Source organism: Thamnophis sirtalis, unplaced genomic scaffold (genome assembly GCF_051295495.1).
Source record: "Thamnophis sirtalis isolate CommonGarterSnake01/CBP01778 unplaced genomic scaffold, rThaSir2_p1.2 scaffold_1, whole genome shotgun sequence".
NCBI classification, from domain to species: domain Eukaryota; kingdom Metazoa; phylum Chordata; class Lepidosauria; order Squamata; family Natricidae; genus Thamnophis; species Thamnophis sirtalis.
In genome coordinates this window covers 114,355,244-114,427,332 of record NW_028261381.1, presented here as the reverse complement: position 1 = coordinate 114,427,332, position 72,089 = coordinate 114,355,244, and the positions used below count along the sequence as shown (strand labels likewise).

The following is a 72,089-nucleotide window of genomic DNA, read 5'->3' as shown; positions in this document are numbered from 1 at the left end:
ATTCAATTCTGTCTGATAAAATGTTTCTTAAAAACAAATTATATCCCACAATTGGTATTCTGCTATTTATTTGGAAAGACGCATGGAGGTATCATTGTTTAGCTGCAGTTGCATGAAAAAAAACAGAGGATAACTTTTAATTGGGGGAAGTGCTAGAGCTGTCTGAGAAAAAAATAACACGTGAAGAACCCTCGTGAAAGAAGTACACCTGAATGATTTACAGGAGAGGTGCAAACTTTTAATTTACCATATCTGGGTGTAGCTCAATTCATTACATCAGAGGTCAAGAAAACTAAATTAACAGTTTGCACCTTTCTGTGATAAACTGTGTTACCTGGTTTTTCCTATCAACTAAGTGTATGCCAGGAGAATAAGCAAATAATATGAACTGTGGCTTTGCTAGTCCGCAATATCTGCTACAAAAAGACTCAAATCCCTCTTTTTCAAATATTATTCACAGTCTGTATTTTACTTGCTGGAATGCCACTCACCTCAAGTTAGGGTGATGTTGATTCATTACTAGACTGTGATGCAATTTCATAATGATGTAGCTGTGATTATCTGGCATGCTGACATTCTATTAAATCTCCTGTCTGTCTGATCCAATTTCCATTGGATTCTGTTATCCACCTGATAGAACTTCATTATTTTTTTTAAAAAAAGAGTGTTATTTATGTCAACATTGAAGCATAAAATATAGGCTTTCTGAAAGTTGAAAACCACCACATGAAATTGACCAGGATTTCCCTAAGCGTGTCAATTTCTTTGGGTGGAGAGCAAGAAGCTGAAGGAAACTAGTAGTGATGAAATTGTCCTAAAAGAAATTACAACACAGCAATACAGTACAGTGATTAAGTAACAGAGCAATATCTTTTAATAAAGAAGCATCCAATACAGGAAGGGGGATTAAAATGCAAACCGGTCACTCCCAAATTTTCTAAGGAACATGAATGAATAGAGGATTAAATGGCACTTAAGTGACACCAAAAGGCAGAAAAAAATGCAATGACATTATAAGCTGGAACTCCATAACTAGTTAAGACAAGTGGAGAACCCAAGTGTTTGAAAGCTACCTTTGTGTCTTTCATATCTGTCGGAAAGACATGCTAAAAGAAGGGAAGAGATTCAAGGTCATTTTAAGTAGAACATACAAAATTTCTAATGTCAACTAGTCAAAAGGCAGCCCATTGGATTTTAGATTCAGAGGCAATAAATAATCCAGTCTGTTTGGTCTGAATGGTATTGGTAGAAAGAAGGAAAAGTGGCATGAAATAGCAAGCCACTGGGCTTAGGTAGAACAACATGTTGTTCTTGGTAGTCATTATGTTTTCTGTTCTACTGTTTACTTTGTGTTATGAGTTTTTAACATTTTATGTTAGCCACCCAGAGTTGATCTTGCAAGATAGGCAGCCATATAATTTCATTAAACCAATAGCAGGTTGTCTTATGTGCCAAGATAAGATACATTCCGAAGATACAAGAGGACACCATTCTGCTTGGACAAAGGAGACTTCCTTGGGAAAGGGAGCCAGCTAGTCTCAAGTCTCAAAAAGCATAGCCTTTCAGAAAGTATGACACTCTCAGATAAAGAGTATAAGATAATTGCAAAAGATATATTCCTGCTTCACTCTGCACTTTTGCTGGTCACTTGATTTAAATGCCACTGTTCTTCCATGTGCTCAAAGCAGCATTCTCCCCCTCAATTTTTCCTCGTAGGACTAACCCTGTGAGGTAAATTGGTCTAAGAGACGAAGACTAACCTAAAGCCACCTATGGATCTTCCACCCCTGAGGGCAGACATAAAGCTGGGTTTCTTCATTTCCTGTCCAACAATTTAACCATTAAGTCACACTTCACATTTGGGGGCTAAATCTAGGTGGGTGTTTAAAATGCAAGTCCCCAAAGTCTCTATACGTACCAATCTCATGTCCTCATTCCCCAGAAGTGAGCAGGAATAGAATGCATTGTAATTATAGGACAGCTTGATTTGGGTTTGTATATAAAAATAAATTCTAATAATATTTATATACATGAGTTAACATTCACTTGCCCTTTGAAGTTTGCACAGCAAGATCAGCAGAACACTGAAGCCATGGGCTACACCCTATAGCTGTTACAGAAATTAAAATATATGTAGTTCTTCCAGATAATTTGGGTTTAAGTTAACAGGAGGAAAATGGATTGGGGAAGGCAAATCTATTAAAATATAGAAGGGGGTGAAGGAAAGAATTCAGCAAAATGTTGATCACAAATTCTTTTAGCTAAACTAAATGTATTGGGGAAAAAAGAGAAATAGCCTAAATTGGTACTACTGATTTAATTGTAAGTGTGCTCAGTATATAATATTTCCCCTAAAGGGAAATATCATGGGAGTTCAATAAAGCAAACATAATGTTTTTTTGCCCTGGATTTTGTTATGAGAGGCTCACAACAGAGATATACACTGGACGTGCCAAAACTGAAATATACATTTTAACGTACCATTGTTATTGTGTTCACTCCTACAAGACTAGCAGTGGTGGGTTCTGGATCCCGTTGCAACCAGTATGGTGCAATGGGGCTGGGCGTCCACCACATGCACGCACACAGAGAGCTCATGCGTAATTACTGCCTGCAAAGCTCCGTGACGCTCCAGCTGCTTGGTGGAACATCACACAGCCGCCGCATGCTCTGTGCGCGTAAGCTCCGATTGGCTCAAATACAGATAAGGAGGGCGGGTGGGCCCTCTGGAGCACCATACCTGAACGGTACCTGGTGCTCCCAGCAGGCACTGGTACGCCCATACCGGGGCGTACCAGTCGTATCCCACCACTGAAGACTAGGTATAGGAAGTCACATGGGAGACTTTCAAGAATTGTTGCAAAAATGAATTGACTGAGAAAAGGTTAAAAAACATAAATAATAAAATGGCTTATCTGGTTTCTGAATATAGATGCCAAACCAGTGGTGGGTTCCTATCGGTTTGGACCAGTTCGGCAGAACCGGTAGTAGCTTGGCAGCCTGGATCACTGGAACCACAGCGACCCAGGCCTGCCCCCCCCCAACCGGTTCTCTCGGGTTTTTTGCTTTTGCGCATGCGCAGAGCGGTTTTAGTTGAACTGCTCATGTGCATGCAGGAAAGAATGAAAGAGTGGCGAGTCCCTGAGCGAACCGACAGCACTCTCTGCCAGAACCTACCCCTGTGCCAAACATGCATCTACTCCAGTGTCCTCCCAAAGTTCATAAGTAGGACAACCTGTCTTCTCCCTCTTCTCTGTGCTGTCTTCGCTCTGCATCAAATAGCATGTTATAGTGATTCTTCTTGGACGGATTTTAACCATATTAAGAAAAAGTAGGGGGTGGGAGAGAAAGTGGTTGGCAAAATGTTTTATGAAATCCAGGCTACATGGAGATTTCAATCACTGCCTGTTTCAGGTCTTCTAACAAAGGAATATTTTGCAGGTCTCAAGGACACCTTTAATATCCACAACCAGTTCTGCTTCTTCCAAAGCAGAGCCTGTATGGTACTGCTAACAAGAGTGAGGCTTGTTCCCTGCTTGTTACGGTCTAGGACTGAGCTCAAAATGTGTATTTTATTCCAGCCGTTGGAATCCTGTTGTGCATTTGTCTGTAAGGGTTCGTGTTTTATCTTTTTAAGGTGCACAGATTGTTTAGGGGTCAGTGGAATACAATGCTGCATAAGAACAACAGCTAACACTACATGTCACCTTTTAATGGACGTTATCTTTTTTTCTCTCAAGAGTTGCAGCCCAGCTTTTAATCAGCTGAGACCAAATGAGAAGGGACACAAATGATTTTATCCACAAAGTGCTGTGTAACAAATTTTCCAAGTATTTCTGTCTCTCCAAGGGATAGCTACTCAGTGATCACTCTTCCTGTACTCATTGCTAGTTGGAACCAGGCACAGGCAACACTGGCAGAAAACTGGCAGTTTTCGGTGTTTGGGAGATCGTGAAAGTTTCCATGATCAGAGACTCTAGTACAGGTAGTTCTTGACTTACAACTGTTTGGTTTAACAATGGTTTGGAATTGCAATGGACTCTGAAAAAATAACTTGTGATCCTTCCTTGCACAACCCCCCTGGTCATATGATCACAATTCAAGCCACCAGCTCACGTTTACAATGATTGCAGCATCTTGTGGGTCCTGTGATCCTTATTTGTGACTGTCCCAGGTGACTTTTGGCAAACAAAGTTAATCAGGGAAGTCTGATTTGCTTATTGACCACGTGATTCAGTTAATAACCACATTAATGACCCTAGTGATTTGTTTAGTGAATATTGAGATTCTTCAATATTCATAGATTTCCTGAGTTGGAACTGAACAATTGCACCATGGTACAATCTTTCCCATGTCTTGTCACCAGTATATGTTTTAGAAGGAAGGAGGGAGGGAGGGAGGGAGGGAGGGTGGGAAGGAAGGAAGGAAGGAAGGAAGGAAGGAAGGAAGGAAGGAAGGATCCTACTCAGGGATGGGCTGCTACAGGTTTGCCCGGGTTCAGGAAAACCCATAGCTAAGGTTATGGCCAGTTCAGAGAACCTCTAAATCCCACCCCTGGCTGGCCCCGCCCATCCCACCCTTCCCAGGAGTCTCCAGGCGAGGTAAGTGGATGCGAGGTAAGTTCAAGACCCACACAGAGGCTTGGGAAGGGAGAAAATGGGCCTCTGGGAAGTTCTGGAAGGCCAGAAATGGGAGGGCCTCTGGAGCCCAGGGGAGGCAATTTTCGCCCTCCCAGAGGCTCAAGGAAAGCCTCTGGAGCCTGGTGAAGGTGAGCATTTCCCCCCCCCCATGGTGCGGGAGACTGACTAGGACATGCCCACCATAGCCACGCACGCCCACTCTGCACACCCAGCAACCGGGCAGAGAAATTTTTGTTGAAATTTTTGAAGCCCACCCCTGATCCTACCCATTCAATTTGTTTTCAGTGAATTGAAGCCATTGTGCTTTTGTGAGATAAATTTCCCCCCTTGTTCATTTTTTCTTAGGGGGGAAATAATTTTAGTTCTGCTCAATTAGAAACCAATGGCGACACAAGTTTTGGAAAGTTTCCAAGAACAGATGATTCACTCAGGGACAGCCGCAGTGTTAAGGCTAAACAAAGACAGCCGTGAGTGGTTAAAGCCTATTAAACCTTCAAGCTGAAAGGTAAAACAGAAGATTTTGCAATACCTTTGTTCAAAGTCCTCATCTCCCTTGATCTGTCCAAATAATTTTTTTTAAAAAAAACACCTTTCCCTTAGTCACTCCCAGGGTCTTTTCCCGTAACTAAGTTACACTGCTATTCATTCTTGAGTTTGCAGAAAGAAAAGTTAGCATAAACTTTGTTGTCCGACTGATATGTGTATCCACTGCAGTTTGCACAATGATGTCATGACACATGGATCATCATTGGGGTCATTATGCCCATTGCTGGTATCCATCCTTTCCTCTGTAGTATCTCTTCTGAGTCACTGTTCTGATTTGTGAGTGTGTCAATCATTCCAGATAAGGATATTGGTTTATGCTCTAGTTTTGTTGTCCTACTGACTTCATAACCCGTCATGGCTCTGAAAAGGAAAGACAATTGTCTGACTTTGGAGCTCTGCCCTGCCTTTTCTAAGCTGGTTTGCCTACCTCCCCTTCCATAGCCTATATGAACAATCAAGAAATCAAGAAAAGTGGAGCTAAGCAGGAATTATCTAGCTCCATTCTAATCAGACTTCAGCCTGGGGTTCAGTATGGAGGCAGCACTGGTTGCCTGTGGTCTGTGGCAGAGGCAGAATGGCGGTGATCCATCCATCCTGAGACTCCTTGATCTCTCAGAAACATTCAGTATCATTAACTATGGTATTCTTTTTAGCCAGCTTCAAGGACTGGAAATGGGAGATACTATTTACGCTGGCTCTCCTCCTTTCCCAATAGCCAATTCTTGTTGACAGGATTTATGGGGTGCTGGAGGGCTTGACTCTCGCTTCCCTTTTATTTAACAACTATCTGAAACTGCTGGGTGAGTTCCATATATAGGGTTATATGTGTATCATAATTATGTGTACCGTAATTGTTTAGCCAGGTGCCAAGTGCCAGAATTATGACTGCTGGGACCCTGCAATAGTTGCAACTCCCAGCACCGGTCATAAGTCTCCTTATTCAGTGCTATCACTGAAAGTTGCTCAACAAGTAGGCATTAAGTGAAGACTACAGTTATACATCCTGGCTTGTGGCTGATCAATGCTATTGAGGTCCTGACTCAGTGCCTGGAGACCGTGTGGGCCTGGATGGGGAAGAACAGACTGAAACTCAGTCCTGACCATACCAAGTGCTTTGTTTGTTTGTTCCCTCCTCACAATACCGGAGACATTCCCCAGGCCTTGAGTTGGGGGTGGATATTATGGGATGGTCTTCCAATTAGCCTTCTCTCATTTTGCTTGATACATGTTATTTTTCAATTTTATTTCATTGTGGGCTCCCAGAATCATTGTGGAGTTTGGTAGCCTCAAAATTGGAATATTAAATCACATTACATTTAATTAGCATTGCAGAGGAAGTAGGCAGTCCAAGCCACCATTGTACAATTAGCTATGCCCTGTAATGTAGGACAACTGAAATTGACTGGTTCTGCTCAACCAGTTCTCTTAGTCTAAGAAGAACAAGGTAGAGGAAAGTAAATGAAATATAAGGAAATTAGCAAATAAACAATAAAAGGTCAACAATCATTATTTTCTGGATACCGAATAAGAAAAACAAGGCTGTCACATTTTAAGATAAAGATATAGGTCAATAATGATACATACCTTTGTTTTCTCATTTTTCACAAAATTCATGTGATTGTACCCAGTATTGATCACACATTTTTGCCATTACAATAATTGGGACTGAAGCACTACAGAGTTTTTACATTTGGAAACTCTTTGTGAAAATAAAAAAAATTAAAGATGGAGGTGGAAAGTATGTAATATATGAGGAGATTCAGTCTTGAAAATAGGGCCCTGTTTAGAAGGGAACCATTTTGGGGCACAAAAACTTGCTGCCAGATAGATATGGTGAGGGTTGCAGGTGCTTCTCTTCACAGACCCAGCTTGGTCCTTCTCCAATGCCTCCTTTTTGAATTGTACCTGATCTTATTGCCAATTTTCATACGACTCTACTATGGAATGGGATGGTTCTGCTTCTGCTTCTTTGTGAGGAAACATTTGATCTTGAAGGTCTTGGGGGGATGACATTGTCTGTGGCTACCACAACATGGCAGACAAAGAAGAGGTTTTTTTATGTTTGAAGACTATCCATGGGATGGGATGGGAATAAAGGGGAAAAGGGATAATACTGTTTTGCATAAGTACTACTTAAAACTGTCTCCATCATGGCTTGAGGACAAGGTGAGGGCAAAACCTTAAGGTCAAGGGGAATTGTCAGGTTATGATTTTGTCATAGTTAAAATCAAGTGGCGATGGGAACTCGCCCTATTTTATCATGCAATTTATTACAATTCCTATTCTTGGAAATACCCAAACCACCATCTATGTCAATTGACTTATGCCAACTAATGGGATGGTTTTCATCTAGAGAATCATTCCTCATAACCTTATACGGTTAGAGCACTGCCACATCAGATCTTTGTCCCACTTCAGAATCAGGTCTGGGCTTGTCCAACCTCCTGAGGTTGACTATGTCCAGAAGCTGAGACCATTTATTGCTGATCTGGCTGCAGTGAATCTGGAACCACAGCAAAGCTGCTGTTTTCTCTTGAAGAGTTGCTGCTCTGCAGAATATGTGGGTTGTTCCTCCTCCTAATGATGGAACTCCTGCCTCACCCAACCTCCTGGCTTCTTTCTCTTCCTCCACAGAGGTTCCTTATCCTCGGTGTTTCAAGGTCAGCAGAAGTGAAGGTGACTGTGAACTGGTTTCAATCTGTTTTTGAAAAATTCAGGGGTTGCAGAGAGTAAGGAAGATGACTCTGATGGATGTTGCCAAGATGCAAATGTAAAACATCTTAAATCCAAAATATCCAGATAAATTTTGGAAATAGTTCAGACAGAGATCTCTCTTATTCACTCAGTTATAAGTAGAGGGGACATCACAATCAGATGGGCAAAATTCTGTTATTACTGTATAGTTAATAAAAGTTGTTTTAGTACTCTCACAGAGCTGACTTCTTGGTCTGTCTATAAAGTGGGGTTGAAAATGGTAGCTGTCTAGTAATGCCTTCAATTATCAGATTACTCTGATTTAGGAGATTTTCTTGACTTAAGGTCAATGTTTATAACCCCCTTCATTTTGATATAACAAGCACATTATTATACTCACCACATTTCTTGCAGTCATAAGACATTCCTGGGGCTCAGCTTTAACCAGGGTTTGGCAGTCAGGCTTGTCTTCCTAGCCTGTTGCTTCTTTTCTGAATAAACATTAAGCATTAAAAGAATCTAAATACATTTCCCCACATTTTTAAATCTACCCAAACTGGAGAGTTTTTCTTTCTCCCCAGAGATTACTCACCTGAATGTCAATTTTGCAGACCACAAACAGGTCTACCAAAATACTCTAAACCCATTAGAGTATTGGGAAAGGCCGCTAAATATTTCATAAAATCCAGGACTTGCCCATTTGTGTTGATATTGTTGGGGTAGCTTTTGTCATGAGAGGAATTTACTATTTAAAAACACACCAAAAAGGGATGCAACAAATGAAGATATGGGAGGTACATAATGGGCTACATTTACACCTTCGGAGTGGTGCAAATTTGGGGTCGGATAAAAGGGGCATATTGAAAATCAAATAACTTTTCTTGTAGACTGCTAATAAATTACACTATGATGTTTGGTGTGCCAATCTGACTAGATTTGGCAAATAGTTCCACTTGCAATATAGCTCTTTGGGACAGAAGCAGTATGTTGTTGTTGTTGTTGTTGTTGTTGTTAGTTGTGAAGTCATGTCCAACCCATCCTGACCCCCATTCCTCCAGGCCTTCCTGTCCTCTACCATCCTCTGGAGTCCATTTAAGCTCATGCCTACTTCAGTGACTCCATCCAGCCACCTCATTCTCTGTTGTCCCCTTCTTCTTTTGCCCTCAATCTTTCCCAGCATTAGGCTCTCCTCCAGTGAGTCCTTCCTTCTCCTTAGGTAGCCAAAGTATTTGAGTTTCATCTTCAGGATCTGGCCTTCTAAAGAGCAGTCAGGATTGATCTCCTCTAGGACTGACCGGTTTGATCACCTTGCAGTCCTAGGGACTCGCAGGAGTCTTCTCCAGCCCCAGAGTTCAAAGGCCTCAATTCTTTGGCACTCAGCCTTTCTTATGATCCAACTTTCACAGCCATACATTGCAACTGGGAAAAACATAGCCTTGATTGTATGCAGGGTGTATGTATGTTGGCAGGGTGATGTCTCTGCTTTTTAGTATGCTGACTAGATTTGCCATGATGTCATGTATCTGTGAGAACTGTAAAAAAAACCAAAACCTGCACTGTGAATATGTGAATGTACCCTAAGGTTAAGTTCAGAAAGCCTGATCTTCCTAGCCTAATGATTAATTCATCTGTATGGAATATAATGGAGTCCTCTATTGCAGAGCAAGAAACTTCTAATCAAAATATAATTAAATTTCAATTAGTGTTTCAAATACTTTGGTAAATATCATTACAACTCCCTCTCCCTCTCTTCCTCTCGCTCTGAAAGCAGTTAATAAACTTGCATAAGGTTGAAATTTTTGTCCCTTAGTTGACTACATTTCCTGGCACAGCTCAGGAAGGTTTTTATGTATAGATCCCTTGTGGTTATTAAAGGCTTTGGGATTATCTGAAGAAAATCTGCATTGTGAGTGCTGGCAGTGACTGAAGCCCTGGGAGAGTCTCACCGGCTCTTTTTCTCCTCCTCTCTCATGAGTTTATTCCCATGAAAGGGATGATCTAAGAAGGTGTGCGACGGACGCGTCAGTGAACTGCCCGAGGCACTGAATTGACTCACTGGAAGGAAAGAGGAAAGCACCGGTTCCAACAGCCCTTCGTGACCATCTTAGGCTCGTATTTCTACAGCCAGCGATTGCAACATGTCCCTCCTGAAGTGTGGGACCCAGACTCATGTGCAATTCTTCCCTCAGATGGGCTTTCGGTGGGTATGAAAGTACAAAGGGAGGTCCTTTCAGTCTGAGCTTGTCCCACAGTTATGGGGATATGTCCTCAGATATTGCCCCATCTCTTATTTCTCTCACACATTTTCTATGGTGAAGTGGTAAATTACAAGAAAAAAAATCACAATATAATGAACTAGCCAAGTAGGGAGGCAGTAAAGGTTGCTTTAATGTATTATTATGCCATTGATATGATTAGCCAAATGGGGTTCGGTCTAGAAGCATGGAGTCTGTATTCCCTTGGCCCAGATATTCTTCCTGCCTTGAGATTCTTTCTTCTCTTGCTCTCAAAGCAGAGGGTTATAATTATCTAAATGCCAGATAAGGTTAACCTACACTAAGTAACCTAACATTTAAAGAAAGTCAGGCAACTAATCTGCAACTAAGCTTTTAATTCAACTGAATGGTCAGTTCTTCCTGACTCCCTTCCCCTTGCTTTCTCATTTATAAAAGATGAGTTCTTGTTTTTCTGACTGACGTATGTTGAACAGCTAATCTGAAATTATACAATAGCATTTAGACTTATATGCCACTTCATAGTGCTTCACAGCCCCCTCTAAGCGGTTTACAGAGTCAGCATATTGGCCCCAACAATCTGGGTCCTGATTTTACCCACCTTGGAAGGACGGAAGGCTGAGTCAACCTTGAGCCTGGTGAGATTCGATCTGCCAAACTGCTGGCAGCCAGTGATCAGCAGAAGTAGCCTGTACTACTGCATTCTAACCACTGTGCCATTGTGGCTCTAACCCCACACTTAACCACATTATTGGTTAGTCTATGGAGTGGATATATCCATAGTTGTATTTGCCATTGGTGTGTGTGTGTGTGTGTGTGTGTGTTTGTGTGTAACAAGCAAAGAGGAGATATGAACCTTCAAAGAGTTGGCAGCATAGGTGCCCAGAGGGTATAGTAAAAACAAGTCCAGAAAACTGCCTCAGTGGTGTGAATGCATCTCCTGTGATGCACATTAAAAACAGGTAGAGCTTCAGTCAAACACCCCTGTTTGGAAGCATGAGAAAGGATCAAAAGCAAATAATGCCGAGAAGCTTGGTAAATTACATTTCCCACCAGAATATGTAAGACTCGCAGTCTTCAATGGTTTTAGAAAGAGTCTGGCGAACTAAGGCGAGTTATGACAAGGAATTATGTTCTGAACTTGTATCAGATATAAGGGTACAAGTATCTAAGGCAGTGTTTCTCAACCTTGGCCACTTGAAGATGTCTGGACTTCAATTCCCAGAATTCCCCAGCCAGCTGGCTGGGGAATTCTGGGAGTTGAAGTCCAGACATCTTCAAGTGACCAAGGTTGAGAAACACTGATCTAAGGGTACCATTCGGATATGATTGAATATTTGCTGTGGATGCTAATGGAATGTGTGGCAATGGTAATTATCATAATTATTCCAGGATTGTTTGTTAATTTGGACTTTTCAGTATAATACAAAACTCTTTTTCATAAAAGTGTGTCAAGTTTGTTCCAAGGGTGGATAACAAAAATCAATAAAATGTAACATAGAAAACAACCATTTAACCAATTAAAATTAAAGTCAAGGATGAAAAACTGCTTAAAACCCATACACAAAGAAGTTATATGCACTTCTTTAAGGGACAGAAGGCCACCAAGGAGAGATCCTGCCCTTTGTACCATTCAGTCTGATGGAACTTTATAGCAGCAAGACAGGGGCAAGGCAGTCTCCTCTGTGAGATGCAGAAGATAAGGCTAGAATTCCCAAAGCCCTTAAGGCTTAAAGTATAAAACTTTTGAATGAGCCTAAAATGAAGAAACAGCCAAGGCCATTGACAGAGGATTCGAGGGCATGATCCCTGTGTTCTTCTAAAATGAAGAATGGCCTTTCTAACATAGGTTAATGGATTTGGGCAGGCCTAGCCCCATTATAGTAGTTTTTTTCCAGTGAAATATTGGGGTTTGTTTCAACAATGAGTTGCTGAAAGAAAAAGTCCAAAAGGCCTTCACATCTTGCATTGCATCCCTTGTCACAGTGGTGGAACTGTTTCCAGGCCAAGGGCCACAAGCACTCTGAGAAATGAGTTCGGAGGTACACTCCTTACTTTTGATGTATCTTCCCTACATTTGATTAAAATATATTGACTAAATATATGCGCATGTGCAGAAGGCGGTGTGCATGCGCAGATGTGGCACGTGCACTCACATTTGCGAACCGGTAGGGAAGGTAAGTGAATCACACCACTGATGGAAATGTTTAATGCTTTTGTGGAGTTGCGCTTAAAATGTGGGGTCTCAGGTTGCTCCGCCCCCCCCCAAAGCCCCCATGATGTTCTTCAGGTCTGGTGGAAACCATGATCTTATCATGACTGTTGAAGTGATATACAACTATAATTTGGGTCAACTTCTGTCAAATGGAGAGGTCTTGTTGATATAATAATCTTGTGTTTGCTGGGATGCTTCCAGCCAGCAGTTTCATTCAGTCTGGCTCTCTCCTTGAGAAAATCAGATGAGGGAGCTTTAGAGTAACCCCTGGGAAGCTGTTCATTTTCATTATGTTTCGATTTTGAGTGATTGCCTGCCCCGCCCAGGATTATCTCATGGGAACCAGAAGCCTAGCTTGTCGACATGTGGCGAAACTTGTTTAGGAGCCAAATTTCACACACCCGATGCACCTCCGTCGAAGGCAAAACCACATGTGATGCTTCAGGTGCACAACGCAGTCTCAGGAGGAGGCTGAAGAGGGGGGGGGGTTGGTGGAAGGAAGGGAAATAGGGCCTCACAGCTGATTTTTCTCTTCCCAGACTGGCTAGACCAGTTTAGAGCTGGAGGATCACAGCTTCCCACAAATGGAAAAGGCATGATGTCAGCCTGGGAATTGATATCACATGATGTAGTCCATGCTCTTCTCTCAGGGCTGAGAGCTGAATTACTCCCCACTCCCCCCTGCCCTCCCTTTCTTTGCCTGCTTGCACAATTGCGCTTCACAATGACAAAAGAACAATAAAGCATTTATCGGTGTTTGGGAAGCTCCGTGTTTGGGAAGCTCCGTCTAGTGAAGAAGGAACTTGCAAGTTTCATGAGTAAGCAGGTTTAAATTCAAAGAACATGGCCTTTTAAAAAGAACTTCCCTTCTCAGAACCAGAGCTGTGCTACACACTATATAGAACAAGCTTGCAATACTTGATGAATTATTCTGCCCTTCCTATAGATTGTGAACTGGCAAACTGCTGAGCATCAGCTAGTGTTTCTGATCAACTAAGGCTTTGCATGGATGGACTTCAGTTCCCCTTCTCCCTGTCAGCCTGGTCTTTGGCTATTTCCCTCTACTTAAGAATATGCAATATATTTAAAAGCAATGTTTTAGAAGCTGATGATTACAGGGAATATGGTAGTGAGTACAAATGACACACCACTCCCACCATCCGTAGGACACTATGCTTGGGAAAGGTGAGCTAGAAGAAAATCAATAAATTAGAAGCTTTTAATTCTATTAAAAGCTTTCAAGATGAAAATTAAGCAAACCAGAATCAAAAAGAAAAAAAAGAGAGAGAAATCAGGGACGAAAATACATTAGCTAAGGTAAAAAATTCTAGTGATTTTGACACGAACACTCTAGTATGCTGACCAGAGTAATAGTAATATTGCTAATACCTCATAGCAATGCTGCCTTTTCTCTGAATGGTCTATTTATAAGAGAATAATAATGTCCTTCACTGTTAATCAGTGAAGGCAATGAACCATTGGTATTAAAAATCTGTTATATTTTATCTCAAAGTCACAGTAATTTGCTGAGTGAAGTATTTCAGCTGAAGGACACAAGTCAACGTCATCAGTTACAATTTTTCATGCATTGTAAATCAGACTTGAACAAAGAGTAGGGCGTGAGATTATCTTTGGAAGATGGGAGAAGAATTTTCAAAGCTTGCTTCTACTTTGGAAAAAAGATTCCCACTGACGTGGATGGCTGTTAACATTCCACTCTGAGATGAGAAATGGAAAAGGAAAAGGAGGTGGAGAAACTAAGCCTTTAAAGCAGCATCTTCCGAATTTGGTATCTTTAACTGGAAGGCTGCAGAATTCTGGGACTTGAAGTCCACATACAATATCTTAAAATTGCCAAGTTGAAAAAATACTATCTTAAAGCATTGGGCTGAGAAAGAGAAGAACCCTGGTAGGCGCAGAGTTTGGAGTGTTTTGCCATCATTGTTAATGCTATATTTAGAAGCATTAGTGAAGATATGGTTTAAATCAGTGATCACCAACTGGTGGTCCATGGACCACTGGTGATCCGTGAGAAAATTTTGGTGGTCAGCAAAAAAAGTATTTGCATTTTTTTAATATTGCACTAAATACTATTTATCTTTTTTAAAAAATCATATTAGTGGTCCTCAGGATTTAAAATTATGAACTTAGTGGTCCCTGAGGTCTAAAAAGTTGGTGATCCCTGGTTTAAATTATCATGATAATTAAATGAGAAAAGAAAGCAGATGAGGGACATTCCTGAAAGAAGCTCCACCTGCCCATATTTATCAAGTCTCAAACTGGATGTATGAGGGCAGAGAATATCATAGCAAAGTTCGCAGCCTACAAGGCTGTGGTAGTGTGATTCAGTGTACAGCCATTACTGTAGCAACCTAAAACTTGTCTTCCTTACTGATAATGTCACCGCAGCAATCTCTGGTTAACTATAAATCTGTGGAAATGTATAGAGAGTGACCTAGAAATACCTAAACTTATTTCTCACAGTATGACATTTGTTCCATGGTTCAAAAATAATGTTTGGCTTAAGGTGATATGAGGAATAATTGAAGTTTGAACGGAGTGCAAAAAAACATTAAAAGAGAAAGAATTTCCAGTTAACCCATCCATAAAGATATAAAATTATCAAAAATTATTAGTCAAACTTAGAGGTTTTTCCGGGATCTGTTTGAATTCCAACACCAGTAAAGAAGTCTGAAATTATCCCTTGTATAAGGCTTTTGAAACCAAGCAGTGAAATTAGACTTACATGTGTTTCACCCCTTATTTAAGAGCGATGAATATGCATCAAGCATTTGAAATGTGATGTGAAATTATAAGAACTTAGGTCTGTAATAAAGATTGTAAAAGATTTTGCCCTTTTATTGGGATGAGATTTGCAGTGAATATAACCAGGGGTGGGCTTCAAAAGTTCCAGCAATGGGTTCGTTGCCCCGTTGCTGGGTGGCCGTGGCCATGACCTAGTTGGTCTCCTGCACCATGGGGCGGTGGTGGTATTTTTTGAGCCTCTGGGAGGGCAAGAACTGCTTGCCCCAGGCTCCGGAGACTCTCTGGAGGCCAGAAAGAGGCCCGTTTCTGGACTTCCAGAACCTCCAGTAGGTCCATTTATTGCCCTCCCCGAACCTCCGCATGGGCCTTGCACTTAGCTTGTATGATGAATGGGCCACGTGGAGACTCCTAGAGGGGTGGGGTGGGTGGAACCAGCCAGGGGTGGCATTTGAGGGTTCGCTAAACCAGGCAGAATCCTAGCTAGAGGATTACCCAAACCCGTATGAACCCCCAGCAGCATTTTTTTTTGGCAAAAAAATTAAACAAGCAGATAAATATTAGTATAATATTTATTAAATAGGAGGAAAGGGATAGAGAAATGTTAAGATATGCTGGTAGAAAAGTAATTGACATTATGTGATCTATCAGAAATGAATGTTTATTGAAGGAAGAAGTAGTTGTGTATGACAACAGACTTTTGCCCAGTTTGTTACATAGAACTAAAAGTTGAGGTATATGAAAAAAAAATCATAAGTTGATTGCAGTAGGGACAGCTAAGAAAAGAATGAATTGAGAATGAGTGAAGAATGAATGCAAACTGAACTCAAAAATTCTATATAGCTTATAAAAAGAACAAAAGAGAACTGATTTGCAAAGCAAATATATATTAAGAAAAAGTAAATGGGCTGAGAGAAGGAAGAAGACCAAGACAATTGTGACTGGCTGGAATTTATTTTCCAGGAGGTAAGTCAGAGAATTTTAAAACCAAAAAGCAATGTGTGATATCTGTATTTTGACATATGGAAACAAGAACTGCATGTGAAGATAGAAAGGCAGGCAGAGATATAGTAAATTAGGTTAAGTTTAAGTTAAAATTGGATTTAATATCCTTTCTCTTATCTTCTGCTTTTGATTTCTTTAATTTTCTATGCTTTGCACGATATTGCTTACTCTTAAAAGAAATAGCATGATGGTCTGACAAATCTTCATCAGCTAGAGGATTGTATAATTAAACTTCCCAGCAAGATTGATATTTTGTAAATAAGTGTTCTTTATAACTGACTAAATGCCTCCAAATTGCCAGTCCAGGTAATATTATTTAATCAGGGTAACTCTTGAAATGTTGAATATTACAATTGGGGGTTTGGATTTTTTTGGCTCTAATGAAACAGGTACCTTCACAAATTATGTATCACTGGTGGTGCTAACAAGAAATACCAAGCACAACATCCTCATTATGATTATTTGCAAGGTTTAGGGCCCCTGAAGCATCCTATAGAGCAGAGCTGGATACACCAGAGCTAATAGTTGGGGGGGGGGCAGTGGCATTAGTAGAATAAACAGAGCCAAACATATTTTTGTGAGATTTCTGCAGATTTTTCAGAAGCACCTTTCATTTTATACTTAAAACAATGTAGCCTCCTTCCTATTTCCTCCCTAACCATTTTAAAAGGCAAATCTACCTTAACACAGCATTTGTCTTTTAAAATCCCTACAACCCCAAAAAGCAAATATTTGGCTTTGCCCATTCTGTGATCTCCTGGCATACTTGGCCACTTCTTCAATGGCAGTGATGAGAAAAACCTTAAAAAGCTGTCTCTTGTTACAGTAATATGGATCCATGCTCATTGTAAAGATGAAGCATTAAAACTGTAATCATTTTTGTGCTGCTGCACTTTTGGCCAGGCAGATGGTGGCTTCTGAGAGTTATTCAACAAAATCCAGAGACCCACAAGTAGTCTTCTTCTCTAAAATATATATGTCACATTTGTGTGGTTGTGCAAACATGTGGATAGAAGCTATCCAAAATCAAGGTCTAGAAAAATATTAGTTTTGCAAACAAACCATGCATTTACTTTGACAGTAAATGTTTTAGGATATAATGCAACCAAAGGACATTAGATGGAAGAAGTTCTATCATGTAGATTAATGTTCTATTGCTTACATATCTGAAATGGGCTCTAGATTAGTTAGTATCTTTTAGATAAATGGGACTGAAGTTTCCGGAATTGTCAGTGTATGGATAATTTAGATGCTCTAATGCCAATACATTTGAGAGACATTAAGATGGCACAGAGCAACAAATTTTATGTAGCACTTCCCAAAATTTATTTCAATCAACTGTTTTGATTATCAGATATTTTCTCATTGTCTTTTTGGGAGAAAAAGTATAAATAGTATCTGTGAGTAACCTGATCTTTTTTTGCCCCTTTAAAAGCTTGTGAGCTGTATTTTTTGTTCTTGTTTGTTGTCATATCTTTGTAACCCAAATCACGTAATTATTCAGATGCTATATTGTCACTTTAAAAACCTGCACACAGACTTTCACTTCATGCAATGGTGAGCTGCTTACAATATCCAGATTTCATCACACGTTGGAAGACAGGCGGTGTTTTTCCATGATTACTAGAGGATTGCTGGATGCTGAAACATGTAGATGCTTGCCACAAGCTAGGGACTGTCCATTTGTTTTTGTTTTCAGATAGCTGCAATACTTGCAGGTGATTGTAGCAATGGTTCAAGGTCAGAATCATAAAACATCTACATTCCAATCAGACAAATAATTTCTATACATACCATCTATTGACAATAACACATCTAATTCTGTGCTTGAGTATGATCTTATTTTCGGAGTTTCTGCTTTCAATTTTTTTTTTATTTCATCACAACTAGGTAGGTGCCTATTCCGTGGTAGGTTTATAAGCTAGGAATATCATAGGTTTCAGGAAGTGCTTATCCCGAGAACTTGTCAAGTGGGCAATCTGTTTTAGAGGTCCTAATTGCTCTCTTTGCTGAACCCACAATTTTGTGTTGATTTTTGAACATACTGATTACTGAGCAACCTCTCTATACTAATACCATCAACATTTTGTGTGTATGCATAAACAGAAATGATGTCATATTTAATTTACCTTATATTTAGAACTTTAATGAGAATTCATCATGTGTCATTTGTAATGGCTTTTTTAAAAATGAATTTTATGGTGATCATAAGTGATTTTTAAATATGCAATGTATACCACCTGATATCTAAATGAATGGCTGAGTACAATAGTCTGTGGCTTGAAGTTGTCTTCTTTGGGTTTTTATTTATTTATTTGCATTATATAGCAGACTAGAGAAAATAATACAATGCAAACAATAGTTATGTTCAAATAGAATATATTTGATATAGAAAAAAGATTGATGTGCAATCTCTAAGGCAATAATAGCATGGATTAAGCATTCTTTCTTTCCTCTAAAAGAAGTTTGTTGGGTACCATCAATATGAATCAACAACAACCAAATATCCCTAATGAATTTTGAATAAAGGGAGGGGGATAAGACGGTACCTATGAATTCCTACGAAATTGGCAATACTTTTGAGGTCTGATCCTCAGCTAAGGCTATTCCAGGACTCTTTTGTGATGCCCATTGGAAATGCATAAAGACCCACTTGTAAACATTTTCTTTTTATAGAGTAGAACTGGAGTATGCAACATGGAATGAGCAATGCTCAAAGTCTGTTTCCGCAACAATACATTTTTAGGACATTGATACATTTCTGCGTAGACCACAAAGGGAGTAGTTATGGCTCAGCTTCCCAGTGTACATACCTGTGGCAAAAAAAAATATGATATAGAGATGATGATCACATTTGATCATTCGTATCTGAGTTGGATGTGATTCTCAATATGACTGATATTTGTCTTCATATCTGGAGAGGATCTAAATTATGATTCAGCTGTCTATGTGCATTAATAGGATGCCTAGGAAAGAATCCAATGTGTAAACAACTTCAGATGTCATTCCAAGTTATGGAAATAATTTGTACAAAACATGTACGATCAACAAGCCTGTTTCAACTTTAATATCCATGATGTACTAACCTTGTCAATGATACCTACATAGCTTTCCTTTTCTCTCTTTGCCCACCTTCCACCTTCTTCCTCTCTCCCCCTCTCTCAATCTCTCTCTCTCCTTGCTATCACTTACTTCTCCCTCTTCTGTCACATGCTTCTTCCCTTTTTCATTTTCCGCTTTCCTCTCATATTTTATCTTTATTTTCCTCAAACCTTTCAAGCAGAATTTGCCTTGAATCATTTAAAATGGCAAACATTTCCACACCTGAATGCCATCAAAGATGGCAATCTTCTCTTTCCTTTTTGGACCATTGAAGTAGATACTGCTCTCCTCTTCAATGACTGCGCTGCACATGTGCCAAAAATGAAACATGAATTGGTCAACTCTCTAGCACTTTGGAGTCAACATTATCAATATCCAGGGAACACTTTTTGTCACTTAATGCTCTTCAGATGTCCTGGACTATTTTCCCATTATACACATTCATTATAGTTGGGTTGTAGTTTTATGGGCCTTGTATCCCAATAAACCTACAGCAGAGAACATCAGGTTAGGGAAGCTGCTTTATAATTTTGGAAAATACGGTGTCATATGTTCCCTTTGAGATTGTTCTTTTAATTCAGTCTTTTTGTGTGTGGTTATCTTTCCATCTCAGATGTAAACTTCATCTAGCTGTAATAGTTACACAACATAAATATTAATTGCTAACTTGGTAAACCTGATTATTCTGCTACAGGTTTCAGGGAGGGAACATTAAGCCTTCAGTATTAGCAGTGAAATACAAAGGGATTTGATTTAGGGCCCAATTCCTGATATAAAGATATAACAAGAACTGCAAATTTCCTTCCACCTAAATTATTGGCATGGTACTGGGTGGCATCTTATTAAAATAGACAATACAGTATCGGTTTGCCTAGCATGGAAAATCTAAGAATATTTGAACAAGGCATAATTTAGGGAGGAAAAAGAATGCATACTCAGAGCTGCTGGACTTTTAATCTTGAATTTAGTTTGAACAGGTTTTGATTATGCTAAAATCATACTTTCTAAGGGTGACTTTAAAAATGAATGAGAAAGTTTGTTCACACAGAAAGTTTACATCAAAGCAAATCACGCATCAGTCTTTTCAGTGGATGCCCAGACTGCATTCCTGTTGAAAATGTTCAGAAATTATTTCACACTCAAATATACGCACATATATAACCACATATTTTCTGCAATATTTCAGTTTGTAGTATGCTTTTCACATATGAATCCAAATATTCTTAGAATACCACTATATTACACCGTCATTTTTTGAGCATTTTCCCACATAATTTCATTGGGAAATATTATTTTAAGGATGCGACATAACCACTCTTCACCCCAAACATGAATTAATCCTCAATTATATCTTGAGGGCTTATTTTACTTTCTTCCACTTTTAAGAGGGTTGAAGTGAAATTTTTGGTTTTGCATTAAATTTATGCATTAATCCTCTATTCATTATTATGACTTGAAAATGAGATATAACTCTCAAATTTATAACTGAAACATTAAATCAAGTGTCATTCAACTTTCCCTGCTCTCGTGTCTTGTAGGCAAGTTGATGTTGCTACTCCCAGATTTAATTAATTTGTTCAATTAATATGCTGTCAAGCCTTCAAAAGCTGTAAAAACTGGTCATTTTGCCTGAAATATACGTATATATAAATTAACTTGGCTGCTGGACTCAGTACATCAGCATCAGACCATCCCGTCCCAGATGTCTGAAGGTAGCATGGACCATTTGATGCTACACTTCTCCTTCTTGGCTCCCAGGTAAGTTTCGCCATAATCCAACAAGAGCTTGAGCTCCAGGCTACTTTGGCTTACAAATGTTTCTTACTGGAGTCAGTTTCAAACAAAGCAGAAGAATTTCTTCCATCGGCATTTAGAAAGAGTTTTGATTCCTTTAGCTGTCATTTTCTTTTCCTGCTGGGCTTTGTATTCAACTGCACTAACAATGGCTGTGTCAAAAACCTCCTTCAGGTTCTTTTGAGTCAAAGCAGAGCACTCTACATAAGTCTGAGCCCGGATTTTTTCAGCCAGGCCTTCTGCTTGTGTTCTTGGCACAGGTTTTACATGGTAGCGATTCAGGCTGATTAATACTTTGACATCATCTCTCAGGTCAGCTTGTGTGCCTACTAGCACCACTGGTGTTTGGGGATTGTGAGTTCTTATTTCTGGAATCCATTTTTCTGTAATGTTTTGGAAGGAGGTGGGATTTACAACACTGAAGCAGACCAGGAAGACATCTGTGTCAGAGTAACAGAGAGAGCGGAGGCAATCGAAGTCTTCCTATAAGGAGAAAAGAAACATGGAGATGAATTTGTGTCAGATATTTACTGTACTAATTACACTTAGTAGGCATTGAAATCTCTGTTTTTTTTCCACAAAGCTCCAAAGTCAAACTTTTCCAACTTTCAACCAGCAAAATCATCCAAAGGTTAAAAATCATTGGAATTTTCCCAAGTGCTTTTAAGAGGAAAATTAAGTCAATTAATAGCGGCTAAGTATAAAATTAATGGTTCAGTTCGCACAACACACTAAGCTAAAACTAAACAAAACAAATTTTGCCTCAGCATGTTGGGTAAACCCTATCATTACAGTTTATGGCCAGTGTCCCTGACTGGGTGAGGACATCAATGTTCTTGTGGATGTTTCTTCTGTTCTCCAAATTTTATGTTTTGAGACTTTGATCATTGAAATAAATAAATACATAGGAAGCCAATGGTCTTCAGTTTTATATATACTTTCTTTTCCAATAATTCACCGTTTTTTAAATTCCCAAAATGTTTCTAGGCTGGGCCGTTCATAAACTCCAGAGGCATTCTTAGAAAATAAAACTGTTCTATTTGGAATGTGCCCAGAAAAAAGCAAGATAAAACTAAGATATTAGACAATATCCTGGAGAAATATGGCAGAATAACTTTACTGTTTTGCCTCCTATAAAGTGGATGTTTGTAATCAGAAGTATCCCCTCTGGTAGCCATTCTCTGAGTATATTCACAACTTTCTCAAAATCCCAGATGTGGCCATTGCTCCCAAAATATTAAGGTCTCCCAGAATGGCTAGTGTTATGTGTAAATATAGCCACTGTGGCTTAGTTAATAAATTATGTTTTCAAAAATAGGTTAATTCACTAATTAGACCATTGAAGATGTGAGGGACTTTTAATGCCCATTAAAATGGCTTCTCAATCATGTAAACAATCAAATCCAAAACTCTTGTGCCAATTAATATTTCAGAGCTCATGCTTCCCTTAAAAAGTCATGGGCCTCCAGACATATTTCATAAAAGGAATTTTTGCTGCAAATATATAAATAAATTTCAGTTATCAAGCCATAAGTCACACAAACAAGAAAGTTATATCAGTTTGTTGGTTAGATTTATAACCCAGTTTTCTTCCAGGAATGCAAGATGGCATCCATAACACATTTAGCATATTGTGCAACTCCAGGAATTTCCAATTCAAAGGTTATTTCAAATAAGAACTCACCAGAAGGAAACACAATGTGTCACCTCTCCAATACTGATATATTATGTTAATGTAAAGTATGACCGGACTATGCTGTAGATTGCTACTGAATGTCAGAGTATTTTTTTTACTGAATTATTGTCAGTTTTTCCTCATATCATCCTTAGTATGACATTTGAACTGGAGATGCAAATATTCTTTACTTTTATAGGACCCACCTGTCCTGCAGTGTCCCACAACTGGATACGAACGGGGGCACCATCAACCAAGACTTGAACTGTGAAGAGAAAGAGAAAATCACTAAGTAACTGATGTACGCCATTCAATTCACTAGCATCAGTCTTGGTCTATTCCCCAGAGAGGACTTTGAAGGTGGGAAGCTGCACAGATACAAATGCTGGAGTGGGAATATTTGAAAATACTGAGCAAATACTATAGAAGATTCATTGCCAAAACACACCCAACTCTATACTAATGATTTTAACCTGCCTTGAAGTATTGCCTCTGTCTTACCTTACCTACATCTTAACAAACGATTGCAGGAAAAGTATATATTCCATTTGAAAGCAAACATGAGCCAGTTTTTCCAGGTCCTGCAGTTCCACACTCCCATCTATGTTGATGTGCTGAACCAATAACCGAGAGTGGATGCCATTGTGCCTGTGATCTAAGTAGGCTCTGGAGGCATTATGAAACTCTGGATCACCCTTTCATAATCTGATGTTTTAAGACGATAGTTTCTATCAACTCCAGCCACCATGGCCCCTGAGAAGGCACCAGAAAAGTCATGCAATTTCAAATTTGGCTACTCTTCTACATATGGGGCAGTGTTGTTAACACCCAGTCAGATAAAAAGATGGCAGTCAAACAATAGAGCGTATTAAGCTAGCCAAATATTTAAACACAGAAGACCAGGATTAATGCAGCTGCTTCCTAGCTATTATTATTATTGATATAGTGCCTCAGGTTGGTTAGGAGGGCTTTAAGAATCAAAACACAGAACCAGGTCTGAGCTGCAGTCATCCCAATTGGCAAATGGCTCTTCAGTATCTGTATGTTTAGCTAACATAAACAAATGCATACACTGTTAAACATGATGTCCTTGTGTCTCTACTATTTACGGTATAGGAAAGTAACTTTTGGGGGGGGGAAAAATTGAAAAGCAAGAAGTCTACATGTTTAGCTGTCCTTTCTGCTTTTTGCCACCTCAGAAGTGTTCTGGGAGCTGATGTCTATGCTGCATATCCAGAGTTGTTTACTGTTAACAGCGAAACCTTATTAGTATTTGCCACAAACATCATTGCATAATTGCAATGAACTCTGACAAAGTTTTTAAAAGCGGCTCCACCCAGTAGGCACAGAAGTTGTTCTTCTATCTTCATGTTTTGTTCATCTTAGCTATAACAGGCCAGGCCAGGGTTAGTCCACTAATGATCCTAAGCTCTGTGACGATATTTGAAAGCCGGGTGTTATTCCCATGTGGGAATTAAAGAATACAAATTCCCAACTCCCTCTAGCTTCTCCATTGCAACCTACGCTTGTTCTCAAGATTGCTGAAGCAGTGGGGGTCTGGCAGCTTCTAACATCTTCCATAAGAACAACCTGTCATTAAACCTGCAGTCCCTTAGGGCTGAAACTGGCATGGACTTCCTTTTTTTCTCTTATTGCTTCTAGCAACTCTTCAAACCGGCATATATCTATCCTTGCATTTGTGGGCCAAAGCAATTGGATCTGAACTGATAAAACCTGAAGGGAGGGAAAGCAAAACAGAGAGATATATAACTGGCAATTATTCTTTCCTTCTTTCCTTCTTTCCTTCTTTCCTTCTTTCCTTCTTTCCTTCTTTCCTTCTTTCCTTCTTTCCTTCCTTCCTTCCTTCCTTCCTTCCTTCCTTCTTTCTTTCTTTCTTTCCTCCCTCTCCCTTCTTCCCTGCTTCACTCTCTTCTCTCCTTTTTTTTCTTGGCTTCTAAATGATTTTAAAGGCATAAGGAAAGAACTGGAGCACTAAGTTTCATAGTGTGTTCATAGTAAATGCACAAATTCCTTGAAAGGCTATCAAAAGTTGTTCAATGTGAATATCAATGGTGGCACACAGTATTTATTTGAAAGACAACTTATTTGTCTAAATTTTTCTTCATAGAAGGTGAAGCTTTATACTCTATAGTGGTGAGGCCCAGAAAGGCCTGGCTATTTGTCTGTTGTGTCTATGTATATCCTCACAAATCAGCTCAAGAATTGTAGTTCAAACTGAGAAATAATATTTTCTTCATAAATAAGATAACTTTCTTTTATGCCATTTCTTTCATAAACACAGCTGAACCTATTAACTCACACAAGTAACCAAACAATATACGGTACCTAAATAATCTTGCAAGGCATTAGCCATTTGTTAGTCTACAAAATACATATTTAAAAATGTAATCTGCTAAATGCCAAGCATAATAAACCATTTAAAAATAAATTTTACCTCATTTTTCTAATATTCTTGTTAACCTGATACAAGGAAAAATTTAACTATTGGGATCCTGACTTAATAATGAGATTGGTCAGATCCTGGCTTTAAAATACAGTTGATCCAATTCAATTCACAAAATTCAGAGTGTGAATGGTTGACACATTATCTAATGGCTCAGTGGCTAAGATGCTGAGCTTGTTGATCAGAAAGGCCGGCAGTTCAATGGTTCGAGTCCCTAGTGAGCTCCCCTTACTTGTCCCAGCTTCTGCCAACCTAGCAGTTCAAAAGCATGTAAAAATGCAAGTAGAAATATAAGAACCACCTTTGGTGGAAAGGTAACAGCATTCCGTGCGCCTTTGGCGTTGAGTCATGCCTGCCACAGTACCAAGAATGCTGGCTCTTTGGCTTTGAAATTGAGATGAGCACTGCCCCCTAGAGTCGGGAACAACTAGCACATATGTGTGAGGGGATCCTTTACCTTTAATGGGCACTGACTGAGAACTGAAGAAATAATGAGGGAGAACCCACCACCTTTTATTACCACATTTCTCCTACTGTTCAATCCAACTCTGTTGTATGGAATAGCTAAGATTAAATTCTGTCCACTCCTTTGTGGTGCTTTTTGCTACTTGAGGATAATAAAAGTATCAAAAAGTATTCAAGTAGCAGAAATGATAATGACTTCTCACCTCTAAACTAAATATGTCAGGTCCTCTGATCTCTGCAGCTCCAAAGGATATCTCATCAAAATTTTCAAGTATTTAGAGGGAAAAAAATGACAGGCACGGGGGTACAGGATGGAAATTAAAAATAAATCTTCAAGAACTCTTCACAGCTCCCTGCCTCCAACAAACAAACTTATTTGAATAAATTTGTAGAAAAGAACTGAGAACAATTCACTCTCCTATAACTATTTGTGAAAACTGTGGAGAGCCAACTGAAAATGCAAGAAGCAGAGGAGAGAGGTGATAAAAATAAATCAAGGCAAAATGCACAATTAGCAGGAGAGTGTAATGGAGGAAAGGGAGACATCCTGTCTTACAGGAGACAACAGAAGGTACTTAACACCAACCAGAGATATTGCCAGAGTATCCTTGAGTACAGAGAAGTTCTTTATTTTGGAGAAAAAGGACTCTGCTAATCTTTTCTCAGGCATCTTCTTGTCATTAGGGAAATGAAGACTGTAGTGTTTGCAGCCCTGTTCTGGATGAAATAACTCTTGTTGCCTCAAGGTCTTTCGGTACAATCAGGCAAAGCCTCTGAGTCACCTCAAAATCTTTAGTACACCCTGTTAGCTGTACTTTTGCCACTCTGGAATATAGTCACCAGTCTCCACAGCACTTGGAGGACTTTCCTGGAGTTGGTTCCCTGCCTTGGCTGGTCTTGTAGAACTTATAGAATAACAGAGTTGGAAGAGACCTTGGTGATCTAGTCCAATCCCAAGCAGGAGACACTATACCATTTCAGACAAATACTGCCTAATCTCTTCTTAAAAACCTCCAGTGATGGAGCACTTCTGCAGCTTTTTAATTTTTTTTGGAGAGGGGCAAATGGAGAGAGAAACCAAATTATAGCTTGTGCTTGAGGCACAATTTCTTGTCTAGATATTTGGAGGCTTGGTAGAGCCGATCAGGAACAGGAAGGTGCAGGGATCAGACCCGTCTTCTGAATAGTGGTTTGCACATTGTGTTAAGCCCATGATGGTGAACCTATGGCACATGGGCCAGTGGTGGCATACAGAGCCCTCTCTGTTGGCACATGCAAAGTCACCAGCTGCTCTTCTGGTGTCCAGTGCATACATGCGCACCAGCCAGCTGGTCTTTGCAGGTGCCAGAGTGCCAGAAAACTGCTTAAAAATGTCCCCAAAAATTGCCAAAAAACAAGCCATTTTCCAGGCTGTTTTCTGAGCTATTTTGGAGCATTTTCTGGGCTGTTTTCCAGGCTGTTTTCCAGGTCATTTTCCAGCCATTGTTTGAGCCAAAAATGGCCTGGAAAATGGCCTGGAAACAGCCAAAACTGCCCCAAAAGCAGGCATGCATGTGACAGCCTTCAGGTTACTGATGCTCCGGCGTGTGCCCATACACACTCATGTACACACATTCCAGTCTGGGCACTCAGTGCCCAAAAGGTTTGCCATCACTGTGCTAAGCCCAGTATTGTGTATGGTCATATCAGCCAGCCTCTTTACTCCCCTCTATTATGAATGCCCCATGAACTATTCCCCAAACTCCTGCTTTTTAATTTTCTACCATGAATTGTTACAGGCAGACTCTCTCATCTGTCTGCTCAGGTCTTGCCCAGAGACTGGATGGAGAGAGAGTTGGTGGAAGAAACAAAACACAAACAAGAAAACCAGTCCCAGAGTGAGAGATGGCCCTTGTGTGAAGCTGTAGAAGTATAAAATCTATTGAAATGTAAACAAAGGGGTGAAAACATGGCTCTGTAGCCTTGCTTGGGATACCTAGAGGAGTACACAGTAGTGGGGCTGGTTAGCACCCCGAAAGCCTTCCCTCTCCCTTTTAATTAATTTTTAATGTGGGATTTCAACTGCCCTTGCCTCTTTTTAAATTTTATTTAACATGCTATGTTTTAGTATTTTATTTGCACACCACCCACAGTTGCTCTGTGAGGGAAATGGGTGGTGCCAAAATTGGATTAAATAAATAATATAATAAGACTCTCAAGAATGGGATAATGTGTATATGAGTGTGCATATATATGCACACACATTCATACACAAACACCAACAGGAAATGTCTGGGATAAAGACTGAAGTGGGAAGTAAAAATAAAAACCAAGAAGGCAAGAGCAAACCACTTCCGCATTGCTGTCAAGAAGACAATATCAAGCTATCCTTGAAACAATCAGCTGGAGATCTCAATATCCTTTTCAAAGCACGTAGTTTAGTTTTTCAAGCGTCAGGAAATGAGTTCAGCACAAATCCCAGTTCAGTGTTTTCCAAACTCTGCAACTTTAAGATGTGTGAATTTCAACTCCCAGAATTCTCTAGCCAGCATGAATGGCTGGGGATTTGGGGGAGTTGGAAGTTCACACACCTTAAAGTTGTCAAGTTTGAAAATATTGTTATAATATAACACAATAAGGCACCTCCATAGCACAATAGAAGTTGTAGAAGTGATGATACAAATATTGTACTGTTTATAATTATGTACAAAGGAAATTAGAGCCATTTTGGCATTGCAGTAAAAAGAAAGAAATCTTGAAAATGTCATAAAATTAAGGAATATCCAAAGGCTATACTTTGAAAAAGGAAAAATGTGTACGTTTCTGGGTGAAATAATATTAGTTTTCATCTCAGACAGCAACATTCCCCAATATGCATATTCTTATATGGGTTGAATTGTTACCCATTTCAATGTTCCAAGCCCAAAACCGAAAAAAACTGTTGGGAAGCTGTAATCCCTCCTATATAAAGTGTGCTTAACTGACTCTCTGTAATAAAAGTACTCTAAGTGAGAATATAGAGAGAGAGCAGGGCAGACAGGTGTTAGGCAGTCAACAATTAAAAGGCAGCCATCAGATTTCTCCGCAATTATTTTAATGTCCAGACAGCCTCCTGGGGAACAAGGTCCTTCAAGCTGTAAATTAAAAGGTAGAAAAATAAAGCAAAGCAAGCAAACTCTACCTAACTACATATGCCATGTACATATACATGGAAATTCACATTCCCATATTTTCGAACTGGAGCAAAAAAGTGTACAGGTAGTCCTCAACTTGGTACCACAATTAAGCACAAAATTTCTGTTTTTAAGTGAAACCTTTGTTAAGTGAGTTTTTCCCCGTTTTACAACCTTTCTTGCAAAAGTTGTTATGAAGTGAATCACTGCAGTGGATAAGTTAGTAACCTGGCTGTTAAATGAATCTGGCTTCCCCATTGATTTAGCTTGTCAGAAGGTCACAAAAGGTGATCACATGACCTTGGGACACAACAGATGTAAGTATGAACCAATTGCCAAGCATCTGAATTTTGATCACATGATCATGGGGCTGCTGTGGAAAACGGTAATAAATAACTTTTTTCAGTGCAGTTCTATTTTTGAACGGTCCCTAAATAAACTGTTGTAAATCAAGGACTACCTGCATTAACCTGATAATGTCCTCAAAATGGTAAAAACTTCGCAATACATGAAAACACTGATGAAAGTCCTTGATATGTTGGCCCCCTTCCCTCTTTTTCTGTTGTATCTAACAAGTCAAATAAAAGCCATCTTGCTTTACTTTAACTACAGTGGTGAATGCAATATGCAATATGTTGTTTTTTTAAATGGAGTGGAGCCAAACATGGCTCTGAAAATAAAGCAACCTCTTTAGGACATATAAAAAGCAAGTTAGGATGGAATAAAATGGTTAAACATAATAGACATAGAAAGAGAACTTGCTTGAATTTATTTTACACACTGGCACTCCTGGACTTACAAGCATTTGCCTAGTCGGCGTCCTGCACCACGGCGGTATGTGTGTGTGTGTGTGTTCAGGAGTTAGATTTGGGGGTTCTCCGAACTGCACAGAATCTTAGCTAGAGGTTCTCCTGAACCCCAGCAGCCCACCCCTGCTTATGACCAGTTTTTACACTTATGACTTTTGAGGCATCCCCACAGTCACGTGATCAAACTTTGGGTACTTGGCAAGTGGTGTATATTTACGATGGTTGTGGCATCTTGAGGTCCTGGGATTGTCATTTGCAACCTTCCTAGGGACCTTCTGACAAGCAAAGTTGATGGGAGAAGCCAGACTCACTTAATGATGGCACAATTCTCTTAACTGTACTTAACAACATGGTAAAAAGGTTGTAAAACCGGGCATGACTCACCTAGCAACTATCTTTCTTAACGGCTGAAATTTTGGGCTCAGTTATGGTTGTAAGTCAAAGGCTACCTGTGACATGTCTTTGGCCAGCCTAGAACATTTTTCTGATCTCAGATGTGGAAGACAAGATAAAGTCCTTAGTGGTTTTTTTAGACTTCAGGATAGCCAGCCTTGGATTCCCCATGCTTTTATTACAGTATCTTGCAAAATATGAACATTTAATTATTACTGCACTGAGTTATGAGTACATATAGTCTAATCTCCACTGAATGATAGACTGAGGTAACACAATGCCTACTCAACCATCAAGTAGCAGAAGTGAAAGAAGCCCTACTTTTGTTAAGGCCAGGACACAACTATGACTGTTGCCAAAGCTTAGCTGTAAAGAAAGAAGACTAACCTGTTCCTGGTCAAAGAGTTGCTGAGATTTTTACTTGATCTTCCAGATAGTGGGCATTTCCCGCTTGTCTCATTTCTCATTTCAATACTTGCCAAACCCATATTGTAAATATAAAATGGTTACTAGGCACAAAGCATTAGGGTGCAAAAAAAAATCTGATACCATATTTTGTGTGAAGTATATGCCATTATACTACTAATGTATATAACACTGTAAAAATGCCATTTGGTATGACTTTATTCTCCATAATTCTGATCATTGCGCCTCAAAAAAAGACTCTTGTCTACCACAATGTACTCTTTGTTGCATTACTTTTGGAAACACCCTACAAGTTGCAGCAAATAGCTAGTATAAGAAACAAGAATCACATCATATTTATATTTTAAAATGCCTATTATTTACCAGGTACTATTTAAGCTATTGGTATTACACTTTCAACCTCTAGTCGAGAAGGCATATAACTTTATCTACGATGAAGGTATCCAGCCATTAAGGTCTGTTGAGCCTTCTGAAAATTTTGTAGCTCTTGAAAGGCTCATTTATTTGGGTCAAAGTGAGCATCTTTTCCTACAGGCCATGGAATACACTGGGGATGTCAAACTCGCGGCCTGCAGGATGGATACATCATATGCTGGCCATGGCCACATCCGGTTTAGTGAAGGGGAAAAAATCGTGATACGTCATGTGACATCACCGTGATGACACAAGTTTGACACCCCTGGAATATATTCTTTGCTTCTACTTTCTATGTAATTAGAAAATCTATAAAGATGCATCTTGTTTAGCATTTTTTTTTACTTTTTAAAATATTAATACATATTATATTTAACATTTACCTTTTTGTATACTATCTTTTAATTACTGTTATCCAATTTGAGTGTTCATTTGAAAAGAAAATTCAGGTCCGGATCAAATGAATAGACAAAATGATTAATATAGCAGACAAAAATTAAAATCAAGAAGAAGAACTAAAATGTTGAGACTGTAGTAGGCAGCATTCTTCCAAGGAAGAACTGCAATGCCTTAGGTTTCTTGTTTAGAGTAAAACTGAGAATGGGGTGACGTAGCAGAGATATCTAAACATCATGGCATGGAAAAAGTAGAGTGAGGGAAGTTATTTTTCTCATAAGGTAAAGGTAAAGGTTCCCTTTGCACATATGTGATAGTCTAGGGGGCGGTGCTCATCTCTGTTTCAAAGCCGAAGAGCCAGTGCTGTCCGAAGATGTCTCCGTGGTCATGTGGTCGGCATGACTAAACACTGAAGGTGCATGGAACACTGTTACCTTCCTACCAAAGGTGGTCCCTATTTTTCTACTTGCATTTTGCTTTCAAACTGCTAGGTTGGCAGAAGCTGGGACAAATAATGGGAGCTCTCTCCATTATCTGGCACTAGGGATTTGAACCGCCGAACTGCCGATCTTTCTGATCGACAAGCTCAGCATCTTAGCCCCTGAGCCACCGCATCCCTTACATAACGTCTTTTACACAGTATTAAAACAGTGTACAATCCACTTAAATCAGACTTTGAGCAGAAAGAGATTCAAGATTAATAAAAAAAATTTGCTAGCACACTAGGCACAGTTAAACTACATAATTCTCCATCAGACATAGTGATTCTACCAGTTTCAAGTGTTTTAAAAGATAACAAGAAGAATTCATAAAGGATCGAACTATCAATAGCTACTAGATTGGATGATCATATCCTGAATCACAGACAGCACCCCAAATACCAGCTATTCTCAAACTTGATTATCATAGTGATGTATTCTCATTGGGCCACTTTTCATGTTTATTTTATGGCTCTATTATTTTGCTTCTGTTCCGTTTACACGACTTTCATCTTCTTCCTTTTTATTATTGTAAGATGCCTAGAGTAGCCCCACAGCATGATAAGTGGCAAATAAATTTTACAAATAAGCTTCACTGGAAGAGCTATTAACCTCTTGGATGCATCTGCAACCCCATCACATGATAGCAATAAAATTGGGCCGTGACATTGACCTACTCCAGCAGAATTTTTACCTACTATGATGCGCAAGTGTGCCTTTTTCCAAGGATGCACCAAATAAGCATGGTAAAGTGATATGAGGAAGTTTATCTCCACCCTTCTCACACAAATTTGTAGGTCTTGTTTTAATCGTGTTTTGGCCTTCCCTCTAAGTGACGCAGGAAAGTTTCAGTGTAATAAAGAAACAGGTTAGGCAGGAAAGTTTGGTGGGTGACCGTCAATATTTACTGACCCCAAGAGCATCGCTGTCTTGCAATGTGACATATCAGTAGTTCTGATCTCAGCATAAATGCATGGGAAAATATTACTTTTCAATATTATCTGAAACACTAGCCTTCCCTATCAGCCCAACCTAATGACCTCTGCCTGAACAGGACAATAATTTGACATTTCCAGTTAGTACACTGATTGCAAATGATAAGAGTTGTACTTCAACTATCTGGAGAGGAGCAGGTTGAAGGATTATGTTCTTTATTTTTGCACATGATTCACGATGGATTATCTCATGCTTTTGAGAAACCCTGAACAGTTTCCTCTGTACTCATTTAAACCAGTTCCACAAGGCTACACGGTTTTTACTTATTTAATTCATTCACTTATATTTGCCTTTGTTTTACCAATCAGCATTAGGCACTTGCAGTTCAGGCCTGGAAATGCGCATCGATTGCCTTTAACTCTTGTATAAGCTTGGTTCACCTAGCATAAAGAGTTCTAACATGGTTACTTGAGTGTCAGTTTATTATGTGAACACAGCTGATTAAATGAACCATAGTTTAATCTGATACATGGACTAGCCACAGTGAAGCAAAATTCCATCCCTTGGGTGTTTGAAGAAAAAAGCTTACCAGCACAACTTAACCTTATTTTACCCCAGGGATGTAGTCATATGTTAACTACACATTAGATAATGTGCTATATGGTAAATTATGCCAATACTAAATTTTGAGGCTAGGAAAATGTGGTATTTCCCCACAGAAGCTCAACCTCACCCACCCACAAGATGTTTGCAATGCAGGCTGCAGTGCCTCAGAGAGAAAGTCCATTCAGAGAGTGGTAAGGACAGCTGAGAAGATTATAGGAAGCTCATTTCCTGTTATTCAGGATACTGCTTATAAGCGCTATCTGCTTAGAGCTCAAAGCATTGTTAAGAGACCCCACACACCCACTTCACGGTCTGTTTCTGTTGCTCCCCTCTGGGAGGAGATTTCAAAGAATTTCTAGCAGGACTGTAACAGTTTGGTTCCCTATGCCATCCATCTGGTAAATTCGCCAGATTCGTTTTTCTCTCCATGTACATATATGTATACATCCAAACTAGACTGTTGTTTCTCCATGTCATATAATATATGTGGGTATATGCATAATTTTGTATTTATTTATTTAGTTGTGTATATGTAGTGAATGTTGGAGGTGGAGACCCTTTGAGAGCTGCATGCAATGAAATTTCACTTTAATGTATGTTGATTAGTGTACATTCAAAGTGACAATAATTCTAAGTCTATGTTTAGTGCAATTTGATTGGGTGGGAAACCCTGCCTGGGATTATTCTAAAGCAGTTTAGTCTTCCAATTATAGCTGCTGGGATTTGGATGTGAGACTTAGATTGCCACCTGTTTATAAACAGGGAAACAATTAACATCCCCTAATTTTGTTGAACTAAAATGAAAAGGGAAAACTTTGGAGAACAGCTGTATGGATTCTGTTTGAAGCATTCCAGTCTACTGAAGCCAGTGGTGCAATTCAGCTGGTTCTATCTGGTTCGGGTAAACCAGTAGCGCTAGCTAGTGTGGGGAGGCTCCACCCACCAGCCCAGACATCATCACGTCCTGTTTTTGACGCTCTGCACATGCGCAGAAGGTCTTGGGCACACTCACATTTGCAAACCGGTAGCAAAGATAGGTTGATTTCATCCCTGACTGAAGCCCACCAATTGGGCTAGAGTAGCGTTCAAGAATCAAACCTATGAAAGCTCACTGGGCAGCCCTAGAGAACTCTACCTTTCAGTATTGCTGCTGTAGGAAGATGAAAAGAGAGAAGGATTAAACCACATTGTATCCTGATACTTGGAGTCCTTGGGAAAGTGTTGAAAACAAAGAAGCATCTTTAGAAATTGTTTTGGGGAAATCGCATCATGCAAAGCAAGTTGCAAATAAGGAAGATTGCCACCTACACTGGTTCCTCATCTGGATTAGTCCACACATGTTCCCAAAGGTTAGAGATCTATTGTCCTGGAAACAGAAGAAAAGGGGCAGACAGGGTGGCATTTTTGACATTCAATACCTGGCCTTAATCAAAGCAGGCAGGGGGAACATCTAGCCTTCAGGTTCCAGATATTGTTGGAATACACCTTCTAGCAACTCTCATTATTGGCCTTCTCACTGGAATTGTTGGGAGTTGAATTTGGAGGCTGAAGCTCCCATTCTACTAGGTTACATTTTTAAAAAAGAATTTTCAAAAGATAGATTTGATATTTTGTAGCACTGTTTAAAAAAAGAGAAACTCTGATCTAAAAAACGTGCTTCTTATAATGTATTCTTTCTGTAGGATCAGATTTTAAAAGCATGTACAACGTATAATAAGCTAAATACACTGTATATTAAATATGTGGAATAAATGACCCCTGTAATATAAATTTAAAGGATATACTGCAATATAAAATTCAAGCCATAGTTCACTGAACCACAGACTGTTCCTTGGTTTGCACATAGTTTGGTTGGTAGTACAGCCAAATCAAGCGATAAGTTAAATATTACATGTTCAAAATTAGAACAGCAGACATAGCAGCAAATTCTGCCTGTCTCAACCAACTTGGTCCTCTCCACATATATTGGGACTATAACTTCAAGTATTCCCGTTATCAAGTTGGTGCAAGCTGACTTAAGCCTGACTGGACTATGTAGCTGATTGTCCTATGGGAGGCAGCAATAATGTTCATGCACTGTATGCTAATTCAGGCATATCATTTAGTCTGTTCCAGGTCACTATTGTCACTTAATAAACTAGAGTTAAGCAAGACAATCAAAAATGGGTGGGGCTAGGACCCAAACTGAGTCTAATTTAACTTTCTGGAACATCTTACAGGTAGTCCTTGACTTACAACAGTTCATTTAATGACCGTTCAAAGTTACAACAGCACTGAAAAAAGTGACATGACCATTTCTCACAGTTACTTTTGCAGCATCCCCATGATCATGTGATCAAAATTCATATGTTTGTCAATTGCTTCACAATTATGACGGTTGCTGTGTCCCAAGTCAGGTGATCCCCCTTTTCAACCTTCTGACAAGCAAAGCCAATGGGGAAGCCAGATTCACTTAACAACCGGGTTATTAACTTATCAATTGCAGTGATTCACCTAACAATTGAGGCAAGAAAGGTTGCAAAATGGAGCAAAACTCACTTAACAAATGTCTTGCTTAACAACAAAAATGTTGGGCTCAATTGTGGTCATAAGTCGAGTACTACCTGCACTTCTAAACCAAATGTCAAAAATCAGGTTTGAGACTCTTGGTGCTGTAAAAGAAGTTCTGGCATTTCAGGGGTTCAGGTGCAACATAAATTATTACACTAGTTAGGATGTTAGACAGCATGATCTCAACATCTCTTCCAACTCTTTCGCTATATGATTCTGTGACTACATTGTATGAATATTCTTTACAACAAATGCTGCAAGACCACCTATTTTGGTTGTGGGAATCCTATGTTGCTCATGGGAAGATTGATGCCATCTAGTAAGCTCATGTTCAAAATGAAATTCAGGTTGGGGTTATGTGTTGCTCCAGTTCACTGCCATTTTAGTACAATGGTTCCTTTTGCTGTACGATAAAATAAATCTAAAACCACATGCTGTAGACATTCCTATCCATTGCTTCAGATAGGTCAATCAAAATTTATTTGTTCATTTTGCGGAGTAACCTACCACTAATTTTCAAAAGACAAAAAGACAGCCTTTTTGAAAAGAGCCAGATAAATTGTTTTATCATCCGGCAATTATTTGTTGGAAAGCAGTCTCAAACTGATTTGATAACACACATATAATTCCTTTCTAATCCTTAAAAGCCCATATGGATGCAGTGAACCAAGTTCAGAAGGATCTCACACTCAAATAGGAGTAATTGCATTAATCAGTCATTGCATAAGGCACAACATCTTGCAGCTATTCAAACTGTTGAGAACAAACACCTACTTCACTCTTCTCCCAGCTCATGCCTTCCCAACCAGCATGGGTGGCAGTATGACGATGTCCTTGAAGTTCAATGCCATCAGGAAGGCACCAGGTTGGAGATGGCCAGCCCTATGTGTTTCTCTCAAATGTGAGGATCAGTGCATATTTCAAGTTCCTGTTTGCTTGTTAAGTGATAGTTACTTCAAAGTGAAAAATAAATTTCAAAATTCCAATATGCTACTTTTCATGTAATCACCTTTGTAGCTATATTCTGTACTGTACAACAAACCACTCTATGTTTTACACTTCCGAGGATTAAATATTTTTAACATTTCTCTAATGACTGAGCTAGCTCAGAACGCTGAAAGATGAGCAAACCCATCTAGAAGACTCCAGGTTAGAGAAAGTGCAACAGTAATTCATCAAAAATATCAAGACCAGAAACTGTCTCAGCTGGTTCTAACTGCACTTTCTATTTCTTTCCTTACAAGGTTATGCTCAGACTGACAGAAACTCTTCAGATGATGAGATGTTTTGACTAATAGGCTTCAAGGACCATTAAGAGATTGTTGACAGCCAGTCATCCTCATGGGATAGACAACCCAAGCAAACTGACCAACCTAATAATATTGGCAGACAACTACTTCCTGGGGAAATAGCAATTCAAAAGAAATTGAACCTCTATGGTTTCTCTAGAGATGCCATCTTAATCTTAGAGTCAGATCAAGTTAGAGCAACACTAGGGCAAAGGTTCTTCGATGCAGAAGGTCAAACACAAACCACTGCTCTCTGTCATAATATAATTGCAATCCCTGAAGGTTAAATGTCTAAATCAGCCTCATGTTGATCACAGTTCCCAACTTTAGAAGAGTCTTATTTTTACACTGATCTCTCCACAGCTGTCCTGAAAGGGACATAGAGAAAAGGCTAAATGAAACCCACTATTGTCCCTCTGATATGGGTACCATAGAAACTACAGTTCATATTCTTCTATATTGCCAGTTCTACAATACATTCACCACCAGTTGATTACACTTCTTTTATTTATATTTCCAGGGCACTCTGATAGCTTTTAAGTACATTATTTGTTAAACAATCAAAATCACTTTATTTCTGTAAAAGTCATTAAAAAGTTGTTGCATTGTGTGTAAGCTCCACCCACAAGTAGTTACTACTTGTTCTTGTTGTTAGGGGATACTTTTGTGTTGTTCATTTTATTGATTGTACTTTTTATTGGCCAATGACCAAAATAAAGTTTCTGTCTGTCTGTCTGCAAAATGAGAACTTTGACACCGAGGGAAATGGTTCTTCTAATGCAAGCAGATATTCTATTGTTTTTAATGTTACATTTTATTTATTGTTAAATGTGGATTCAGTATCTAGCATAATAAATTTGACATAATTTTCAAAATTAAAAACAAAGTAAAATCAATTGAGAAATCTTTATCCTCAAAAGCCATTTAAAAATCTACAGTATTTGTAATAAGATGCAGAGATAGAGATATATGTTACAGGTGGTTATAATAATCATTAGGTCATTTGGAGAAGAATTGCTATGTGGTCAGTAAGATGATACTGCCTTGATGACATATAATCAATCAGTCGCAGACACTAGGTAAACTGGAAATAATAAAAGAATGAATCAGATGGATTATCTGCTCCAGCACACAAAAATCTAGCACCACCTTTATTCTATAACTGCTACAAAAGTTTGTTTAGGCAAACATCTTAAACAAACTTTCTAGGGAGGAAATCCCATTGATCTTAATGGGATATATTTTCAAGGAGGCGTGCACAGAATTGTAGTGCTGGAGCACAGTTTATCAATTCGTAAGTTTAGCCAGTCAATTGAATGTGTATCTTTCTTGGGGTGGAGGGGTAATCTACAGTCATCCTTCCTGCATTTCCAGTTTAGTCTTAGGCTACATGATCTGTAGTGTAGGTAGTTGATACTTGGGATAATCAACCCCCAAGTGCTGTTGGAGTTTCATCTTTATAAATGAATTACTGGCACACTTTCAGATGGCATACAATTATCTGCTCTTTCCTATATTTTAACTGGAAAAACAATTTGAAAGTAATGCTCTCTCAGCTTTACTGGAGCAATTAAAGTCACCTCAAACAAGTCCAACAGACTAGATATCTTGCACTGCTAGCTGAGTGAGAGAGTTACCACCCTTGTTCCAAGGTGAAAGACTACAGTGAAAGGTTTTGCCTTGTAACCTCTTTTTGAGTTCAAGACGTGTTTGCAATAGTTTCCTTTTTGAGAACTTCTCAAGCTTATGAAATACCAGCATTATTGGAATGATAGATGGAACTCTGTAAAATACATAACACTTCTAAATTTCAAGAAGGTAGGATGCCCATCTATACACATTTACCTAGGAATGTCACACTTATCTCAACAAGATTGACATAAAATTGTACCATCAATGAAACAGGAATAGAGATCAGTTGCTTCCCACTTGATTGGGCATTTGGTTTTTCACAAAGAATGAGAAAACTTGTTCACCTCAGTCCTCCTGCTCCAGTTTAACACTCAATAAATAACAAAGGATCAAAAACTTTCCTTCCACATCAAGGTTACAAACAGATCTGCCTTTCTTCCCTTTTCTTTGTGCAAGGATCCCATGTAAAAAGGAACTATATAAATCATTTTTCATCCAACTTTATCTGTCTCTTGAGAGAGAGAGAGAAAAGTCACCTGCTAAATTGCTGTTTGTTTTTCTCTATGCCTGGGAAACAAAGCAGTAGTTTGACAATCCTACACAGCAGACTTCCTAACAACACTGAAACCAATAGTGGGTGTTTCATCCCATTGTATGTATTAACTGTTATCTTTTCAAAAACACACAGGGTTAAACCCAAAAGACAGTCACCGACCCACCCAGCCCCCTCCTCCAGCAAGCGCCCTCTACCCTGCCTTGACAGGCTGGGGATTTCTGCTCTGCCTACCTGAGAAGGTGTCTAGTGCAGTCGGTTGGTATTGGTCTGGGTATCCGTTGGTTGTGTAGCTGACAATCAGGCTGGTTTTGCCCACGGCTCCATCCCCGATGAGGACGCACTTAATGCCCAGCTCCGAGCCGCTGCCTCGGCTGGGGCAGCTGCTCCTTCGCAAGGTGGGCGAGTAATCCAAGAGCTCTTGGGGCGGCATTGCTGGAGGAGCCGGAAGGGACCCCCTTCGGCTTCCTCTTTGGAAAAGGGGGTACGATTTGAAGCACAAAATGTTGCAGTTGGAGATCGTTTTCTTTTCTTAAAACAACCAAACCAACCCAGAGCGAAAGAGCCCAGCCCAGGAACTTTCAGGTGACGGTGGCACCCGACGGATCAAGGCGACCTGAGAGCCTCGCGTGGGTCAGGCACCGTTTCCCACGCAAAGCGGCAGCTTCTCTTCCTCTGGGTTACATCGCTCAGGTGTCCGGGAGCAGTGAAAGAGTAGCCAGGACAGGTAGGTTTGTATCCTGGGCGGGAATTTCATCCTCTCAAGCTTTACATTTAACTTCCCAGCTGTGTCAGGTGCTTTTGTTTTTCCTACGGCCTCCTTCATTTGCATAGGGCCACCCCTCTTTCCCTGTAACTTGAGGCTGCGGCATCAGGACTTCGCCTTCTCGGAACTGGGCGCCAGCTAGTAAGGAAAAGCCGGCGGGATGAGCAACCGAAAGGCTCCCTGCGTTAAAAAAAACACACAAATATAAAAGGGGGCAAGTCTTGTTCGCTCGAAGTCCCAAGCAAACAAACAAGATGGTTTGGTGCAACTATCTCTTTTGCAACACGATAATACCCCCAAAACTATGTGATCTAAGTCAGCCCTTTCTTCTCATCCTTGGCAATTTTAAGATGTGCGGATGTCAATTCCCAGAATTACCCAACCTGGTTGGGGAAAATGTATGGACATTTCATAGGCAAAACATTTCATCGGCAAGGACATGTGTGCAATTCTCTTTTGAGCCCTTGGAGAACTATGCTTTTTTAAAAATCCCAATAATGAATGCTTCAGAAAGTGGGTCACTTAGGACCTGATTCATAAACCCCAATCTTGTTTATTGTTTTTCCCAGTTCCAGATATTCCCCAATCTGACTCTTGAGGACACAAGATGGGCTTCCTTCCATTACCCTACTTTATTTCAGAATTTCCATGACACAGATGGGACAATGGTCCTTCTCAGTAATGACAATTTACAAAGAACTGGTTTTAATCCCCACCATGGTTAGGTGTGATGAAAGAAATGTCCTTCTGGGTTCAGCTCCAAGTGGGGAAAAAGACACTGGAGACATGGAGGCTGCTTGGAAAGATGGTTTATTGGTGGACAGGACCACATGGCTGGAGTCCTGAACAGAAAAGGTGATTACATGATAATATTGGTGGAGAAAAGAGAAGAGCCCATTGAGATGCTGAGTCCCTGGTTTTATGCCCTCTCTGGCCTTTGATCTTGATCTTGTATTCTGATTGGTTGTCAGACTCCCATGGGCCCATGCAGGGGCAACTCTCTAGGCTGCGTTTTGAATCCAGGTTTGGTTGAGTTCTCAGATGCCATGTGGTGAGTTAAGTGCCAATATTATCATGCCTTAATCCTATCCCCATGGAGCTGAAGGGGAGAACTCTTTATTATGTAAAGGGACTAGCTTGGCCCTCTTAATGGCCCATTGAAAAAGTGGGGATGGGCAGGAAGCTACAGGGAGCTATTCTGTCTTTTAAAACATGTTTCTTCCTTTTCTAGAGAAATTTTCTGCCTTTTCAATATATCCTAGGATATTTCATTTTTCTGGGAGAGGGCTGGGTGATAACTTCCTACAGGTGTGTGTTTTTATAATATATATCCTGAAATCTTTTCACAGTTCCATTCAGTCACAATACAGCTGGAAATACAGGATACTCTTCAACAGATTTTTCACAGCTCAAATTCTATAACCCTGGCCTAATTTTGGCAGCCACAGGCTTCATTTCACCACTATTTGCTTTATCCTCAAATTATTATTAGTCAAAATATTGGTTGTGCAAGGCATTTGAAAGAGGTATTTTGTCACAGAAATGAAGCTTTACTTTCAAACTTTATGCAAGTTTGTTTGGCTGTTTGTGCAGGCTGACAGCTATATTATGCACCATCCATATGGAAAGACTAATCTTACCCACCTAATTTTTGCACAGGAACAATACTTACTTAAATTTTTGATAAGGTTATTGCATGCAAATATAACTTGGCACAGTGCCTCTGATTAGTACTTCTTTCCATCGCAGATTTATTTGCATAAAGGCCATGCAAGTCAGTGGAAACAAGTCTTGGCCCAAGCTGGGTCTTCCTGTTATATTGCAGATGTAGCAGATCAGAGTTTCAGGGAAAAGACATCATCCATGTGTCCAGCAAGTATGAAGTATTCACAGGTACTCATACCAATTATTTTATGATTTAAAATGATCACTAATTTATATGCATTTATATAGTGTAAGAGATTTGGGGAAGTGCCCATTCTTCAGTTAGAAGATCATGGGAGAAGGGCTGAAGTATGAGGCAGGAAGCAACAATTCTCAGGGCAGAGACAGAATTGTAAGGTTAATATGGAATAGATATTTCTGGTTCTCAAGGACAGGAAAAAAACACACTAAAAAGACTGTTGATTTGAAAGGATGGGAGGGAAATGCCTAGAATTTAATTCCTGGGGTGTGTTCTCTGTCTCTCTCACACACGTAATAAGCAGATCTTCTGCATATATATGACTTCCTTCTTGTCTGGAATAAAGCAACACCTATCTGTGGCAAGTCTATGAAGCTTCTTCTGCTACCAGATGCAAAGCTGAGCTTTTGAAGAATCAGTGATTTTATTGCTATGCATGGTATGAAGATGGACAAGGGGCCTAATTCAGTTTTCCCCCCACCTCCAGGTGTATTATATTTCAACACCCTCTGGCTATGCAGTATTTTATCTGTGTTGGTTGAGAATTAATGTACATCCAAGAACCAAATCCATTCCAAACCATGGTAATGTCAAAAATATAAAACATATATTGTGATGTCATGCTGCAATTGAGCAGCAAGCTCAAATATTTTATTACTTTAATTGCAATGTGACTCAAAATATATAAGGGGTGGGGTTTCCATCATGGCTGCACATCCCTTATCCCCTTCTTGTGATGTTTATGTATCCGAGACAAGAGTAACTAGTGGGGCCCGGGAAACAGTCCAAGAATAAAACGCTGCCATTGACTCTGTGTGGAAGTTGTCTACCCAATCCCAGTGGTAGTCCTCAGATAACTACTGCCCTGTTTAGCAACTGTTTGAACTTACAGTAGCACTAAAAAAAAAAGTTTTACAACCAGTCTGAGCACTTACAATGGTTGCAGCATTTCCATGGCCATGTGATTTACAATCTGAGCACTTACAATGGTTGCAGCATTTCCATGGCCATGAGAGGGTTCGCAACTTGGGAGTCCTCCTGGATCCACAGCTGTCATTCGACCATCATATAGCGGCTGTGACCAGGGGGGCATTCGCCCAGGTACGCCTGGTGCGCCAGTTGCGACCCTACCTGAACCGGGAAGCTCTCACAACAGTCACTCGGGCCCTCGTGATCTCTAGGCTGGAATACTGCAATGTGCTCTACATGGGGCTGCCCTTGAGGAACATCCGGCGACTTCAGCTAGTACAGAACGCGGCCGCGCGAGTGATCGCGGGTGCACCCCGATTCACCCGCATTACACCTATCCTCCGCGAGCTGCGCTGGCTACCTGTCGATCTCCGGATGCGCTTCAAGGTGCTATTGACCACCCATAAAGCCCTACATGGCAGTGGATCTGGATACTTGAGAGACCGCCTTCTGCCAATTACCTCCCTACGGCCTATAAGATCTCATAGGTTAGGCCTCCTCCGCATTCCATCGGCCAGCCAATGCCGGCTGGCAACTACAAGGAGGAGGGCCTTCTCAGTAGCGGCCCCGACCCTTTGGAACGAGCTCCCCGTAGAGATCCGTACCCTCACCACCGTCCAGGCCTTCCGCACAGCCTTGAAGAACTGGCTCGCCCGTCAGGCCTGGGGATAAGGACCATTACCCCGCCCGAATGTTGTATGCATGTTGCGTATTATTTTATTATGTGTTGTTGTCTTAGTATTGTATTGTATTGTATTCCCCTCTCCCTGGTTTCTGTGAGCCGCCCTGAGTCCCCTCAGGGAAAAGGACGGCCTACAAATAAAGTCAAACTGAAACTGAAACTGAAACTGATTACCATTTGAAAGTTTCACACCTGGCCTCCAACAAGCAAAGTCAATAGTAAAGATGGCAGAAGGTCACAAGTTGTGGTCATGTGATGTTGCCCTTAATCACATGTAATCGCTTAAATGCTAGCAGCAGAATTGATGTAGGTTGGGTGTGCTTACATGTTAAAATGACTGCATCACTTTTTAATGGAGTTGCCAGTAGCAACTGTGGTTGTTAAATGAGGAGTACCTTTTTGTAAGTATAACTCTGGTCTGCAAAGTGGGATTTCATTTCTCATCTGCCTCTACCACAGAATACTTCCCATATTTTTGCATTCTGTAAAACAGTCAAACTCAAAATTCATGATATACAAAGTATAGGAATTCAAGTAGATGAACGTTACTCCCATAGCCGTGATGGCAAACCTATGGCACGCATGCCGGAAGTGGCATGCAGAGCCATCTCTCCAGGCATGCCAGCTGTCGCTGATTGCTCTTCCAGATTCTGGCGTGCACACACACATCGGCCAGCTGGTCTTCATGTGTGCATGCATCCCAGAAACTGGAAGACCAGGTGACCAGCGGGCGTGCCGAAAAGCAAAAGCTTAGCTTTCTGGTGCACACATGTGCTCCAGGGAACTGCTCTTCCACTTTCCGTTGCTCCCGCGCATGTGATCCAGGGAACTGCTTTTCTGGTTTCTGCGCTCCCCTCCTTGCGCACTCCCGTTTCGGCACTCTGTACCGAAAAGGTCCACCAACACTGTCCTATCGGCATATGGTTCAGAATAAGGCAGAGAGGGGCAAATATGTTATTTTGAACTATACGGTTTACAAACAAGAAATACCAGAGGAGCAAAAGTTGTAAGTCTTAAAGAACAGAGAAATTGCTCCACAGGTCAACATTTACATTTATGTGACTGATAAAAGGTCAAGATTTATTGACCTATTGAGCAGAACGCCTGTGTCATCCTTTTCAAATTTTAAATGGCATCTTTGAGTAAAGAATGGTGACGGATTAAACCAGTGAACTGACCAATTTGTTGGATTTTCTGATTGCTGATAGCAGAATGGGAAATTGTGTAGACCAAGAGTCAAGGATGCAGGTCTCTGATAACTAAGGCTATTGCAAGAGTAACTATTAAGAATTCCAAGGACTTCCCAGTATAAAATAAAAGCCCACTTTATAGTAAATTTGGGTTTAATCTTTGGGTTTCTTGTAACCTGCTGTTATGGTTTTAAGCCTCCCTCTTCCTGGGGAGAAGTCTCCCTTGTTATGGTAATGGACTAGATTGGCTTTGAGCTATTTACCTCTAACCTTGCTAAAACTCACAGAGAGGCTCTACTGGATTGTGTGACAGCCTTCACTCTCACAAAGAGTTGTAAAATCTGAACAGAATTCATTGGAGGAGGGTCACCAGACTGTGCCTTTGTTTGTCACTTTGAAAACCCACTGCTGGTGAATATGCCTCACTGTATGGCTCCAGGCAGTTTACAATGGAAAACAATAAAAAATAACATCTCATACAAAATCCACTGCAATAATCAACTATACTCTATATACCTTAATTGCTTAGTATTTCCTCAAAGAATTCAAAGAGCCAAGAATCAGTTTGCTGTTAGTTCCGAAGTCATGTCTGACCCATTGTGACCCCATGGACAATGTTCCTCCAGGCCTTCCTGTCCTCTACCATCCTCTGAAGTCCATTTAAGCTCATGCCTACTGCTTCAGTGACTCCATCTGGCCACCTCATTCTCTGTTGTCCCATTCTTCTTTTGCCCTCAATCTTTCCCAACATTAGGTTCTTCTTCAGTTGGTCCTTCTTTCTCATTAGGTGGCCAAAGTATTTGAGTTTCATTTTCAGGATCTGGCCTTCTAAAGAGTAGCCAGGGTTGATCTCCTCTAGGACTGACCAGTTTGATTGCCTTGCAATCCAAGAGACTCACAGGAGTCTTCCCCAGCACCAGAGTTTAAAGGCCTCAATTCTTTGACGCTCAGCCTTTCTTATGGTCCAACTTTCACAGCCATATATTGCAACTGGGAAAACCATAGCCTTCACTATATGCACATTTGTTGGCAGGGTGATGCCTCTGATTTTTAGTATGCTGTCTAGATTTGCATGAAATAAGTTATTCTAGGTTAAGAAGAAGTTATTTCATGGGAATCAAACAATGCACCATTTAACCCACACCTAAATAACATTTTTTCTCAAGATGAAATTGTGGCTTTTGTGTCAAAATGCTTTAATTCAACACCAGAAATCTATACTATCCTTTTTCATGATTCTTGATGGCTCTTGATCACTGAATGCTCATCCGCTTCTACCCAATGCAGCTATTCTTGGAAGGAAGTCTGTTAGATAAAATCAAGAGTGTACCGGTACTCAGATAGAAGTTTGTGATGTTTGCAACCAGTCAAGGATTAAAAACTTTGCGGGGGTGGGGAATCAGGATCTCTGCAGAGGTAACTGAAGAGCCAGCCCAAGAAAGACAATCAGAACAGACCTGGTGAAACCAAGGCAGAAAATTATTTCTGGAGAAGAAAAATGTATCTCCCTTGTCAAGGCCATGTTTCATTATTTATTGACCGAGTCAACGGATGCTGATTCATTGCGCACGACTGACAGCCTTAGCACTGTGGGAAAGAAAGGCCAACTCCCTAATTTCAAAAGGAAGAAAAAAATACACATCCCTTCTTCCAGTCATAGCCATTCTGAGAAAACTCAGATTATGTGGCAAAGAAGTATTGTGTTAATCAGTGATGTGAAATTTTGTAAGCTTACTGTGACACACTAATAATTCTAATTGTAACAAAATAGATACTGTATTGCTGCATTGCCAATAAGTTGACAGGTTCAGAATTATTTACCATTTCCAAAGCCCCTTGTCTCTGAGAAATAAGCATCTTATCCCTTTCTTCTGTTTCAGAAGTTAAACAGAATAGATCAAATAACTTATCTCTGTGGCAGACGTCAAACTAGAAAATATGAATACTGTTGCCTTGCAGTGTATATTGAATAGGTATTCTATGATGTTCCATTTGTCAGAGTCTGGGGAAGTTGCTTCCTACTGATTTGCTACTCAATTTTTCTCAGGCAGCAAAACAGTAAAGTGTTCAGAACATAGTAGCTGCCTTTTCATATGCCAGATTTGGTAAAAATGGGGTAGAAACTCCATAACTATCTTAGTAAGCATGTGGAAGAGGCCATTGGGTTGAGCCACACTATGATTTATACGCAGATAGAATGTGATATCAACACATTGATCCTGTAGTATTAACACCCATTTTTTCAGTGATTCAACCTGGAGCTTTAAGATTAAGCCTCTATATTTCTAAGATTACTTATTGATTAAAAGACAGAGAGTGGGTTTTGTGCTAATATGAATTTTTTAGCAAATTTAAGGAAATGGTAAATCTAACATTTCTCAAGGCAGTTTTGTAGCCCAATCACATAAAGTAATTTATGCGATCATAAGTTCATCGACTGAATTCAGGGAATCCAAACATTCCAGGATGGGCTATGATTTCCCTATGCAAGCATTTGGATAGATGGAGAAACATTTTTACAACTATAACATAGATGTGAAAGGCAATCACTGAGATCAACTACCTATTGTTTTATAAACCAGGGGAAAATTTACATATTTGTTAAATATGTAAATTTTTATTTTATTTTATTGAACAGAAAAAAAACTTATTTTTGTGATATAAAATATATGTCACAAATTTCCCAAGTATAGTACTAGAAATCCAAACATTTCTAATTATGTCACTAGGTCCTAAAATACAATGGTAGACTGTATCTCTATTATATATACGGTACCTAGTAAAAAAGTAACAGAATATAGGATAAAATGGATTTAGGTATTGATCTAAAACAAGAGAAAACCCTGTAGTAGAGATCCATGGTTTTTAAAATGTAACTATGCTAAGAAGTGAGGATGGCAGGAATTAAGTCCTTGTTGAGGCAATACTGTATATTTATTAGTGTAATTAAATATTTAAAAATACTTCTACACTTTTAATTAAGAGTTTCAAACACTCTTCTGGGTTTAAACCCATTCTGCATGAATAGCTTTCTGAAGTATTTTTAATCATCAATTAAGTTTGTAAAATATTGCCTTAATACCGGTATTGATTTTGGAACATTCATGTTGCATATTTTAAATTTTACAGTTATGGTCAATATTTCAAAATAATTTCAGATACTGTATTTTACCACCTTACTTCAAGTGTAGATAAGATTTTACTGCTGAAGCAGAAAGAAATCTGCACAACTAAGTGCTTTATTGTGTAATCATCAAACTTCACTCCAAAAAAATTAAGCAACTTTTCTCTTTTTTTCCTCCTAAAACAAAAGTCATGAAAAAGCACTATAATATTTTGTGGCTCCTTTTGATACAATATTGTCTTTAGTCATTAGCTTTTGTTATACTCTTTGTGGGTAAGAGTTGCCACCTAGAGGAGGACAATAGCAATGAAGAAGTAAACGAAATCATTAACATGACACCAACTACTACTAAATCTGGTATTATGTAGCAAGTTTAATAAGGCAACATATATTATTGTAGTAAAATCTGGAAATCTTTTATGGACTTTTCGTTAAAAGAAAAAAAAAGAAATGATTTGTGGATTTAATGATTGAAATACACCACCAATCTTTAATTACCTTCATGCCCAGAATGATTTCTTTAAAATTATTTGTTAGGTTTATTTACCACTTATTTTGTCCAGAATAATTAATTTTTATACTGATGAAAAAAGCAAGCATTTGAATTTATTTCAGGAAAGGAAGCTTCCCCCTCCTATTTTTTGCTTCCCTGTGGCACATAGCACTGGCTTGCTGGTTTCCTTGTTTCATGCATCCTTTGGAAAAGCTGAACACAAATAGATTTTCAACTACTGATTTCCTCTGAACTATTTTCACTTCATGGGAAAAGTAAATGAGTACAGATAAACTTTTTTTTAAAAAAAAGGGAGAGAAGAAAAATGCTTGTATTATTAATTCTCCTCTTTTGATATAATTCCAGGCACAAACACAAAACTTCAACTGTATCATTTGAGTGGCCTTGGGAGATGATGTTCAACAGGGTATCATCAGCCAACTGATACATACAAGCAAAAGCAACAAATGTCCACAATAATTTCATGTGAATGTTAAAAAGTAGAAGGAACAATTTATTTAGGAAAGACTATTAATACTGAAGCAGTGTCCCTAATCCTCAACTCTTGCACAAAATCCAGAAGGATGCCATGGTCAGTGATATCAAAGGAAATGAGGACTAAGCAGGCTACACTCCTCCATCTACGCTCAGGCAACATGAACTACACAATTTCCATCCTATGTCCAGGCCTGATCCCAACTGAAAAGGATCCAAGTAATGCTCTTTGTTTAGGATGCTCTGAAGTTGCCTCCCAACAACCTTCTCTTTTTAGGGAATGGTTTGGATCAAGAAAGGGGGCACAATCTCTTTCAAGCCTGCACGAAATAGTTCTCTGACTACTTCCTGGCTCCAGTTGACATTCTCCAATCTTCCTCACAAACCTCCTAGAGTCAAGACTTTGGCAAATCTGTCTGACTACCAGCAGAATATGTGTAAACAATCACAGATACCAGACTATAGATCTAATGGTGTCTCCCTACTTTGAAGAGTTTGCCACCCTAAAGAAGGCTGTTGACTGGCAACCCATCTTGTATACTAAAGGAGGAAAAGTAGAGACACTTCATCTCCCTTATTATCATTACTCCCTTAATGCTCAAACCTGAGTTTGTACCCATGCTCTTCATTTCTTTTCTTCATCCACTGGGGCCCCCTCAGGTATTGCTTCCACTGCTTCATCTCCCACCGACTGTCAGCAAACCAAGAAGCCAACTTTGATCAGCAAACAAAGGCATCTAAGGGAGCAACTGTCCTAAGAACCAGGGGCTATGTAGGCATTTGATGGAACTACCCACTAGGTTGCTGGGAAATTTCACAAGTGCCTGCTGAAATCTGTTACATTTATAAGATGTCCATAAACTGTCTGGGGTGGGCTATGATAATAACCTATGAAGGTGATGGGTGGCAGCTCATCTTCTTTAGGCCAGGAATTAACTCAGAACTACCTTCTTTAGGATCCACATGTTAACATTTCAGTACGTACATTCATAGCCCAGTTTACCTTAATGCCCTCACACAAATTCCATTTAAACACTCACAAGCCAGATGTTTTAAAAGCCGCCCAAAATCCTGTTAAGGCATAGCCATAGATCACAGCCTATATATCATACAGCTGGATTCATGCAGCACACTAAATATACCACAGAACATGGTCTGATGTACGGCAGCTGGTGTACATTTGAGTGTGTGTGTATGGCACACACACACACACACACCTTCAGATCACACTGGGGCGCTGAAAGAAGAAAGCCAAGTAATCCTAGACCTTTTCCCTTTGCACTTCTAAAAAATTTGTTCTCCTCCCCTGCTCCCCACCACAACCCAGGCGAGACATACACATACACACACGCCTCTTTATGGCTGGAGGAACTTTCTGGGCTAGAAGAGGAAAAACGCTCCTTTGTTGTTCTGTACACACACAGACACACACAGACACACACGCCTCTTTACTCTATGGTTGGAGGACCTTCCTGGGCTAGAAGAGGAAAAACGCTCCTCTGTTGTTCTGTCCATCCTCTCCATATCGGGAGGAGGCAACGTCTCGCTGACCCTCGCTCTGCGTCCACAACAACGCTTTTCCCCGACCGAGCAGGGACCGGCTCCACAGGGCGCCTCTCCGTTCTCACGCGAACATCTCTATGGTTAGAGTCCCACAGGAAACAGGAAGCGCCGCGGGCCCTTCAATGATGCGAATCGGCTGAGGCCCGGCGGGTGTCATCGGGAAGATCCGCTAGGCGGAGGGGACAACGTTGCGGTTGCCGTACCGAAGCCACTGCGGTAGCAGCAGCCGCAGCCATGGCTACAATTCTGGACGAGTACGTGGCCTCGCTTTCCCACTCCACCACCTCGCAGCAGAGTCGTGTGAACCTGGGCATCCCACACACGGGTAGGAGAGGGGGGGTGGGGGCTCCGGCCGTCTTTATATCGCCTTTTTTGTTTTTTCGCTGGTGAGCTTAACGGGGCTTCTCCGCGAAATGGGCTCCGTGTTATCTTGGTGTGCAGCCGCGGTTGTCTCAGTCGAATTGTGTGCTATGTCGGGCCTTTCCTGACACGCCCACTCGCAGCGTTTCGGAAAGGGACGCATTTCACTAAAGAGGTAGACGCGCAATTCGTTTGACGCAATTTTAAGGTCAATTTTGCTCCCTTCCGCTATTATTTATTCATTTATTTTTATTATTTATATATTTATTTTAAAAAACGTATCACGAAGCGGCATTTTTACACTTATTTCTCTCGGGATTAGCTCTGTTGAGCTGCTGCTGAGCGTCGGGATCTGCTTCGAATTGCTCTGCAATTACGCAAAACTTGATGAAAGGTTTTACAAGATGCTGGCCTTAAATCAGCTGGTCCTGATATTCAAAGAAATGAGTGGTATAATGAAATTTGGAGTATGGCAACAAATGATAAATTGACAACAAAAATTAAACTTTAAAAAGGGATGATTAAAGTAAATAATTATAATGAAATATGGAGGGGATTTTATAAAATCAGAGTTGGTGGTAGGCAAAGGGAATAAACCTACTCAAGAATATATGTTATTTTGGAGGATATAAGGGCACATTTGGAATATATTGTATATCTAAGAAATATAAGGGGTGGAGGTCTCCAGGGGGTGGGGGGTGAACTGTAATATGTTTTTTTCTTTCTTTTTTTGCATTCAGTTTTATATGTACTATTTGTATTATCTGTGTTTTAAAAAAATAAAAAAATAAAAAAAATCAGCTTGTCCTGATAAAAGCTGACTGCAGGCAGGCTTAAATGCATCCCAAAATAATTATCCACTCACTTAGATTAAAAATTTGGAAGATATTATTTAATATTTATACTATTGTATACCATTGTTACTCTACTTAGGACCTAAAGACTCGTTAATGTATCTGCTCTGGCTTTAATGGGTTCTATCACTCTAACACTCTGGTGGTTTCCTGATACAGGGAAAGTCAATTTGATGAACTATAAAACACAGTATTTAACCACTAAGTATTTAACCAGGAATTTAAGTAGAAATCACTTATTTCTTTTATTTTTATTTATTTTTAAATTTTGTTTGCTGCCCATCTCTCCGCAATTTATTTTCACAAAAACAACAAACTTATTAAAGCCCTTAAGTAAGAAATACATTTGTTTTCAATTCTATTAGTGAAAAACTGATACCCAAACAAAAAGACTGCAGTGTGTAACTTGAACATTTCATGGGACCAAGAATTCAGTATCTTAGCTGCCTGGAGTTAATGGTGTTGCACATTCCAAATCACTAGCCAGTGAAAAGCAGTGCCAAGTTAATGCAGAAATGTGACACGGGGACAAAAAATTTAATAAAACCACAAGTACGGTTACTCAATAACTGTTTTGGTAATATGATTCATCTTGGCAGAAAAGATTATTTTTCTTTGGGATGTATTTGTTAAATTATTGTTCCTATAGTTTAGACTTAATTAAGAATTGGAATTAATTTCTTTAAAAAATGTTATGGCTAAGCAATGATCAAAAAAAAAATTGCCACAGTTGTTTGGATTTGCATATTTTTGGCTGCCTATCTGCTGGCTTCTTTAGGTGTGTACAATGGCATAATATATATATTATATTTCTTGAGTGCTTGCTTTCAGTGGGAGTGTCTTTGTTGCATCCATTCCACTTACTCTTTACTTTTGAAGAAGCTTGCCTTTGAAAAGCAATGAAGGGGTAAAGATTATGGCGTATGGCATATTGCTTTCTTAATTACAAACTTGAGCGAGAAAGAGAGAGAAACTTCAGAGAAGAAAAATTTGCACATTTTTTTAAAAAAATGTACACAATTATTTTTTTCAATTAATTTATTTTTAGATATTTAGTATATTAACATCATTATTTAGTTAAAGCTTTGGCATGAGCAACATTTGTTATAATCCGTATTCTTGGTCTTCTTTTTTTTTCTTGTTAACTTAGGCTATATATAAACTCTCTACATATAGTTTAAATTCAGATCAGAAGTATATTTTTTGGTCAGAAAATGAAGTGCCAGAAGACAACTTCTTTTTGGTTGTGAATGGACTGCAGTCCAGTTGTGCATGTTATTTTAATGTCCCTGTAGCCTACTTTCTTCTGAGCAAACAGTTTAAGCCAGGGGTCACCAATCTTTCAGACTTCAGGGACCACTAAATTCATAATTTTAAATCCTGCGGACCACTAACATGATTTTTTTTAAAAAAAGATAAATAGTATTTAATGCATTGGTTTAAGCAGTGGGGGGGTGGGAATAGAATCTCAGCTTTGATCTTTAAATGTCCCAGACAAGATTGGTACAACTTCTTCCTGTCTTCTCTTCTATTTCTCACTCTCAGATGAATTTCTCATCCTTTTTCTTCCTCAGCTTAGAACACTATACGTTTGCTTATTTTTTTAAGAAAAAAAATTATATCCTTGCCCTTTACCATTTTCTCACAGTGGTCTGCAGTGCAGGATCTGAAGAATAACAGCTGGCACTAAAATGTAGTTGAAAGCACTCAAAGAGATCCTGAGGCAGATGTACAAGGCCACTGAATTCCATAGTCTGGCTCCTGTTTTGAAAAGGTTCATTCTGTTTCTCGGTCCTATTCAGGTCATTTCAATAATAGAGGCTTCCCTTGCTTCCTGTAGTATGTGGCATAACAGTCCCTCTGAAGCTATTAGGTAGTTTTAAAGGAGAGTAAATAGAGAGAGAATTTACAACTATTCATTTAGTGACCATTTGAAGATACAACAGCACTGAAAACATGACTTAGGAGCATTTTTCACACTTAGAATCATTGCAGCATCTCCATGGTCACATGATCAAAATTCAGATGCTTGGCCACCGAATGTATTTATGATGGTTGCAGTGTCCCAAGATCATGTGAACCTTTTGCAAAGCGAAGTCAATGGGGAAGCCAGATTCACTTAAAAACCATGTTACTAACTTAACTGCATCAATCCACTCAACAAATGTGGCAAGAAAGGCTGTATAATGGGACAAAACTCACTTAACAACAGTCTTGTCTAGCAATGGAAATTTTGGGCTCAATTGTGGTCATAAATCATGACACAAAAAAGACCAAAAAAATCATGACAGTTGGAAAAAAAAGAAGAAATGGAGCCAACAACCTAAGGCTTATGATACTTTACAGCTACACAGTTTGTTCCAATTCTCTAGTGTTACTTTCACCCCTTTAACCAAACAAATACAATCAAGGGGAAGTTGAAACTCTTCTATTTAAGGCAGCGTGCCCTTCTTCACATTAAAGAGTCATTATTGAGGGCAGCCACTAGGTGGCTCTATGATATTCCAGGAGGACCAGTCTTAGGGAACTTCTCAAAAAAGAAGTGGCATGAGACCAATTGCTTTGACAAATGAAACAGTTTGCAAATGCTGAAACAGGGATTTCTTTCTGGTAAAATGAAAAACAAATTTATAGTACACAACTTAAATTGTAAAAAAAAAAAGTTTGCTGTGGTTTTTCTTGTTCTTCTGAATAAATATTACCAGTAAAATTTTCCCAGGCTCACAATTCTGCATAAAAGTCCCTTTCCGGTCCCAGTGAAACTGCTATTATTTACCCACAAGAGGTTGTCCATTTCTTATTACTTGTACGCTGTGGTAACCTTGGGCATATCCTTTTAGCAGACATTATTTATAGAGTTTCCTGGTACTTTGTATATTTGTAAGAAACGTAAAACTAGAAAAGTGGGCATATGTAAAGCCATATGTGGTCTCAAAGCTCTGATGCTATCTATTTGTATTTGACCAAACATTCTATTTGATTCATAAGGATTATGTTATGTTCCAGTTTGCTTGAATGCAGTGAATTTCTCTCTGATCTTGAGAAGAGATATATTTGTTTTGGCAGAATTTTGGAAAAGGCTAGACTTAAACCTACTTAAATTTCTCAGACTTTATAATACAGCTCCAGACCTACAACAGTTCATTTAGTGACTGTTCAAAGTTACAATGGAACGGAAAAAAGTGACTTACGACCATTTTTCACACTTAGGACCGTTGCAGCATCCCCATGGTCACATGATCAAAATTCAGACTCGTTTATGACAGTTGAAGTGTCTTGGGGTCAGGTGATCACCTTTTGCAGCCTTCTGACAAGCAAAGTCAATAGGGAAGCCAGATTCACTTAACACCTGGATTACTCATTTAACAACTGCAGTGATTTACTTAACAAATGTGGCAAGAAAGATGATAAAATGGCACAAAATTCACTTAACAAATGTCCCACTTAGCAATAGAAATGTTGCCCTTAATTGTGGTCATAAGTCAAGGACTACCTGTATATGTTCATTCTGCTTAATAAAATCTCCTCAGTGGTACCCTGTACTAGGAAAGTGCAATGTCAGCTTATGAGTTGTGTGCCCTGTGGTGTCAAAAGTACCGTATTTTCACGACTATAAGCCGCACTGAAAATCCTAAAATTTGATAAAAAACCGGCAGTGCGGCTTATAACCCGGTGCGCTTTATGTATGGAAAAAGATCGAAAATCTCTCCCTCCCGATTTGACGCTCAAACTTGAAGCACGAGGACGGCTGGGCTGAGCGCCCGTTTCCGAGCCCCCCCCCCCCCGGCTTGGTAGGAAGTCCAGATCGAAAGCCAAGCCTGCGGCTGGCTGGCCGGACTACCAGCCCCAGCAGCAGCCCCCGGCCAGTTGGGATAGAGGAATACAAGCCCCATTAGCCCCAGCCCAGGCTTTCCCTCCACCCCTGCATTGACGCGTCGTTCAACCGACCCATTTTCCCCCCGGGTTTTATTTGCCAGCGGAGCCCACCCACCAGACAGACCCTCGCCCCGTTTTCTCCCCCCACCCAGCGTTCCCTCTAAGCTGCGCGCGTGAGCGGCCGCGCAGGTAACAAAGAAACACCGCGCACAAGTTTCAAAGTGCAGCGCAGTGTTTTTGAATGTCTTTAAATGTGACTGGAAATATCCCCCTTCCCTCCTTTCTGAACTCTGATTTCTGATTGGTGAAATCAAGGAAAACTCTGCCCGGAGACCGATGACACTGCAGAAGGGAGAATTCCCATTGGTCTCCCAGCTGCAAAATGTCAGAAATCTCCCCGTTCTGCCAGGCAGCTGCCAAAGGGAAGGGAGGGTTGGGGCGCTTCTCCCAACAGCCCAGGGCCGGCTCCTCTGCCTTCCTCGGCGGTTGGGAGAGCGCTGCGCCCCTTTCAGTCTCCCTGGGGGCTGCCAGGGTTGCTGCGGCTGGAGACGAGCGCTGCTGGGGAGAAGTCAGCGGGAGGGGGAGGAGAAGGGAAACTTCTGTTCGGGACGCCTTTTCCCTCCTCTCCCCCTCCTCTCCCCCCGGCAGCGCTCGCCCCGCGGGGGCTGCCTGGCACCGATCAGCTGAGAGGCTGGCAAAGAAGCGGCTCTGGGAGGAAGAAGGCAGGGATTCTGGCTGCCATTCGCTTCCATTCCTGTTCGCCGCCGCCTGCAGCCCACAGCAGCCCCTCTAGCTGGTGTGGGGGTGGCTTCAGGCTGTTCCTGCCCTTCCCCTTTTGGCTGCCGCTGCTTTTCTGCGGTGCCCAAGCTGGCCCAGCCCTGACTCGCTGCCCTAAACTCAGGGAGACCCTCTGCAGTCCCTCTCGTCTGGCCGGGATGCCAGCGAGAGTGTGTTGGCTGAAGGAAGGAGGGATACTCTCTCTCTCTCGAGCAAATAATAAATAAATCCACACGCGGGGCTCGACGGAGCTTTGAAAGCCGCTTTCTCGCCCGGAGCTTCCCTTCACATCTCTGGAACGGCTTGGCTCCTTTCTTTTTTTTTTTTAGGGCGCCCCTCCGTTAACTGATACTGCAGCTTATAACCCGGTGCGGCTTATGGTCGTGAAAATACGGTAGTTGTAAAAGTGTAAGTGGCACCAGGATCAACTTTTAGAGCTATCTAGGGTTGTTACAAGGTAGATGCCTTAACATTATATCTTAAGATTTAAGACATCTATTTTTCCTCACTCCACTCCCTATTATTCCAAAATTGAGGAGAAAATTGGATCAAAATCAATCAGATATGATAATAAAAGTAATAGCAACTAATTAGCATAAATGGAAGTTTCATTTTCTAGAACTGGAATTAGGGAGGGAAAATCTTATAAAATCTTGGGTTGTATTGCTGTTTGATTTCATTTTTTAAGAACTATTGATTTCTTTCCTGCTTTTAAGGATATGTAAATGCTCGCCTAGAAAAAGAAACACCAATTTTTAACAAACAGAGAATTGACTTCACACCTCCCAAGAAGATTAATAGTATGATTGTCTCAACTAACCAACTGTGTATGAGTCTTGGAAACGACATAATATTTAGGTAAGTGTTACTTAGACTTTCTTTACATATTTAGAGACAATCTCTCAAAAGAAATTAGAACAAAATTGTCTGCTTTGTTAAACATAAAAAAATGAAAGCATTAAAAGGGTGGGGAAACAAAGTTCGAATTGGATTGTGATAATTGCAAGATGAGAGCCAGTTGCATCTTTGCATAATATTTGTTTTGTAAGAATATCCTTTCTCTGATTTATCACATCATGAATACGATATATTTAAGGAGAGCCTTCCTTGCAAATCTTAAAAATAGGGCAGGCTGATATAGCTAGAGAAGCATTCTTTCAGTTTTTGAATCTAAAGGACTTCAAAATTAGACATGGAGGCTCTGAATTAATTTGGGAAAAGTTGGAAACCAATGCAGAGTCTGTGCCATCAGTCTTAATATCATTCCATTTCGCTGCACCCATTAACATTATAGCAGACGACTTCCGGGGGAGGAGCCTGCCATCGCCGGTGGCTCAAAGGAGCTGCCCTCAGAGTTCTGGTTTGTATATCTAAAAAATCTATAGATATCTCCCCTTTCAGGCAAGAAAGGGGCAGGGAGGAACTCAGTCGTTAGAATCTCTTTGTAGTTCACAGCCTTTTGTTTTTCGCTGTGAACGGAAAAGAGGTTCAACAAAAGCTGGGGTTTTTTTTTTACTCCAGCCAGATCTTCTCAGCTGTTTTTTTTTCAGCTCAAGGCAGGTTGTCCCCCCCCTCAGCACAAATCTAAGCTATTTAAAATCAATCCGAGCAGCGACCATTCCTGAGAACCTTTTTTTTTATTATTACTCAAAATACCAGCTTCAATTTTATAAAAAACTCCGTTGTCTAACTGCTTTTCAAAATGGCGATTTTACAGCTTCCGCATTTGATATATGATATATTTAACTAGCCCCGTTTTCCTGAAGACTTCTTTTTACTAATTGCCAAAAGTTTATTGAAAATATTTTATCTTAAATCAAGGTGAACAGAGACTTTGTTTGTTTTCTTTTTTTTTCTTTTACAATGGCTCCCAAATCAAAGCAACCTAAACGTCTTTTCAATAATACATCCCAAGCAATCGCCATAAAGCCGCAGCCTTTGCCTTCTACGCCCTCTACTGGAGATTTGTTAACGAAAGAATTTCTTTTTGAAACTCTAAAAGAATTTAGAGCGGAAATGAAGCAACTTGTTTCGGAATTATGTGATAAGCTTGATGCCAAGATTGCTCAAACAAAGGAGAATACGATCGAGGTTATAACTGTAATGACAGATTATATTGCAGGAATGGAAGATAAACTGGAACTTTTGGAAAAAGCTAATTCTAATCTGACATCTAAAATTGAAATGTTGCAACAGGAAGTTGAAAATGCAGAAAGACAACTTGTTATGACAAATTATAAAAAGACTGCGTTTGCAATAAGAGTTAGGGGATTGCGTGAAAATGAACAGGAGAATTTGAAACAGACCTTTTTTGAGGCTTTCAGTCGTTTGGTGGGAAGTCCGGGACTCAACTTTGATTGGCAGATCCAAAAAATTTACCGCCATAATTCGTGGACAGCAAAACAGAGACAGCTTCCGAGAGATATAGTTATATATTTTGCTACAAAAGAATCCAGAAACGTGATACTACAAGAGTTTTACAATAACAGGCTGTGAATTGATGGACAGGACTTGATCGTCTTCAAAGAAATACCACCCCAAATGTTAAGATCCAGGAGAGACTATGCGTTTCTAACTAAAGAACTCAGAAATAATCAAATAGAGTACAGATGGGAGGTGCCATTTGGTATTACGGTTACATTTGATGACCAGAAACATCGCCTCAACTCTGTTTGGGAAGCCCGAGATTTTTACTACAAGATCCTGAAGGCGGGACTTCCTGAATCACCCGGACACGGAGAAAGACAAGGAGAAGTAGAAGAGAAACAACCAAACACACAACTACAAGGCGGGAGGTATCGTTTTTCCCCCCTGGAAGGGCAGAAGAGCAGAGAACAAGGATTTAGTTATGCTTCCAAAACATTTGCTTAATTTTAAGTTGAATAATACTTTGTGACTTCTGTCTTATATAAAATGGTATAGTGGTATACCGATGAAGAGACATTAAGGCTGAAAGAAATCCTGTTGATTTTCTCAGAAAATATACTGTATGGGACTTAAAAAAAAAGACTTGAAGGTTAACTTTGAACTTTTATATAAATTGTTTATGATTTATTCTCTAGGGTGAGGAGGGCAGAGATTGTGATGTTTCTGGATTGTGGCTTAGGTTGAATGGAGTTGGGAAGTGTGGTGCAGACGGGAGGGTAGTGAAGGTTCAATTAGAGCTTATTTTGAGCCAGAAAGTAAGTTGATTTTTATAGAAATTGCCATTGCTATTTGAATATAATGTTTGGAAGGATATATTCAGGGAGTTCGAAGGAAGGCGGAGCAAACATGAGAGGAGTACGGATGATAATAAAATATATATATGGACACGGGTAGAGGCAGGATGAGAGGAGTTAGAACGGAAACCGTGAGAAATATTTGAGGTGTTTAAATTGCTTTATAGAAAAGGAGGTAAAAGAGAAAAATTAAAGGTTTGGAAATGGACACATATTTAGATAAAGAGATAAGGCTCCTAGCTACAGTAGAATTTTATTTGATTAACTCACTTGGTTTCCACATAGTTTGAAATCCTGCAAGTAATAAATTAACTGAGATTAGGAATGATGCACATTGCTTAAGTTTTAATAATGATGGGAAGCTGAGCTTAATGTAGAGAGTTTATTGATTTTTTCCTTTTTTTCTTTTTTTTTTCTTTATTATTCCTTTCTTTTTTCCTTTTTTTTTATCTTTTAATTCTTAATCTATTCGGTTTTAATATACTCCAGACTGTGCTTGATAAAGAGTTATGCCGGGAATGGGATCTGGGAAGTCGGAAGGGGGCTAGGGAGGGGGGCTCATGGGGGGGAGGGGGGGAGGGTGGAGATATAGTTTCAATTTTCAAAACAATAAGAATGCACTTGTATACTGTTGCTCTTTTTTCTTTTTTTTCTTTTTCTTTTATTTCCCCCCCTTTTTTTTCTTATAATTTTAGTGTAAAATACAAATTGAATAGATTAATGAATAGTAGAAATACACCGAAGTGAGGAGTAGAGGGAAAGAAGAGGGAGGAGTCAAGAGGGAGTGAGAGGGGAATGTAAGGAGGGTGAGATGGAGGGAAGGGGAGAAAGGAATGTTTGAGGGGGAGGGGAAATAGAAGAGGGGAATGCTGGAGGGGAGAAATGAAAGTTGGAGGGGGAGAAGAAAGGGTGTATGGAGGATTGAAGTGTTATGTTGGTTTTCCATGGTGGAATAGAAGATGAGTTGTGTTTATTGCTTTTTTAATTGCATAGTATATAAGTGATTGTATAAAAAGGAAAATGAAAATGAAATAAAAAAATAGTTTTCAAAAAAAAAAACATTATAGCAGATCCATTTTGATGCCCTCCCTCCCCCCTCCTTCCCAATGTCGACTCTTGGTGATTGGAGAAGTCCCTGCAGTTTTGTGCATAGTCAGTCATAATACACTAGTTTATTTGAGCTCATTTGGAAGATTATCAAAAGTCTCTCTGAAGCATTAGTGACAAGAGTGCTGTACATTCAGGTACATCTCCTGAGTTAAATAGAATGCTTAAATAGAAATATATGCTGACCCAGGACAGTGCTTTATGCATCTCTGCCTTTTCCTTCAGACTATGTGTATGTTAAAATGGCTGATACTTTTGTTCATTTCTTGTACCTTGCTGTTGCAAAATGTAGCTTGCATCCCACCCACACTTGAAAACAAAAACCTGTATTCTGGGAGTTAAACTCTTAGAATCTAAAGCTGATATTTTCAGCAAAGAAAGAACAAATCAACTTGTACCCAGATAACGATGGATATATCATCTCTGCCTCAGAGAAAAGCTTCTGTCAGACAGAGTAGATTATACTGGGCTAGATTTGAAAAAAATAACCTAACATTAACATTAATTTCAAATGTGAAAGACAACAGGAAGTTTTTTCCTAATTTATGGAAATGTTGTGGAAATTGTCAGTTTTGATGACTGATTTTTGAGTTCCTGTTTTGAATAAATTCGGTTTTGAGTTCCTGTTTTGAATAAATTCGGTTTTTTATATCTTGCATTTTATTATTTTACATTTTGGCTTGTACAACATACTAAATTACGCTAAAAAGAAAATGGATAGATTGTCATTCTCTGCCTCTGGGGAATTCTGTAATTTTCTTGCTTACTGTGTAAACCAGACAGACACATTTGACCATGACATTACTTATTTGAGGATAGCATGTTATACAAATACAGCAGTTGTGTTAATCTGTGTTTAAGGTTAAGCTTATTGTTGGAAAGAAAAATCAGCCACTGGTTACCCATAGTGAAAATAATATTAAATGGCCCACTAACTGCATGTACAAAAGTAAATACATATTTTTTAATAATAATTTGCCCTCAAATCACAGAAATTATACTGGGAAAGTGGATCCAATCACTCCTCCCTGGGGAAGCATTTCCTATGGAGCTATATGAGTACCAGATGGTGAACTTTCTGATAATGGGGGCACTTTCCAAAGGGCCTCACCGGCTCATTCAGATAACTAGGAAAATTCATAGCAAGACTTATCCCTCAGACAGCCAGGTTCTGTGTGGTTTATTATTGCTATTAATAGTATTTGTGCCTCAATAAAATCATAGACTCTTGATTGTGGCACTTTTTAGTCTCATGATCTTTGTTGAAATGAGTGTAGATTTACGAAAAGTAAAATCTATTTCGAAAAAAAAAATTGCATGAAACTGTCTTCATAAACTGTTTTATGACAGTGTTTCTACCTCTTTTCTTCCAATCTTTCAAGAGTTTGCTTTCCTCCCTTTTTATGTAGACTTGACGTAGCCAAGGCGGATGAGCCCAATCAGGTTGAACTTGGACGAAAAGATGAAGCCAGCGTTTATAAACTTTTCTTGGACCACACAGGTAAGAGGATAATAGGGATTGCAGAAGGCTATTTGATATTTTTGGTAAATAGTATAAATATTGTGTTCTGACTGTGTTTTATCTCAGTATATTTTCTCTCAGAAAATCTACTGTTTTGTTTTCCTTATAGCTTTTTATAGATATCAAACTATTGAAAAATGGATGCTGACTAGCATAGATAAGCCTTTAGAACTATCCAACGGGACTCTGGAAAATGTAATCCTGAGTATTTTTGAATATTTGGGGGCTGTGAAATCTAAATTCATAGCCTTCCTCAAACATCCAAGCTTCTTGTTTAGTCCTTCCTGTAATTATAAATTACTTCCTTTTTATCCTGTTTCTCTACAGGTTCCCATCTTATCATTGCGCTGAGTAGCAGTGAGTGTCTGTACTTGAACAGAAGTACTCAAAAGATACGGCTTCTTTCGCGTTGGAAAGGTCATTTGATTGAAAGTGTGGGTTGGAACAAAATTTTTGGTACAGAGATAAACACTGGCCCCATTTTGGTTGGAACATCACAAGGCCAAATATATGAGGCTGAGATTTCTGTCACTGAAGGCAGTCTCTTTAGTACTAATCCTGATCAATATTTCCGCCTGATTTATACTGTGGAGGAGGAAGTTGGTCCTGCCCCAGTCTGTTGCATTGAAATAGAACGAGGAGTTGATGGAAAATGGTTTATCATTGCCACCACTCATAAGAGGCTTTTCCAGTTTGTTGGCAAGATTCCGGAAGGGTCAGAGCCTCAAGCCTTCGGCACCATATTTAGCATGCCTGAAGATCATTTGCCTGGATTTCGAGAGTTTCCGGCTAGTCTTGGCTACAGTGAAATTGCATTCTACACTCCCAAGCTTCGTTCTTCGCCCAGTGCTTTTGCTTGGATGATGGGTAATGGGGTTTTGTATGGTTCTCTGGATTATGGACGTCCTGATTCTGTTCTGAGTGATGAGCAAGTGTGGGAATATCCTTCTGATGTAGACACACTAGCCAATAAGCCCATCTCCATAGTGCTCACCCAGTTTCATTTTCTGCTGCTTTTTCCTGATAGAGTGAAGGCTGTATGCACTTTGAATGGGCAAGTTGTCTTCCAGGACGTATTCCTAGAAAAGTTTGGCTCGCTAAAGCGTATGATCAAAGACCCTGCATTTGGACAAATCTGGATTCACACCGAGAAAGTTGTGTTTCGGTATAACATTCAGCGAGAATCTCGTGATGTGTGGAAGATGTACATGAATATCAACAAATTTGATTTGGCTAAAGAGTACTGTAAAGACCGTCCCGAGTGCCTAGACATTGTGCTGGCAAAAGAAGCAGAATACTGTTTCCAAAACAAGAGATATCTGGATAGTGCTAAGTGTTATGCACTGACCCAAAATTACTTTGAGGAGATTGCTCTTAAATTTATTGAAGCTAAACAGGAAGAGGCACTGATGGAATTTTTGATAAAGAAACTGGCTAGCTTGAAGCAGTCTGAAACAACACAAATAACTCTGCTGACCACTTGGTTAACCGAACTATATTTAAATCGCTTAGGGGTGCTGGCTGGGGATGGGTCAAAACAAGACCTCTATGAAAAGACCAAGGAGAAGTTCCGGAGTTTCTTGAGTAGCCCCAAAATCAAAGACTCCCTCCGCAACAATCGATCAACTATACATGAGCTGTTGGCAAGTCATGGGGACACAGACCACATGGTATACTTTGCTGTCATAATGAATGATTATGAGCGAGTGATAGCCCATTATTGTCAACATGAAAATTATGACGAAGCATTAAAAGTCCTATCCAGAATCAAGAACGAGGAACTCTTTTACAAGTTTTCTCCCATTTTGATCCAGCATATGCCCAAGAAAGTAGTAGATGCTTGGATTGAAATGGGCAAAGACTTGGATGCTAAGAGGCTAATTCCTGCTCTTGTCACCTATAGTCAGAGTGGGAGTACCCAGCAGATCAATGAAGCCATTCGATACATGGAATTCTGTGTGAATGAGCTAGAAGAAACTCAGGAGGCCATTCACAATTATTTGTTGTCACTGTATGCTTTGTGTCGGCCTGACTCATTACTGTCCTATCTGGAACATGCTGGAACCTTTGCTGACAGTATCCATTATGACCTGAAGTACGCACTTAGGCTTTGTGCAGAACATAGCCACCACCGGGCTTGTGTTCATGTTTATAAAGTTATGGAGATGTATGAAGAAGCTGTTGATCTAGCTTTACAGGTAAATATGCTTCTGTATAAATAACAGGTTGCCTTAATTTTTCTCCTTGAAATTTCAGGATCTCTTAAATAATCATCTAAAAAGCTGAAACGGTAGGCAGGATCAAATGTTGACTGAAGACCAAGAATGAATTAGGAAAGATAATTTTCATATTAAGAGAATCTGTTCTAAAGTAAACACTTTTGGAACAGATTCTCTTAATATGAAAATTATCTTGCTGTCTTAGATGAAGACTTGTTTATAGATAGTTGTTGACCGACAACCACAGTTTAGCCCGGAATTCTGATAGTAAGTCATTGCAGTGAAGTCATGTCCTCAAAAGATTGGACTTGATTTTATGACTGTTTTTACAATAGTCATTAAGCAAATCATGTCATACAGTGGATGTAGAAAGTCTACACACCCCTGTTAAACCAGGTTTTTGAGATGTAAAAAAATTAGATCAGGATAAACCAACTTCAGAATATTTTCTTCTTTTAATATAAGCTGTACAATTCAATTTAAAAACTGAAAACCTTTAGGGGAAAATTTAATAATTCATAAATATGTACTCCCTTTAATACTTTGTTGAAGCACCTTTGATTTTATGACAGCATTCAGTCTTCTAAGATAGGAGCCTATCAGCATGGCAGTATCTTGCCTTGGGAACCTTCCTTGCAGATTTTCAATTTGATTCAGGTCTCTGACTTGGCCATTCCAAAACTTTGATCTTCTGGTGAAGCATTTTTGTTGATTTGGAGGTGTGTTTTATTGTCATGTTGAAAGGTAAAATTCCTCTTCATGATCAGCCTTTTAACAGAGGTTTTGTGCCAAAATTGACTGCTATTTGGAACAGTCCATAATTCCCTTCACCTCGACTAAAGCCCCATTTCCAGCTGAAGAAAAGCAGCCACAAAGCATAATGCTGCCATCGCCATGTTTCACTTTGGTGGATATGGTATACTTTTGGTGTTGTGTGGTGGTGTTGTTTTCCGCCAAACATACTTTTTGGAACTGTGGCCAACCAGTTCATCCTTGGTCTCATCAGACCATAACATATTTTCCCACACGCTTTTGACACACATGATGTAGGATTTTGCAAAATGTAGCTGGGCTTGGATATTAATTGATGGCAGGTGTGTATTGACTTCTGTCTACCATCAGCTTGAATGTGATTGGTTAAATCTGAACACAGCCATATCCCTTCTTATAAGAGGTGTGCATATTTGTGCAACCATATTATTGTATATTTTTTAATTATTTCCCCCTAAAAGATTTCAGTTTGTTTTTCAATTGAATTATAGAGCTTATAAGTTATATTAAAGGTAGAAAAAATTCTGAAGTGATTTATCTTGATCTGATTTTTTTACCCCTCAAAAAACTGGTATTTTAATAGGGGGTGTAGACTTTCTATATCCACTGTAAATCTGAATCTAGCTCATCCAATGGCAGAAAACGGCAAAATCATCACCAAATGTGATCACATGACTGCAGGATGATGCAATCGTAAATACAAATTTGTTGCCAACTACCCAAAATGTGAATATGTGACTGATGAAGTAATGGGACAGTTGTAAGTTTGAGGATGGGTCATAAATAACCTTTCTGAGGTTGCAGTAACTTCAGATAGTCATTAAACAACTGTTTGTAAATCAAGGCCTGGTTACAGCACAGAAACTGCTTTGGGCGCGCTGATCGATGATCTCTGGCGAGCCAGGGATAGGGGTCACCCCTCTATCCTTGTGCTCCTTGACCTCTCAGCGGCCTTCAATACCATCGACCATGGTATCCTTCTGCGACGGTTACGAGAGGTGGGAGTGGGAGGCACCGTTCTTCGGTGGTTCTCCTCCTACCTCTCGGACAGGTCGCAGTCGGTGTTGGTCGGAGGGCAGAGGTCGACCCCAAGGGCCCTCAATTAAGGGGTGCCGCAGGGCTCGGTCCTGTCCCCCCTCCTATTTAACATCTACATGAAGGCGCTGGGTGAGATCATGCGCCGGCACGGGATTAAGAACCACCAATACGCGGACGATATGCAGCTGTATCTGTCCGCCCCGTGCCAACTCAGTGAAGCAGTAGAAGTGATGTGCCAGTGCCTGGAGGCTGTTAGGGTCTGGATGGGAGCAAACAAGTTGGCACTCAATCCAGACAAGACCGAGTGGCTTCTGATGTTCCCTCCCGAAGATTGGCCAACTATTCCATCTCTCAGGCTGGGGGGTGAAATTATACGCCCCTCAGAGAGGGTCCGCAATTTGGGAGTCCTCCTGGATCCTCAGCTGACTTTAGAACACCATTTGTTGGCTGTGACCAGGGGGACCTTTGCCCAGGTTCGCCTGGTGCACCAATTGCGACCCTACCTGGATCGGGAGGCCCTTCAGACAGTCACTCACGCCCTTGTGACCTCAAGACTGGATTACTGTAACACGCTCTACATGGGGCTGCCCTTAAAGAGTGTTCAAAGACTTCAATTAGTCCAGAATGCAGCCGCGCGAGCAATTGTGGGTGCACCTAGGTACACTCATGTCACACCTATCCTCCGCGAGCTGCACTGGCTACCCATTAGTCTCCGGACCCGCTTCAAGGTGCTGGTCGTAACCTATAAAGCCCTACATGGCATCAGATCTGGGTACCTGAGAGACCGCCTCCTGCCGATTACCTCCCTCAGACTGATTAGATCTCACAGGTTAGGTCTCCTCCGGATTCCATCTGCCAGCCAATGTCGGCTGGCGACTCCACGGGGGAGAGCCTTCTCTGTTGCAGCTCCAGCCCTCTGGAATGACCTCCCCGTGGAGATCCGGACCCTTACTACCCTCCCGGCCTTCCATAAAGCCACCAAGTCCTGGCTGCTCGAGCAGGCCGGGGGGCTTGTGAAACATCCAGCCCCACGGAAATTGTGAATGTTGTGTTTTTAAAATGTTGTCTCTGTCTATTTATTCCCCTTCCCTTGTCTATTGTGAGCCGCCCGGAGTCCTTCGGGAGTGGGCGGCATACAAGACAAATAAATGAATGAAATGAAATGAAAAGGACCTGTAGCCAACTTCATCTCCACAACAATTAACATTGTTCATGGGAAACTCATAAACAGAGATTGAAGGCACAGTTCAGGTTAGGAATTCCTCAGCAAAAAGGGATAGGCTGGGTTAAGGGGGGAAATGTTATTCTCCCACAATTTTAGGTTTGATGCATCTTAAAATGTCATCTCTAAAATGATCTGCCACTACTAAAACAGCATCCAGTATTGGCTGAAGATAATGACATACAGTATATCTACAAATATCTCTTCTTGTATCCTTGTGTTGTTGCTTTCAACATTATCTCCCTCACACTTTTTCAACTGTATTTTTTATGATAGGAGATAGAAGGATAACTGTTTGTTCCCCCTCTTTAAGGTGGATGTAGATATGGCAAAATCCTGTGCAGATCTTCCTGAAGAAGATGAGGAGTTGAGAAAAAAACTCTGGCTGAAGATTGCTCGTCATGTTGTACAAGAAGAGAAGGATGTTAAGAAGGCAATGGCCTGTCTTTCTAGTTGCAATCTGCTGAAGATTGAAGATGTGTTGCCTTTCTTCCCAGACTTTGTCACCATCGATCACTTCAAGGAAGCTATCTGCAACTCTCTAGAGGCCTATAACAAGCACATAGAGGAGCTGAAGACAGAGATGGAGGAAGCCACTCAAAGTGCTGAAAGGATCAGGGATGACATTCAGGAGATGAGAAACAAATATGGCTCTGTTGAACCACAAGAAAAGTGTGCAGCGTGTGATTTCCCACTTCTAAACCGTCCTTTTTACCTTTTTCTTTGTGGCCACATGTTTCACTATGATTGCCTTCTGCAGGCAGTTTACCCAAACTTGCCTGCCTATAAGCAAGCTAAGTTGGAGGACCTTCAAAAGAAGATGCTGGCTGCAAGCCAGCCTTCCAAATCCCATCACCGCCATAAGGATACAGCAGATACTCTTGGTCAAGGAAAAGGTCAGCCAAGTCGAGAACAGACAAAAGCTGACATAGATGATATTGTGGCAGCTGAATGTGTGTATTGTGGTGACATAATGATCCGATCCATTGATAAGCCTTTCATTGATCCAGAGAGATATCACGAAGAGATGCAGAGCTGGTTGTAGGATATGAGAATGAAGTTGCCTATGAAGCATTAAATTTGGCCAATATTTCTCCCAGTATTCTAAAATAGGTTTGAAAAAGCACTATATCCTGCTCTTTGTAAACTGATTGTGAAGAATAGATGGTCAGTGACAATGATTGTTTTACTAATCTATTTGTCTAATATAAATTTAGAGACATTCGTACCTTAAATACTGTATGGATTTTTGTGTTGAGAAACCAAATTAAAATAATAGCATATATTACATCTGAACTATGCCCATAATTCTATGAATAATTAGAGGCGAGGATCCCCAGCTGCATAAGCTTACCCTGTTTTTATGCAAAGAGCTCCCTCGGTTCTTATTAATAGATACACAAGGTCACGTCCAAATGTATTCATCTGTCAGGGGAATGGACCTTATTGGTAAATAGGAGCATTGGAGAATAATAGAAATGAGGAAGATAGCACTTCAATGTCCAAAAGGAAGTTTACTCATATGATATTAGATAAAATTAATAAATTATAGAAATTATGCACAAGGTCCCATTTCTAACAACATCCCAATTGTATATTGATATAGCAAGGAAGTTTCCCAACGTAATTTTCAGTCAGCACGCACAAATGCTATATTTTGATTATTGTCCATTAAATTATCTTGTACTTTTTCTGGGTTTCCTTGAAGGTTTTCTTGAGTAGCTGCAAACGCTTGCATAACCTGCGGGCACTATGATTGAAAGCATTCCGTGTTTTCACATGATATTTTCTATTGCATTGTCATTATTCTCATTGTTACTTCCATCTGCATATTTATCTGAATTTGTGGCATTTTGACAAACAAAAATTAGGATCCTGCATGCCATGAGCTGTAAACTTTGCAAATGGTTCAGATAATTTATTATTAAACCGGAACATTTAGTTAGAAGAATGGTTGACTACAGGTTTGAAGCTAAAAGTTGATTCCCTTCTCTTTTAAGGAGTGTGATGTGCAGTGTACAAGAGATTTAGGTAACAGGGAATGCAAGATAAAGAGTAGTTAAAAGGGACTTTGTATCTGAAAACTACATTTTCTGTGGGCACTGGTTTCAAATTACTGTGAATAACAAGTCACATTATATTTGTATCAAAAGATTTGTCTGCTAAACCACCTTTAATGGCTATGGATTTGTAATTAATTATACTTTCTGTGCTTAGTTGCCTATTAAAGAGTCCTGAAATTATTGTCTAATGACTTTCTGTTGTGTACTTTGTCCTTGCTTTTTCGCCATTTCTGCTGTGAGATTGCTAACAGAGTCTAATATTGTAAATTGTGTGAATTCTTGGTGTTAATGTGTCAACCAGGTGGTGGATTTCAACCACCCATGGTGAAAACTACTGCATGGCATGATGTATGAACAAACATGTTCTAACATAGCTCATAGTCCAGCTAAGACTACCCCACCTTTTTTGCCTGAATATCTGGCTTCCTCAGAAGTTGTTTTCTGGGAAGGCATAAACTGAAAGTTCATACTTCTACATCAGTTCTGGCTGATAAGATTTGTAGGTTTATAAAATAAAAATTTTGTCAAATTGCTGTGTCAGGGAATAAAATGAGTGGCAGTGGCTGTACTGTATTATTTTTAGATGAATCACAGAAGAAATGACTTATTGCCGCAATGTTAGTGTATAATACTAGAATATAAGCTAGCTTCTTGTTGGTGCTATGTGATCACGTCTGATAAACAATTTCTGCTCAATGTTTTACCTTGAGTTTTTATTGTTTACTCTCTTGTATTTTACATGAATGCTATTTGTGCAGATAACACAAATTACTAGACCATTGATTACTAAATTTGTGGTATATTAAAATAGAACATGATTGATAGTCAAGTGAGACACCTTTGTTTAATAGCAGCCCAACACTCATGAAGCCAAATTAAGAACAAAAGGGATATTTAGGAAGGCTGCAAGACAGAAACTTTTTATGACTTGTACTTCTGTTGTTTGGGACAACTAAATTCCTTGTCATATTTGAGTCAGTGAGAACAAAGTAGTTGACCATATCTACTATTTAAAGTAACATAAACTGTTTCATATAGTTTTAAAGGATAAATTGGCAATAACTTATTAAAATATTTTTATACGACAATTAGAAATACATAACATTTTATTATGTCATATATGATATAATAATTAAAACTATTTTTGAACAAAAATAAGGTTCATGTGGCGGCTGCTCATCCATTTATCCTGAAATCCTTCAATTAGAATATAGAATAACAGTGTTGGAAGGGACCTTGGAGGCCTTCTAGCCCAACCCCCTGCTTAAGCAGGAAACAAACTTCTTATTTGTATTGAAAACACAGATAGTACTCATTTAGTGACTGCCTCATTTAGTAACTTTGCAGTTAGAATGGTTTTGATAACATTAATCATGACCTTTATAATCTTAGCAGGTCTGCAAAGCAAAGGAAAGATGAAGTAAGATCATAAGCCCAATCACAGTTTCACATAGCAATTGCTTCACTTAATGACCAATTTGCTGATCCCGATTGTGGTTACTAAATGAAGACTACCTGTACCGGATTGAACAAGGAATAAAAAGAATAAAATCAGCCTCAGCCATTAGGGGTCACTGTTTTCTTTAAGACTGTTTTCTTTAAGACCGTTTATTCCTGATACAACACATCCCGTTTTCTATGCTTTATTTGCATGCAAAATATTCACATTTGGAATCATATGAACTTGTTTCAGTAACATTTCCAACAATAGGCAAGAAGAAGTATGAACCTTGATAAAACAGCAATCTTTGCCTACATTGACCTACAGCTTATTGCAAAGTGATGTTTATGTGTGACGTTTGAGTAGAATAAGATGAACTTTCCCTCAAGCTCAGATCGTGGTGACTTGATGTGTTTGTTCATACGTACTTGATGGCAATACTGATAAAGTAAACTCTGTACATCTTGGGAGTGTTTATGCTGACTGCTGATTTCAGTTCATTTAAAGCGAAAAAAACCTCCATAGGCTGCTTATGTATTCGGAAGTTTCATGATAATGTTAATTACAAGTAACTTAACACTCAGTGCTTTGTTCATTCCTTTCCTGTTCATTCAGCCCTGCTGCCGTTTCTCATTTCAAACACTCGAAAGATACTGTGACACCTGAGCAAAGGTGTTGGTGTAGCTTATCAGCTTATATAGGATCTCTGTCCATCTTTAGTTACTTTCTCTAAAAGCACTGAACTCGACTGTCAACCTAAGTCTGAAGACGGTGCCCAGTGCAGATATTATTATTTTTTACCACCGTCGTCTTAACAGGCTTGGTGCTGAACACAGGACTATGTAGCAGAACGTAACCACTTTAACAGCCTTAAAAAGAGAAAAAAAGGATAGCATTACACCCTCCTCATTCCACTGTTCAGTCCCAAAGAACATATAAAATGACCTGTTTGAGCACCAGTCCTGTTTCTGACCTTGCTTTCAGCTGTGTTTCTGCCTGCCAGATGTTCTCCCCGCTTCCTCTCTGTTGCTTTGTTGGAAGCAGGCGAACCAGCCGACCATTTCCACCTTTTTCTTTGCCCTTCCCACCCGCCGTTCTGATGCTTCCCTCTTGATCCACTTGCTGCCCTGGTAAAGAAATGCTACCCCTATTGAATTCCACTAGGACATCAATTTTTAATATGGGAAGAGCAGGTGGGGGC

At 39.8% G+C, this 72,089-nt stretch overlaps 2 protein-coding genes across 2 annotated transcripts; one reads left to right on the top strand and one right to left on the bottom strand.

Annotated features, from left to right (window-relative positions):
- Positions 1-18,420: 18,420 nt before the first annotated feature.
- On the bottom strand, positions 18,421-40,017 carry RHOV (ras homolog family member V). The gene is made up of 3 exons (XM_087722551.1): positions 39,467-40,017; positions 22,875-22,933; positions 18,421-21,476 (listed from the first exon to the last, which is right to left on the bottom strand). Exons 1-3 carry the CDS (start codon positions 39,663-39,665, stop codon positions 21,036-21,038), a joined length of 699 nt encoding a protein of 232 aa, XP_087578677.1. The 5' UTR covers positions 39,666-40,017; the 3' UTR covers positions 18,421-21,035.
- A 10,369-nt stretch (positions 40,018-50,386) lies between these two features.
- Positions 50,387-69,635, top strand: VPS18 (VPS18 core subunit of CORVET and HOPS complexes). Its single transcript, XM_087722547.1, has 5 exons — positions 50,387-50,742; positions 57,001-57,142; positions 62,022-62,113; positions 62,462-64,332; positions 67,698-69,635. The coding sequence occupies exons 1-5, from the start codon at positions 50,652-50,654 to the stop codon at positions 68,427-68,429; spliced, it is 2,928 nt and encodes a 975-aa protein (XP_087578673.1). The 5' UTR covers positions 50,387-50,651; the 3' UTR covers positions 68,430-69,635.
- The last annotated feature ends 2,454 nt before the right edge of the window (positions 69,636-72,089 follow it).

Excerpts from the sequence above, each read along its gene's own strand:
- RHOV (XM_087722551.1), bottom strand. The coding sequence starts at position 39,665 with ATGCCGCCCCAAGAGCTCTTGGATTACTCGCCCACCTTGCGAAGGAGC. Across the intron at positions 22,934-39,466 it reads TGCACTAGACACCTTCTCAG|TTCAAGTCTTGGTTGATGGT; the intron begins GTAGGCAGAGCA and ends TTCTCTTCACAG. Across the intron at positions 21,477-22,874 it reads TGTGGGACACTGCAGGACAG|GAAGACTTCGATTGCCTCCG; the intron begins GTGGGTCCTATA and ends TTCTCCTTATAG.
- VPS18 (XM_087722547.1), top strand. The coding sequence starts at position 50,652 with ATGGCTACAATTCTGGACGAGTACGTGGCCTCGCTTTCCCACTCCACC. Across the intron at positions 62,114-62,461 it reads ACTTTTCTTGGACCACACAG|GTTCCCATCTTATCATTGCG; the intron begins GTAAGAGGATAA and ends GTTTCTCTACAG. Across the intron at positions 64,333-67,697 it reads CTGTTGATCTAGCTTTACAG|GTGGATGTAGATATGGCAAA; the intron begins GTAAATATGCTT and ends CCCCTCTTTAAG.